The sequence below is a fragment of the Gossypium hirsutum genome, chromosome D01 (assembly GCF_007990345.1).
Source record: "Gossypium hirsutum isolate 1008001.06 chromosome D01, Gossypium_hirsutum_v2.1, whole genome shotgun sequence".
NCBI lineage: Eukaryota > Viridiplantae > Streptophyta > Magnoliopsida > Malvales > Malvaceae > Gossypium > Gossypium hirsutum.
Genome location: NC_053437.1, coordinates 43,120,201 through 43,192,289, shown reverse-complemented (window position 1 = coordinate 43,192,289; position 72,089 = coordinate 43,120,201). Strand labels below are relative to the sequence as shown.

Below are 72,089 nucleotides of genomic sequence, written 5' to 3'. Positions count from 1 at the left end.
ATATATTCCAAGAAACACAACAAAAGAAGGGTAATGAAGAAGTTTGTGACTTTACTTCGTGGCCCGAGGATTTAAGATGATTGTCTAAGAGCTTTCGACGTTCCAATTCCCTTAAAGAAGCTGATGAGCATTACGAGGATAGGTAAATGATGGATCGTGACCAGGATCAAGGAAAAGGGAGCTAGCAGTGGCATCTATTGGAAATTTGCAGGATTTATCTTAAACGGGCAGATGAAGAAAAAGATCGATGTTTTCTCTTGGAATATAAGGGCGAGGTCGTACATGCATCTGCTTTATCTAAATGTAATTGAATTAGAATCAACGTTTTTTTTTGCATTCATGCATTGTATTGCTTCATATGCATTTAAAAAATATTAAAAGAGCCTAATCGATTAAAATCATTCCTCAGTTAATTTGGAAACCGACCAACTCGCCAAACACTGCTACGGTACTTGATTAAAAACTAAAGACATGGACCAAAGGCTAGAACAGTTTCAAAAAGAAATGCAAGATCAGCTTTAACAACAAATGAATGAGCAGCTTGAGAAGATTCAATAAAAAATGATGGATAAAATGATGGAATCTCAGGGGAATATGATGGCTAAGTTGACTCAGTTGTTGACTGGAGGAGTTGATAAAGGAAAAAGCTTTGTGGATTAACGTTAAAGAAGGAGATAGCGAGGGACCTGTCTATCCTCCAGGCTTTACCCCTCAGCAAGTTGAGATGGATCCACGCAAATCCTCTGTCACCATTAAACCTCAGCAGTCTCAGGCCGATGCTGCAACGCCAATGAATTTTCAGGCTGGATCAGGCTCTAACCCCGGAGACAACCTTGTTAATCCTGCTATCCATGACTTCGATGAAATAGTTGGAAAAGAAAAAGTGAAGGATGAGTTGCCAAAACAGTTAGAGGAAAAGTACAATTTCCAACAATCCCCCACTAGATTGTTAATTCTAGAAAATAAGTACACAATGATTATGCATAAAGAAGGGTGTCCACAGATTGAACCTTCCTTTAGTGCAAACTCTCAAAGTATCAACAAAGTGAATGGTGGCTAGTTGCTTAAAGCATCACTCTTAAAGTCAATATCGAAAAATTTTCACACATAATCATAAAGTATTAGAGTAAGAGTTTAATTTGCTTTAGCACCATTATGGTCATGTGCTCATCCCATTTCATGAACATGTACGAGAGAAAACCATAAAGAAAATCTCGTTAAGCGGCACCACTTCACATCTATATAGGTGGATTTCATGATAATTAATGTTCATCTATTAAGAGTAAAACTCATCCTCCTAAAATATGAACACTAGATCCTGATCCTTAGTGCACGTTGTCATTCGATTACTTGTTATTACTCTTTGAACCTTGAAACTAACTTTTGGCTAGAACAAGGTAGGGCTTCCATTATCAATGACGCGATTAGAATGGGTTTTGTAACGCCCTAAATTTCGTATGTGTGATTTGTTAAATTTTGTCATAAATAAGCGTTTTCTTTAGTGGTTAAGTGATTTTTGTGTGTGCTTGAGGTCTTGGGTTCAAGTCTTTAGTCTCACGAACACCTTCTATGCTCATCCCAAAAATTTTAAAAAAAATCGTCTACATAAATACAAATAATTACACAGTACATATCGGTGAATTTAGTGTAAATTCATTTATCCGCACCATTATGTAAAAAACCATATGACAAGATAATCGAGTCAAATTTCTCATGCCACTGTTTAGGTGATTATTTTAAACCATATAATAACTTGATCAACTTACACACTTTATGTTCATTCCCGGGGAGCACAAAACCTTCTAGTTGCTCCATGTAGACTTCCTTTTCGATATCACCATTCAAAAAAGTCGTCTTAACATCCATTTGATGTACATGTAATTTATGGATAGATGCAAGTGCAATAAGATTTCGAATGGAGGTCATCCTAGCCACTGGTGCATAGGTGTCAAAATAATCTAAGACTTCCTTTTGCCTAAATCTTTTAGCCGCCAACCTAGCCTTAAAGGTTGGAGAACTCCTTGTTGGAGTATTCTTCCTTTTAAACACCCATTTACACCCGATAGGTTTCGATCCTTGAGGAAAAGCAACTAGAATCCAAGTATTGTTGGACAATATTGAATCCATTTCATCATTGATCGCCTATTTCCAAAATGTTACATCCCTAGAAGTCATGGCTTCACCATAGGATTGTGGATCACCATCCACATTAAATATTATGGGGATCTTCCTAATTACGGATTCTCTATTTCCCTCAACAAGGAATGCTAGAGATTGCGAGGAAATGAAATCAGGACCAAAGTCATTTACTTTTCTCACTCTTTGACTTTCCTTAGCTTCGTATCCTTATTGTCACAAAAACTTCTTTTGATTTGATCACTTGAGATCATTGGTTGATATTTTTTTCTGAATCTGTTGAATTATCAAAAACCTTATTTTCAAACAATACATCTCTTATTTCAATTATTGTATTTGACATTAAGTTAAGAACACAATAAGCCTTAAAGTGTTAGGCATATCCAACGAATGCACCTTTGAAGACTCTTGGTCTTAACTTTGTTCTGTGTTGGTCTAGAACTCTATGGTAAGCCAAACATCCCCACACTTTTAAATAATCTAAGTTTGGCATCTGACCCTTCCATAACTCATATGAAGATACTCTGAAATTTTTTGATGATATTTTGTTAAGGATATAACACGCGGTCAATAATGCTTCACCCCATAGGTTATATGGAAGTTTAGCATTTAACAACATCGAGTTAACCATATCCACTAAAGATCGATTCTTTCTTTCTGCCAAACCATTTTGTTACGGAGTATAAGGCGCGAAACACTCATGTATCACACTTTGTTCCTCACAAAATACATTAAATTCATTTGAAAAATATTCACCACATTTATCACTACGAAGCACTTTGATTTTCTTACTAAACAAATTCTCAACCTCATTTTTAAAATGTTTAAACATATTAAAAGCCTTGTCTTTACTTTTCATGAAATACGCATAAGTAAATCTAGAGAAGTCGTCTATAAAAGTAATAAAATGTTATTTTTCACATCTTGTTAGAGTTCCATTTAATTCATAAACATCTGAATGGATTAAATCTAACACTTGTGAATTCCTTTCACACTTATTAGAAAATGGCTTCTTGGTAATTTTTGATTGAATACAAATTTCACATTTATCCATAAACTCATCATTACTTAGATTGATATAACCATTCTTTTGCATATATTGTAAAGTTTTAAAATTAAAATGTGCTAAACGTGCATGCCACACAATATAAAATTCAATAATATAAGTAGATGAATTGAATTTATTCATATCAATAAACATACTCTCGTTAGAATATCTTTTTCCTACATATATATCACCCTTAAGCAAGACAAACTTATCAGATTCCAAGATAATCTTGAACTCCTTCTTACACAAAATACTTGCGGACACTAAATTCTTTCTCACATCGGGAACATGCAACACATTGGTCAAAGTTAATTTCTTAGATGTGAAGTTAAATTCCACCGCCCCTTGACCAAGTACCTTAACCGATTGATAGTTGCCCATAAGCATTTCACGGTTTGCCACTATTTCATAGCTCTTGAATTGGTTGTCGGTCATTACACACATGGACAGTAGCTTCGGAGTCGAGCCACCAATTACAGGACTTATCGGTCATGGCTATGTTGAGTTCAATAATCATACCAATCTCCAAACTCTCAATCCCTTCTGTAACCATGGCCACTAAGTTCATGTCCTCTACCATATTGGCTTTGAAAGTTGTGGCACCTTGCTTCTTTTTAAGAAGTTTGCAATCCTTAATATATTATCCTTTCTTATAGCAATTATAACAATTGTGATATTTTTTTATTCTTGTCTTGCGCGTCCTTGGTCTCGGATGTGGCCTTTCGCTTACCATTTCGAGAGTTCTTGGACTCGTTCACATGGTTCACTTTAGAACTTTGGGGAAGATACACCACATCACACTTCTGAGTTTCCTCTTTAATACGCAAATGCCAAAGTATTTTCTCTACAGTGAAGTCCTCTATATGCAAAAGTTTCTTCTGATAATTGTTCTAAGACGAGGACAACTTCGAAATGATAGCCCCTACTTGTAACAATTCCGGAATAACAACTTTCAAGTCACAAAGTCTACTTACAAGGACTTGTAATTCATGGACTTGATCCATGATCGGGATACTATTGAGCATTTTAAATTCAAAATACTTTATCATTAAAAATTTATCAGTACCTTGTCCCTCGGTGTTATATTTCTCTTCAAGAGCTTTTTATATTTCCACCGGGGATTGCACTGACATGTAGAGATCATACAGTCGATTAGACAAGATGTTGAGGATATGTCCTCGACATGTGAAATTGTCTTCTTTGCGCTTCTTCTTGAGTTCGGCCACTTTCGTAATTTCCTCAGGGTTTGCATTGGGGGCGGGATCCTCCACAGGTTGTAGGTTTGGATCCAGAACTTACACCACATTTAAGACAATAAGAAGGAACAACATCTTATCATTCTAGCAATTGAAGTTTGAACCATCAAATCGATCAAGTTTCACAAACGCTTGGTTCATCACTTTGAATGCAATGGCAGCCTCCGCTGCCATCTCTAAAATAGTTCTCTTTGATTGTTGGATATATTGAGTGGAGAAGATAAATTCGAAGATGATATTAAATTAAACAGTAGACTTCGAGGCGCGGGTGACGCTTTCTAAAGAGAACTATTTGTCCCCACACAAAGTTGCTAAAGGGTTAATCCAAAGGTCCTCCCAGGATATAACAAAGCTTTGAATTCCTTTGATTAGCAAAATTGAGGAATTCTCTAACTCTTACTTTAATATTTGAAAATAGGATTGATTGTAATGATTTTGTGAGCACCATAGACCCTCTATTTATATGCACTCAATAGAGATTATTTTGAGGAATCACAACCCTTCATGTTGGATATACTTCTTAGAAGAAATATGTCCCATGGAAATGTATCCATTGAATGATAAATCATCACTTTCTAAATTTGAATAAGTGCTCATCAATAATTAAATTTGTAATCTACAATTTCCAACAATATATAGTGTAACATAATATTATATTGTTTAACCATTAATGCAAATATATAAACTATTAATGTATTATATATTATATGATATAGTATAGCATTGTATAATATAGTAGGAGAGCTAACTTTCAAATGTAAGAAGAATATAGGGAATTAGAGCATATTTTAACCAAAATAATAATAAACAATAATAATTAATATATCATGCATTACTATTATAGTAATGTAATAATATATTTTAAAACTATTAATACATATACATAACTGTTAATTGGTCCAAAATTAAATTTGAATTTACCAACCAATGGGCTCAATTTGGTTGGTTACAATTTTAATAGCTAACTATAATAGATGATATACTATTACATAATCTAATAATATAATATATTAACTATGACTAAAACTATCAATACGTACACATATATATATAACTATTATTATGTTGTAGATTATAACAAAAGATATAGTATCAATAGTTAATGTATATAACTAGAATACTATTAAAAGTTTAATATCTTAATAAAATGTTATTTTTATTAAATTAGATTTTGAATTGGGTTTTAACTTCTACAAATTGTATTTGGGTATTGGGTTTATTTTCTTTTTATTTTTGGACATGAGATTTAGGTTATAATTAGTTTATTTTAACTTTGGGAAATAATGGGTATATTATTTGGGTTTAGGTTTTAGAATAAGTATTTTAGAATATGAGTATTAGGTTTATAAAATTAATAAAGAAGATAAAAGATATTCAATTATCAATATAATATAATAATAAATAATAAATATTTTCTTCAATTAATATATCATAAAATAAATTTTACATACAATTAGTAATTTAATTGTTTTATATAAAAGAACTCCATTAAATATATAATTTTTACTTTTTATAAAACAAATCTGAATTGTATCATCGTATAAAAGTAAAATGAATTAGGACATTTAAAATTTAAATATTTATAACTTAAAAAAATTTAAATTATTTTAACTCGTTAGAGCCCACTCAACTCAATTTGAGTTTAAATCCACAAAAATGTAAGCTCAAAAAAATCTAAACTCAAATCCACCTCAAAAAAGTTTGAATATGAAGAAAGTGGAATCTAATTCCACCCGAATCCGTCATTTGCCACCTCTAGGGGCTTTTATGTTTTTGATTCAATACTAATCATTTTCTAGTTGGATATGTCTTCATATGAAATTGTAAGTTTAATAAAATAAATGACATAAATTGCCAACTATGCATCAGTTTAGATTAAAAGTTACAATTTATTCTGATTATTTAATATTATATATTTTTTATCACTCAACTATTAAATGATTAAAAAAAAAATAACTCAGTTTTTTTTCATTAGCATAATAACAAATTTTACTTTCAACGTTGACATATTATGTCATTTTAGTCTTAATTCTAAAAAAAATAACCTTCAAAATTTACATATTGCATCAATTTTGTCCTAATTCTAAAATTTTTAAAAACTATTTAAACTTTCAACAAATAATAAAATATAATAAAATTTAAAAATATAAAAACTTTCAAAATATATAAAAAAATTAAAATATATGTAGTTTTTTTAATACTTCTCATAATTTATTATACACATTCATAGGAGAACTTTGTGAGTAGTATCATTATGTACTTGAGAGCAAGTTTTCTTTTGTTGACAAGGTGACAATCCTTGTACATAAAATTTTTAAATTTTCAGAAAGAAAAAATGATACTTGCTCTCTTATTATAGCTAATAGCCAATCATTCCACCACTCACCATTAAAGTTATTTATGGTCGAGTTGAGGTTCGATTTTTTAAAAAAATTAAGTCCAAGCTCATTTTTAGATCAGTTTGATTCGTTCAAAAAGTTTATTTTACTGTTAAGAAATTATTAAAATATTAAAAATATATTTAATTGATATTTATATATTTTATAATTAAATTTAAATAATAATATTTTTTATTATATAAATTAAATTTGGGTTGGTCAGCCTCAAGTGCAAAAATCCTTATCCAAGCTTGTCCAAGCCCGATCCAAAGATTGAAAGGAAAAAAATATAATTTCGTAACACCCCTCACTCATTCCTATGATTGGTATGGGAAATACTACCGGAGCATGAACAAACAAAAACCTTGGAATAATTTAATAATTTAAAATTTAAATTTTTTTTTATAAAATCACTAATCCATGTTTAGAACAACTTGGAAGCTTTAGAAATAATTAAAAATTATTTTGAAGTGGTTCGAATGTGATCAGGACCCAAAATAGGCTTCCTAAAAGTCAAAACAACTTGACAAAATACAATGGCTTGGGCCACGCATTTTGGTTGCGACATAAATCTCCAGTTGTGCCAATACAAGTCCCTGGAATTGTAGCAATTTTCAGCCTCTGACTCACTTGTATCAATACTATTGAGTTTGGTATCAAAACTTTGAACCAACTGACTCAAAAACCAAGTTTAAAACACCCTAAAAACCTCCAATATGCCTCCAAACATGGTAACACAAAACGATCTTATAAACAAATCTAACACTTGTGAAAATCAACCTTAAAATATGTACATCCATTTATCACATTCATAAAATCATTGAAATAATATTAAAAGAACATATCAAGACTTAGTGGACTCATTCAAAACGAATTTAACATTCCAACATCAATTCCACATACTCATGGCTTAATATAGCAAATTTTAAACTTACAAAATAAGTATAGGAGATACGAAATAAACTCTAGTACATTCTCTTCAACTTGTGAAGGTGATGGAATCTTTCGAAGTAGATGTGGCACATAATTTACAATTACTCTATGCGTAAGAAACTACAGCTCGTTAAGCATAAATTCTTAGTAAGTAATCAAGGAAAATACTCAACTTACCTTGATGGCTTATAAGGGGTTACTTTACATTATAAATAAAATTATAATGAGCATAGTTCATGTAACGACTCGGTTTTCAGTGGTACCAAAAAATACGGTTTCGGAACCCCATTTTCATAAATCGAGTCCATAAATACTAAATATGAATATTTACGGGGATAATATAAATATATATATTGAATATTGGTTTGGTAATTTTTCTGAATTAATAGCTAATTAAAGCCTAGGGACTAAATCGTAAAGTTCAATCGCTATAGATTTCTAATTGACAAAAGGCTTGGAGATTAAAATAGCAATTAGCCAAAGGTCTAAAATGGTAAATAAATCATTTTTCAATAAGAATTAGTGGATGATGATGACATTTTCCACTAAGTTTGGTGATTAACTTAAGTAAATTAAGTTATGTTTAAGTTAATTAAACCAATTTAATAAAATATTAATACTATTATATAAGTTAAATTAGTGGATGACAAAGTCATCTTCTTCATCTATTCTCCATTTTCGTCTAAAAAGGGGGAAGAAAACCTAAGAATTTCTAAAACATTCGGTCATTAATTGGTAAGCAAATTCAAGTTCTTTTCTTGTAATTTTTATGGATTTGAGGTCATGGGAGCTTGATTTAGCTAGCTCATGTATCAATTTGAAAAATTGTTAATGTTTTAAAAAGTTTCCACTATTAATTTCTTAAAGAATTAGGTTTGAAATAGATAGATTTTAAGCTTAGATTATGAAAAAGGACTAGTTTGTAAAGTTGATTTAGTTTGTTTGTCAACTTTGTTATATTAGGGATCAAATTGAATAAATGTAAAATTAATCATGAAATTTTGTTAGAAATAGGAAATATGGGGTCCCTAATGAGAAAGTATGGAATCAAATGCTAAACCGAAGCTAGGATCGAAAGTTATGTTTATCTAGAGTTTAGTGACTAACTTGAACAAAATGTAAAATTTGGGGAAAATCAAAAAGTAAATTTCTATAGGATCATACATATCATAGCATAGTGTGGAAAAATTTGGTATTAATTGGTGATATAAAATGATTGTATAGATCAAGAATTGGATCGAAGTGAAGTTCCTAAAGTGTCCTCTCTTTTCACATTTTAGTCCCTAAAGTATCCTCTCTTTTCACATTTTGAATAAGTAAGTTTATATAGAACTTACTATTTTATTTTATGTTGAGTTTGATTTCATATATATATATATATAAATGTTTAGATATAATTTGTAATACCCTTTACCCGACCCGGTCGCCGAGTTCGAGTTACGATATGCTACAACCGTTGCCGGAGCAACTACAACCACACATTCACTATATGATATTTTTAAGATTAGACCATATAAAAATCTTATGATTAGTCATCAAGCCATTGAAATAGCAATACATCAGACCATATTTTTTGTTGACCACATAATATGATAAATCTTATAATTAGCCACCAAGAACTAGTAATTAGCTACCCAAGTTCCACATTATAAGCATTTAGAAGATCTCAGAAGAAGGCTTGTGAGGGAAACTGAAAGTTTGCTTCCAATGCGTACAAAGGCAAATAGAACCTAAGCCTACCTCCACCATAATTTGGCCCAAACACAACACTTAAATGGTGTATCCTGCTCGGAGCACTAAAATCATATTTAGGATGACTTTGAAGGAGCCCCAAACACCTCAATTCCCTCTGTGTTTGTTTGCTCAATAGTAGTACATTCATATTTACCACAATAACTATTTTATCCTTTACACTCTTATTTTCTGGGTTTCCTCCTTTCAAGCTTGAAGCAGTCATGACTGGCCTATTTTTTAAGGTGGAAGACCTACCCTTCAATGGTTGATCCCTCATATCCAGTCTTCGTCTTATAGATCTAGATCTCTGAGCTCTATCCATAGTTGATCCTTATTGTAAGGCCCAATATTTGCCCAGCCCATTTTATTAAACCAAATAAAATAAAATAAAAAACATAGTGTCCATTTACACGGCCCAATTACAGCAAAAACTAAACAAAATTACAAGCCCGAATACCCCTAGCCCAAAACTGAAACGAACAGAAACCCTAGGGTTTCTGAGATACCAGGCGTCGCAGCCGAGCTCTCCGTACGTGACGAGCCTCCGTGCGCGCGCGCCTTCACCTCCGTACGTGCCACGTCTGCGCCTCCGTACGTGCCACGTCACACCGCTACATTAGCACCGTACCTACAACAAATAGAAGTATACAAAGCAACAAAAGACAGACAAAAAGAAGAGGCAGAAATCGACAGCAAATTAGAGAAAATAGGAGTAAATAAGAAAATGTAAAAAGGGATTCGGGGGGTTATTTTTCATTTATTCGGCTATAAGAACAAACAAGAGAGCTTTTTGTTGATACGGGAACTGAATGTAAAGAAAAACAACAATAATAAAAAAAACATCATTTTTCAGGTGATTCTAAAAAGTTATACTTTTTTTTCTCTTTTGATCTGTTTTGCATTTCTTTTGATATACATATCCGAAAAGGAAGGAAAAAAAAAAGAAGAAGAGAGAAACAGAAACGATTTTTTTATTTATTTCTTTTAGGTTTATTCATCGTTTTTATATATTTTGTACATAAGATAAAGAAAAGGAGGGATCTTACCTTGTCGTCGGCGCCGATGAAGCCTTCTTCCCCTCCGCGTGAATTGGGGGTTAGATGGGCGAAGGTTTGGTTTCTGGAACGGTAGAGGAGGGGCTTTTTTTTTTCTTTTTTCTTACCTGCTGATAGTCCTTGGGAGGCTGCCAATTAGGGTTTTGTTTTGGCCTTTGCATGATGTACGAAACGACACCGTCTGGAGTCTGATCAGTGGCTCCAAAATGGTGTCGTATTGGCCCAGATCCGCGCGGTGACCCGACCCGGGGAGGATCCGCGCATTCTGACTTATTGGTTTATTTGAGCTGAGGGTCCCTTTATGTTTTGGTCAGTTTTAATCGGATTTCTTTCTTTTTAAAATTTGTATCGCATATTTAACCTTATTTTCTTTTAAATCCATGGTAGAACGGCGCCGTTTCCGTGGACGGGATTTAAGCACACAAATTCGTGCGTTTATTTGCTGTTTTAGTCCCCTAATTTTGAATCGATTACAATTTTAATCCTTCAAATGTTTTAATTTTGATTTAATCATTTTTAGTTATGTTTACTATTATTTTTTTATTGTTCTTTTTAATCTTTTTTCCTCGTTTTTTTTTTGCTACCATTCTTACATTTTTTTATTTGTTTATACCTTTTATTTATTTATATATATTTATTATATTTTATGATTTTAAATCTTTTGTGAATAATGATATTCAATTTTGCTTATGTATTTTTATTTGTGAATTAAATTCATTGTTTTAGTATTTTAGATTTATTATCATATATTTGTTTTTAAAAATTTGTCATATATTATTTTTAAAATGTTGTCTTATTACTATACATTAGTATTTCATCATGCATTTTTTTATTATTTAATGTTATTTATATAATAATTTATTTTGTGTAATCGATCAATGATTTCAAATTATATTCTTTTATACCAATTTCTATATATTCTACTTATGCAAAATATTCCAATGTATATTATTATATATTATTATTTACATTATGCTTATGAAATATTCATTCTAAATCCATGCTTGTATGTCTTATAATATTCACTTCCAAATTCATTCAAATAAAGTTATTTTATTTAACATCATTCTTAATTTTCTTTTAAATCTACTTTCAAACTCAAATGTATCGTTGCTTTTTTCAAAATCATTGTTGAGATGATATATTCCTTACCTTAATGTGTCATTTGAAATTGATAACTGATTCTTTTAATTTTCAATTGTTAATGTTGGTATTTGCTTAATGTGCTTAAAATTATTATTGTTATTTTTATTTGAATTTGCCTATTGCTTGCTTAATGTTTTTGTGTACAATTGGATTGCAAGTTATTCTATTACATTGTACATTTTTGTTCAATTGTATCATATTCGTGTTAAAAATAATGTTTCATTAAAGCATTAGAATCATTTTATTTCACAAATTTTCAAAAAAGGCTCTGTGTTTGCAATTCTCGAGATAATTGTGTCCTAACTTATTGGGCTTCGATTCTTCTCATAGAACTCAAATAGCTAAGTGTTTTTTAAACCCTATAACTTCTAAACAAAACTCTTTGGGGATTTCAAAATGTTGGATCCTAACTTATTGAATCTGATGTTTTGCTACCTCGAATCAAGGATTTTTAAAATAAAGGCAATATTCGATATATTTAGGAATTTTGTGAAATCAAACCCTAACTTACTGGGTCTTGATTTTCTCATTTGACCCAATTAACCAAATACCCTTCTTAAAATGCATAGGTTTTGAAAATCAAAAGATAGACTTAATTTTGAGGATTTAAAATGTTGCACTCTAACTTACTGAGTGCGGCAATTTATTTCTTTGAAATAAGTAAGTCTCATCATCCAATTTATTTCATTCAAATTTTCATTTCAAGGGATCGTATTTTAAAATCTTTTCAAAATTTTGACATTAAGACATTAAACAATCAGTTCGGTACCAATTTTGGGCGTCACGAGGGTGCTAACCTTTCCTCGTGCGTAACCGACTCCCGGACCTATTTTCTCAAATCTCGCAGACCTAAAATTTATTTTTAATGGTGAACCGATCACACCTTAATAAAAGATCGGTGGCGACTCCCATTTTTGTTTTCAAAGTCGACAGCTAAATTTTTATTAATAAAAAAGCGGTTTCAACACTTATGATGAAAATGAAAAAAAAAAACAAACATTTATAGAAATTCCATCAACAAATACAAGAAAACACTTAACTCTAGCAATTGAAGAGAAGCTTGCAGCGATTGAAGAAATACACAGGAAATCCCTTGGAAATCAGATGAAGTAAAAGTGACTTTAGGGACAATCAAATTTTGGATTTATAAGTTTTATCAAAAATACTTTACAAATACACCATTTCAGTCTTGAAGACCACGACCAATAGTGTCTTGCCACATATCAGACTATTGGATCTGGTGCCCTAAGTAGTATTTTCATCAATATACACTTGTAATTCATTGATTATATTAATATACTTTTATAATTCTCCTCACACGGTTTTTGCACGCAAAGCAAAATGGAAGCAAATATTGCTCATTGGTTGTCTAATGTTTAACTAATACTAAGCAATATTACATGGTCGGATTGTTGTATGGAAAGACAGATTGTATTAATAGATGAACCTAAATATGTCCTTAGTCTAATCGGGAATGAGGAAATGGATTGAAAGACTAATATGTCGTCTATCAAGTCCAATTGGGGAGATGCCTTGTCTTGGGTTTCAGAGCAGATGACTCCCAGAAGATAGAGACATAGATGTGACTGATTAAATTGACAGTACATCAGATAAAACCCAAGAAGAATAGATCCTGAATTATTTTATGGATTTATTCACTTGTGACATTCATAGTGTGACATATCTAAATCCTGAGTGGATGGTGGACTATGTATGCTTGACTCGTACACTTTGATGTAAGTAAAATTTTAAGTTCAAATAGATAATGAACCGAAATCTGGTGCATTGGGTGTATGACTTCTGTAGTATGTAGCGTCATTCACAACAGTGGAATTCATAGCCCAAAACATGGGTAAATGATATCCTCTCATTGGCATTACACGGTTGATGAAAAGTAAATGTGGCCACAGGTCGTCCATCTTTGTGATGGATGACTTGATCACTAATTAATAGTGATTGACTTTCATGAAGAAAGATATAATGGTTACCATAAGATAAAATAGGGTCATATTGGGAGAACAGATATTATCCCAAAGAGATTAAGGATATCCTATGAGGGTAACACACTAATAACAAGCTCATTGGACGAGCACTGAGTAATTGTTTTCGTAATGGTATGTCGTTGGGGAAGTTAAGTCATGATACTATAGTGGAATGACTTCATGACTAAATGAGTTTATAATTAATAGGCGAAAAGTTGAAACTTAATTGTAAATCATTTGAGCCTCAACTTCATATGTCCAATCGGTCCCTCCGCTAGCTCGTTGAAACCAAAATGAATTGTGTGTTTGAATAGAAATGAATGGAATGAATAGAAAAAGAGAAATGGGACACATTCAAGAATGATTATGGTTTTCTCCGAAATGGAGAAATAGAATCATTTGGAAATGAATGTAGGTTTCAAAAAATAGAAATGGAAATGAAAATGGAAACTTGCAATCTTATATAGGATTACTTAAAAAATGATGGAAGAATAAGTTTATGTTTTTGGAATTTTTTAAAGCCCGAAAATGAAAATAAATTATTCATTCATAATGAACATGTTGAGTTGTGAAATATTGAACTAATTTTCTCGAAATTTTATTGGGGGCAAAATTGTCAAAATTTTATCGGGGTAAAATTGTCAAAAATTTTACTAGGGTAAATTTGGAATGAGAAAATTATTTAATATATAAATATTAAAGTTTATTTTGGGAAATAGAAAAACTAAATCGAGTTGGATTACATTATAGAGTGCTAGGTCAAAAAGGGCCTAGGAAGTACTCATAATTGGAACTCGATGTAAGAGAGGCCTAAAACCCCTCATGGACATGAAGGGGGCGACAACCCTAGTAGGAATACTAGGTAAAAATGTCCACCCTTCCCCTACTCTAATTAGGATATTGTTTTTCTACTTGAAATAAACCACTACAACTCAACAAGAGTTCTACCTTCTCTTCCTATAAATAGATGGCACTAGTAGAGTTTTACACAACTTTTTAGAGATTGTTATTCTGCTGAAATATAGAGAGAATTTATTCTCAACTTTTAAATATATTTTTCCAGAATAAAAATTTTACTGGTTTCTATTAAAGAAGAGATCATTTCCATTTTCACCTTAAAATGAGAAAAAAACTTCTTCTAATTCTGTGTTTCAATTCAATTGGTTCGAGCCCACACTCGAAGCAGTTCGTGGTACGAGAATAGTGAAGAAGATCGTTTGGTTGAAAGCCAAAAAAATCAAGGATTCGATTATCTGAAAACACAGGTACGATTTTGGTCTAAGGTTTATTGTTATAAATATCACAAATCGAGTCAGTTTTAAAAATTTTAATTTTTCGCTGTGGAAGAAACCTGTTTTCAAACTAGATTTTTTTCAACATAGACACCCTTAATCATTGTTGTTTCCCAGGTACAGTTGAATTAAACATTGCATTTATGGAAAATCTTCTAAAAAAATTACAACTTTTCATTTTCCCTAACAAGGAGAAACATTTTTTTCGTCCTTAAGAATTTAGGCAAAGTAATGTCTCACAGAAGGCCATTTTGTAACCTATTGCTCAACTTGGGGGGCTATTGTTATACCTCTCCCCAACTTGTACATGTGTCAGAAGGATAGATGACGTTGACCACCCCTTTGACTTCACCTGAAAAGGTGCCTTGCTCGACCATCCATCCTAGCTAAAGAAGTATCAACCTTCCGTGTTTTGGACTACCTGTAAGATAGGCCTTTCTAACCAGACTTTTTGCTCTTTTGAAATGAGACAAGCACTTACTTTTTAGATGTAAACACACCTTTGAGGCAACAAGGACCCACTTGGGCATAACAACCTCATATTGACTAAAGGCATAATATAATGGGCCCCACGATGCACGTCCCTCACATATTGCATGATGACAACCTTCTTCATAACAACCTACCACGTCACGTTGGTGGATAATAGGACATTTTTTATAAATACACTCACAACGATGAAGAAGGGATCGACATTTAAGCCATCAAAGTTACTCTGAGCAAATATCTTCTCCTTCAACAATCAGCCTATCCTCTTATTTCTTTCTAGCTCTCCGTCTCTTTAGGTGAACCAGCCTCCACACCACCTACTCCTCATTACCTCCTCTTAACGCTCTTCCCTTGTTGTACATTGTATTAATACTAATATAATCACTCTATCATGCTATTGTAATAAAAAACTTACATAATAATTTTTAAACTTTTTTATATCATCATCCCTAAACCTTACTATAGTTACGTTATAGGTTTGCTTATCTTTTTTTTTTGCTAGATTTTCCACTTCTAACTTCGAACTTGAAAAAACAAAAAATAAGTGTAAGCAATTTATTCCATAAAATTTCACAAATACCCCAAAATAATTAAAATTTTTAATAAATTCAAATTAAAAAATATAATGAGAAAATAAATTGCTTATTTTAAAACTTTAGGGTTAAATTGATAAGTGATTTAGAGTTTTTGGAAAATAATTTTGTTTCTTTAGGGTTAAATTGTAGTGAACATCACAACTTTTTTTAACACCTAGGTTTTTTTTTTCCAAACAAGGGCCCTACAAATTTGCGGGGTTTTTTTATAGAGAAGAATAGGTGGGATCGTCTGAGATTTACTTGCCTAGTCATGTCAGGATTAAGGGAGCAAAGAATCTCTATAGTCTTGGGGCCTCAAAGCCCCAAATCACCATCTTGCTAGTCGATTTCGGGGCTCGAGATAGCAGAGATTTTTTGCTCCATTGTCCCCAACATGACTTGGCATTGGGTTCCCAAATCCCCATGTTGGCGCCTAATTTGTGTTCCTAATGTGTTGGATTCCCCTGCCATTAGTCAAATTCTGACAGGGAGCCTCGTTTTCACCCCAAATCGCCATTTGGGCCTACGATTTCGAATTCCTTAGACCAAATCCATATTATTTTGATAAAAAAAAAGAGTATTATTTAGATAAACGATTATTTTTTTCTATGTTATTAGGGTAAAAAACCCTTTAACCTATTATTAACTACTGGAAAATTTTGAAGATAAAAACTGTGTGTGATCAGATATCTGAACAAGGATTGAAATAATGAATGATGAGTTTCTCATTGTCTCTGACAGATGATTTGCAGAGATGTGGTGGTATATATGTTTGCAGATGATGAGAGAATAATTGTCTTGGATGCTAACACCAAACAGCTAGCTGTGGCTGTGCATGTTAGTGGCAGCCCCACTTGCTTTGCTTCCTATTCTTTCTCACACACTTGGGAACTGATGCCAAATTTGAATTCTATCAAGCATCGTAGCTGGATATGGAATCTGCTTCACTTAAAATGACTATCAACTCCCCCATCCTTTTCTCCCTCTAACACAAAAGTTTTGACCCATTCTTCAATTCATCATCGTTTTATCAGATATTTCCACTGCCCCTCAATTTCTATTATGTCTCTCTTTTTCTTTTATGTGTAAATATTGAGCATAAATACGAGATGCTAATAGTGTGTAAATGAAAAGGAAATACTTACATTAACTTCTTTTCCCCAAGTTTACTTATTATTAATTAATTATAGGTAATTATAATGTAGAAAAACTACAAGACAAGTTGAAAAAAGAGACTTGAAATGGCTTTTGCTAGATACAGCAAAATTTTCTATGGATTTTGTGTTTAATTTCAACTTTGACGGGTAGGCTACATATTCACTATATATGGATATAGATTCCTTTCCAAATGCCTATGCAAATTTTGTTTTTATACTTTCTTGTGAAGATGCGATTTAGGAAAATTACAATCAATACCATTAATTAAAAATCAAATGTATTTGCTTGAGTTACCTCTTATGAACAAAGTTAAATTGTTGTAGGGTGCATATAATTAAACTAAGTACCCATTTTTCTTCTGCTTGTGATTACCCCCTTAGGGAAATATTAGGTCAACTATGCTTGCACTTCCATATTTCTCCATTACTTTTTTTAAATGGATCCATGGCTCTATGTAAGCAGGGAATAAGATGTATTTATTAGCCCATTCGGAAAAGTTTCTCACAATGCCATACTTTTACCGAATTTAAGAAAAAGTGATACATTAATTATATTTACTTTAATAAAATCGGTTACGTAATTGATTCGATCCACCTGTCTAGATTGATTAAATAAATTTTTAAAATTTTTTTAAAAAACCTATTCAATCGCCTAATTCAAACAGTTCGTACTGATTCTCGATCCGACTGGCTGATCCAATCCGATTCAAACAACATTTACTTTAACTAATACAATTAGACACTAATTATAAAAGAAAGTAAAACCTAAACCAACAACTATTGTGTATAGTGATAAGACACATTTTTGAAAGGGCAATCACGAACCCCGAGAGAACTAATCTTCATTGATTGTAAAGCAGACACATAAAAGATACATTGATCATAAAAAAAAAGTAAAATCCGCAATTTTATTATGGGTAAACTACACCTAATGTTACTAAACTATTAATAAGTTTATGTTTTGATCACTCAATTTCAGAAAGTTACAAAATGAACATTGAATTATTCAAAAGTTCTCATTTAAATTACTGGACTGTTAAAATCATTGTTGTATGACTTTCTCTATTGGTATTGCCTGCACCAATTGAAAACTCTTCTTCCCCTTCTCTTTACCAATTCATTTTTTTCATGAAATAGTTTTAAATGTCAACGAATTTGCGAAACAAAATCTAAACAGTTTTCTTCTTCAATCTCTAGTATTGACCGCCAAATCGACTTAAATTCAAGGTATATTTTTCTACTCGCCAATAGGTAGTAATCCATCGTACTAATCGTCACTTGGAGCTCACTAGTTAAATTTTTAAAAGAATTAATAATCTAACGACTTAAATAAAAAGTTACAAATAAGTCAACAAGTTAAATGAAAACTTTTAAATAACCTAATGATATTTTATAATTTTTTTATAATTGAGCGATTAAAACGTAATAATTTAGTTGTGCCTTGGTAGCAGCGCCATACAATTTTTTTTTTTAATTTCCCCGGATTCACGTGTTGTGAAGTTATGGTGACAGGAATTTGTTGTCATGTGATGTGAGTTTTAATTGTATAGTTTGTTTTGTTATTGGATTTGCCTTTGACATTCAGCAACTACTTTCATTTCTTCCTTCGGGTGGAAATGCCAAAGCATGCTTCCGCCAACTTACGGCGTTCCGGATGGTGGTACCAACCACAATAATAACAAATAAACTTAGTCAATTCTCTCTTTCAAATTTTGAAGATTTTTCTTTTGAATTTAAACTTTAGATTTTGGTTATACATTTTTTAGTTCAACTTTGGCAACCTTATTATTGTAAAAATGTTGATAATAGTATTTCATTATATTAAATTTCTTCATGTTTTTTCTAGCAATACATAAATAGAATAATAATCAAATTTACTTCCATTAAATTTTTTATTATTATTTTAAATATAATAATTTATTTGGTCCTCTAATTTAAAAAATAATAATTTAATCTTCCATTTAATTTTTCACTTCTTTTAGCCTTTAAATTTATATTTTTTTGTTAAATCATCCCAAAATAGATAGAAAAACGATAGACATGAATTGTCACGTAGATAACATATCAACATTTATAATTTTTAATTTTTAAAACTAGTTTTTATATTTTTTTAAAATTTAAAATTTTAAAAAATTAATTAAATGTTGACGTATATCTACATGTATGTCATTTTTTCATTAATTTCGAGGTAATTTGACAAAAGAAATAAATTTAAAAAATGAAAAATTAAATAAAACCTTTTATAAAATTAAAATTTAAATAATTCATTATGCCTTTCTTTTATTCCATCTAGTAGTAAGAGAAGAGACATTATTGTTTCAAAATATTTATTGATTTGACCATCTAATACCTAATCCCAACACTAATAGTACCAGTTTGTTAATTAATTAATACCCAAAATATTCTTATTCGCTCAACTTTACATCGCACTCTACTCCATTTATTTTCATCTTTCTGGAAGTACAGATATTCACCAAATATTTTCATCCATTACTTTAAAAATTAAGGGTAAAACGTTATCTATAACTCCTTTTATAAATTATACACTTTCATAACAAGTTGTTTATATTAATAATTATTGACTGTAATAGTAAAACATGTTGCATTTTTAAATGGAGATGTTGATTTAATTTGGGAGACAAAGTCAAAAGTTTTTTTATGAGACTGAAATTAAATTGTATATTTTTACAATAATAAAAATGTAATCCCATCAGATCATATTTTTATAATTTTGAAAAGATTAAATTAATTTTGAGGGATTATTATTAATATAAAAATATCTATAAATTTTAGTTAATATATTTCCAACGGTTTTAAAGATGTATCTATGTATTAGTATAAAAAAATGTAATTGGAGGGACTCTTACTGATCTATCATAAAATTTTATGTCATTGATTTCGGAATCTGAAATTTTCCAAATTTTAACTATAAGCAGCAGCAAGGTATTTTAGGTAGGAATATGTGTAATTAGAGGTGAGTGATAGAATTGGGTCAGAAAATTTCAGTAAATCAGGTGGCATCCCTCCAGAATTATTGTTGGTTATGGTAATTATCGGGTTACTCATCTGCCCTTTTCCTCCCCATTCTTTTGTTTCTCACTTTCTGGATTTTAATTAGTCCGTGACTGCCACAGTGTATCAACACTTTATTCCAAATTAAATGTGAATTTGAGGGAAGACTAAAATTTTATAATCGCTTGTTAAATAAAAATTTGGAGTTTAAATTTAATGGATAGAAAAACGAGAAATTAATTTTAAAAAGATTAAAGATTTTAGAGAGCATTCAAAGTATATATGAAAAAGGATTAATGTAGGTGAGGAAACTCATTCCCAATTAACAGTTGAAGAGAAGTAAAGAAACAGAATACAGAGTTTAATCATGTATCCCCCTCCCCCCGTAGCCTTTACGACTTGCCATGGAACATTACCTGCACTGCAAAGATAAAAAGAGTTCAACAGATCATAGTTTTCCCATGTGTTTGTAGAAAACATAATAAGAGTGTGGATGAGCAACACTCGTGACACTGCTGGCCCATAATTCTTTTTAGAAAAAAAAAAAAAAAAAAACTAGTAGACAAGAAAAGAAACAAAAGACATAAGCACTGTTACTACTGTGAAACAACTCATGACTGCCTCATGCAAGAAAACATGTCAGAGAATTCAAAGAACACACACAAAAATAAAATAAAATAACTCCAAACTCCAAAAGGCAAAAACAGTAACCAAAGACACATTTACCTATGGAATTGAAAAAGTAATAAACTTTTAATCATATAATTCGTCACTAATAATATACGTACCTTTGTACTTTCTTCATATTCCTACCCCTTTTCTTGTTTTTTCTTCTTTGATCTTCACTGAAAATTCCCATTTCCTCCTAAACATTGGTGATTTGTCGGCGCAGTAATATTACTTCTCTCTGAACCCAAGGCGCTTAACCCCATCGCTTGTTGTTGTTGCTGTTGCTCCCTTTGTGAAACCCCTCCCATACTCATGCTTCTAACTATTTGCCCTACTCCAAGGAAGTCCCTGGTCAATCTATCTGACCCACCACCACCACTAACATTCAAAATTTGCGGCTGCTGCTCTACATGCTTTTCTTGTTCTACGCTGCTTCTATTTGCATATGGGTTTTCTTGTCCATGTCCAAAGCTAAATGTATTGGACCCACCTCCGGCTATGGAATTCATTAGTTCATGTAGGTTGTTCCCGGTGCTATCTCCCAATGTGCCGCCAAAGTTTGAGTTACCAAAGCTTCTCATAAGAGAGGCGTTTTTGTAGCTTGAAGTTGAACCCATTTGAGCAGCCTTTTGGAGCAATGCGGTAGCTGACATTTGGACTGCAATGTTATTGCTTTGAGCAAAGACAGAAGGGATGTTAGTGGTGATTTGGTTTCCCATTACAGTGTTTGAGAAGGGATCTGAGGCTTCGCTCGTCCCACCACCACCGCCTCCAGTTTCATTGTCGAAATGTTCAGGGGTTAGCAAACCTGATGATGTTAGATTGGCGTCCGGGTTGGTACCGTTTCCACAATTTGAAAGGAAGCTAAGATTGAAGAAACTGGGTGGTGAAGGAGTGTTGGTTGTGTTGTTTTGGATATCTGCTGGAAACTGCATCATTAGTCCCTGGTGGTACTGTTTGTTGTTTCCCAAAATCCCTTGTTGAGGATGATGCTCTTGATTAGACTCAGGCATGAAGAAAGCAGCTGAAGAAACCATGGATTGTTGGGGTCGAAAAGATGATGATGATGATCCCATTGATGGAGAGAGCAAAAGATGATCAAATTGGGTACTCCTGGCAACACCACCAAGTTTAAAAATGTCACGGCCACCACTGTTATTACTAGTCTGGTCTTGTACTGATGACATTTGAGTTCCCACTTGAGATAACCCTAAGCTCATATTGCTTGTACTTCCATATAAATGGTTGCCAATGGAGTTGAAGGAAGGAGGTTGCCTTGCATTTTCCTGAGCCAGTGCATCACAAAATGCCCTATGTGTGATGAAACTGTCACGCCTGCAACAGTTATAATAGGAGGAATCAATTACATAACCAGCTGATATACAGATAATACAAGATAAACAAAACAAAGGGCACGGGTTGAGATTGGAGTTCAATACAAAGTTTAAACAGCAACTCATGTCTGCTATGTCCAATACATCAAATTTTAAGATTTTGAAAGTTAGTTTGTGGAAAGGATCTTAGGCACATATGACTAGCTACCTAAATGGACACCTTAAGTTGTCAGGTAATTTGATTAATTACATTTCATTTTTCTTCCTATTATTTTCTGTTTGTCTCGTATTGCTGAGATATTATTCTACCCCAAAAAATGCAAGGATAAGAAAATGAAGATATGTAACGTTGAAAAGCTGCCGTTTGCTACATTGGACCAACAAAGCTTTTAAATGAAGTGTCATAAGTCATACTTTGCCTTTGAAGTATTAGGGTTCAAAAGAAAATGTGTAGTGAACCCTAAACAAGTCAAAAGAATGTCAACAAAACTTGGACAAACTACCAAGAGAATGTATTCAACCAAGTGAAAGACGATAAATCAAGATGCCAAATTCCTAAATCAATCAGGCCTCTAAAGCTCAAGTGTTTTTTTTTTTTAAGAGTTTAGAGGCTAAATTATCATGAAACTAAAAACCTCAACAAGTCTAGCTAACCCACAACATAACAAAAATGGTAACAACAACACTGTAAACTCTACACATGGCATGGCAGCACGTGAATAAGAGGGAGAAATAAAATGTAAAACAAAGAAAGGGCGGTGGTTCCTAGGAAAAACAAAAGATGAAACTGTTTTTTTTTTTTTCACAGAAGCTATCGATACTTTGTAATGAACAAAACATGAGAAAATGGTGAATGGATGATGATATGTAATAGAACATAGATAGTAAGTATTTTTTTTCTGTATTATTAACTAACCTTGAGAAGAGAGTACCACAGTCACATCTGTACTCTCGAGTTCCACAGGTCTTTGAATGAGCTTTCCAGTCAGATTGCACGGCATACCTCTTAGAACACTTCTCGCACTTCCATTTCTTCTCACCATGTTTCCTCGAGTAATGCTTTTTGATGCCTGTAAGATCACCAAGTGCCCTAGACGGGTCATGGTGGACGCAAGTGGGTTCAGGGCAGAGGTAAACCTTCCTCTTCACTTCTTTTGTAGTCTTCTGTCTAAGCTTCCAAGGGAGATTATGTCCTCTTCTGTGAAGCTGTAAGTTTTGCTCCCTTTGGAACCCTTTGTTGCATACCTCACAAATAAACCTGTTTGTTGCCATTAGGCTCTTGGGAGACAGTGCTATCACTTCCACATCTGGATCTGTTATCATATTCAAATTTGATTAATTGCAATAAGGATGAAGAAAGTTTTTGGATGATAATTGGAGAATCTTAAAAGAAAAAAAGAAACACATTCACCCCTTGTCATTCCACTAAAAAAAACTCTTGGAATTTAGGGTTTCATGTCCATATAAGGAACTTTGATCCTTCACTTGAATTATTGGTATACATATAGCTGGGTTTATTAGTAGAATCTAATTATATATAAAAATGGGGATACTTGCTTGGTAGGACTGGTTGGTTTCTCTTTTTCCTCTGAGGCGGCGGTGGAGCTGGCCCCATAGCTGAAGTTGGTGCTGCTGTAGAATGCTGGTGTTGGTCCTCTTCTCTAATTCCAAAAGGTCCTAACGAGGAAGATGCAGCCATCTCTAAGCAAAACCCCTTTTTTTTTCTTTACTTCTTTTGCTTCAAGTAACTATTCCTCTTTATTTTTCTCAGCTATAAATCATCTACTATCTCCTCTCTTGAAAACCCATAATCTAACAACAACCCCACACTGAAATCTTATCTGAAAAAGCTGAGAAAAGGGCGTATTGAGATTTTTGAGTAGAATTGATTGATGAAAGCCCTAAAAAGGAAAAAAAATATCTAAAAGACAAACTAAAATCAAGGTGAGTTGAAGTTTGAGAAGGAGGAGAAAGAAAAAGTAAGAAAAAAACTAACTCAGCTACTGTTTCTTTCTCTTGCTTTTAAATGCCAGATTGTGAACAAAGGTGTTCTTCTCTGATTTGGTGTCATGTAGTTATACTAACACATATACATAAAACATCCCTCAGCAGATTTCCCTTGTTTTCTGTTTATTAATGTCTTTTTTTTTTCTCTCAACCCTTTTTCTTTTTACCTGATTTTGTACATTTTTCTTTCAGTTTACAAAATCAAATTAACTTAGAGAGAGGGAGAGGGAGAGAGAAGCTTGCAGACAAACTTGCTACCATCACCCTTTCCCCCATTGGGCACTCACTGTAAATAATAATAAATAAAAAGAAAACAGGAAGTTTCAATCTGGAAACAGAAAACCTAAAATGGATTTCTTTTTCTTTTTTGAAAATGAAAAAAAAATCAAAATTCAAAGAGAGTGTTGTTGTTTTACGTAGTAGTAATATTTTTTTTCTTGGGTTTTTCTCGAACATGCAAAGGGCAGGAAGAAAAGTAAGAAAAAGGAACTTACTACGAACTCAGCGCATGATCAGGTTGGGTCAATATATTTGTACTGAAGTAGGGACCTGGATGTCACGTCGTGGAATGAAAATGGGTACTTCTGTCATTCTGTTAAGAAACTTTTTAATTGGAAAAAAAAGGAAAGACAAAAATCTCAGAAAAATACGTAATCCAACCACTGGGGAAAGGATAAACGAAAAAGAAAGGTAAACTGCATAAATAGTCCTTCAATTATTAAAAACTTTAATTTTAGACACTTAAAATAAAAAAGTTTATAATTTAAGTATGCATGTTACACAGTTTATTCATTTTGGTCACCCTGATTGCAAACTTTAACAGAAATCTTATATGGAATTTTTTTGACATGTGGACCAATCATTAGATGCCACATGGCACAATTTACATTATCATAAATATTGCATACCACTTTAAAGGACTAAAATATAATTTATTCTATACTAATTATTAATCAAAATAAAAGAAAAAATAATAGTTAAAAAAAACTCAGAAATCCAAACCTCATATTCTTCTTCAAATTTGATTTTCGTGAAGGTTGTATTGCTATGATTACTTCAGCAACGAGTTCGCCTACTTTGGGATTGGATTATTTCCCATTTGGTAATTCACTGATTCCAATTTAATGAAAATTTCATATTTGACAATAATGGGTTCTTCCGTCATGGATCATATAAGATTTGTTAGTGCCGTTTCATTGCATGCATTTTGAGAAAATTAAGACTTTTTTTTCTTTAACAAACGAGGGTTGGATAATTGGATTTTAAGGTCTTAGAATTCATGTAGATTTCTTGTTTTTATAGAAAATGAAGACTACTTCTTTCCGGTGTCATAATGTTTTTAATTTTTTAAGTATATTAACTTGTTCATGAATCGGGTTATTCGTTCAAGTCCGAATGTCCGTTCTAAATTTGAAAAGATTTGGGCAAAAATATTAGGCTTAAAAAATGGGTTTTGCCAAAACAAATTGAGCTCATTTAAAATATGGGCCGGACTCAAGCTTGAAACTCAATGCCCGAGCCCGACCTGACCCGTTTTAAAGTTTATAATACTTTATATTATGTTATTTTTATATATTATGTAATTTAGAATATATTAAAAAATAAACCTATACTAAATATATAATACTACTCTAATTTAAACATTAAAATAATATTAAGATGACTATATAAAAACTTTCGATAAATAAAAAAAATATTAAATATTAAAATAATATAATATAAATATATTTATTAAAATATTAAAAATAATCTAAAGTTAATTTGGGTTAGTCTTTTATAAATATGAGAGGGTTTGGACAAAATTTTAGGCCCATATTCAGGTCGGACATGAGCAAGTGTAAAATATGTTAATATCATACTTTACCCATGAATACCTCTACTGACAATGGAGAAGCCATGGGCTGATAGGGGCCCGGTCCCATTTAAAATGAATTTTTTTCCATTTAGACTCTTTTATAATTTATAAAATTTTAAATAAATAATGGTAAAAATTTGATTTAATCATTTAAAAATTATAAAGATAAACTATTAAAATAGTAAAATTATATTTTTACTATCGTAAAAATGTACAATTTAATTTCGTTCCAAAAATTTTTTCTAACTTCACCCTAGTCTCGAAGCATTAATTACACAAATACATTATAAAAATGTCTTCTAATTTTTTTAAACTGAAAATTAATAGTGAGATTATGGTAGTTAAATGTTAATCAACATCCGCTGTAGTATTGTTTTCTTATTTTTCAAATTCTAAATTAAAATTTGAGAAGAGGAGGTTTGAATTTCTGGGGTTTTTTCATATTGTCAAAATGAAAGCATGTGAAAATAAAAAAGAAAATGAGGTAATATAATGAATGAATTTAACCAACAGATCGGTGGTTGAATTGATCATACCATCAATTTATCGATTCAATTAATTTAATTAAAAATTATTAAAATTAAAAACTCAATTTAATTCAATTAATATATTTATTAAACTCCATTGATAATATATATTAAATATTTTTGTTTGAAGGGATAATTTCTGTTTAATTATTTATTTATTTTTATTTGATTGGAGTGGCAGTTTTTATTCCATGCCAGCTACAATTTGTTTATTTATTTGTCAAAAATGGAATGAAATTAGCACCAAACGCCACAATGACAGCTTAACCGTAATCACAAACCTCATTGTTGAGTTATTCCGAATTAATCTCAATTAAAAAAATTAATATATATCATATTTTAAATTATAATTATTAGATGATATTTTTATCTTTTACCTTTTTATATAATTATATTAAAAAGCACATATTTATGGATCATTTAATAAGATTTTATATAAAATTTTTATCACTTTACTTAGAACAATTTTTAAAAGAAAATACGTGTTTCCATAAACAATTGGATAAAACTTAGGGCAAATTACACATAAAAACCCTATTTTTTTAAAATTTACTGAAATGGGCCCGATATTTTATTATTTACCGGAATGGGTCATTTTCCCCGAAATCGCGTCCACGTCAGCGTGATGTCAGGGGATGTGTCAGCAAATCGCGTCCACGTCAACGCAATTACTTACGTGGCAACAAATCGCGTCCACGTAAGCGCGATTTGCTGACGTAGAAGCAATAATTCATTAACAGTTTATGGTTTTTAGCTTGAAAAACTTTGAGAGGCTATAACTTTTGGCTCGGTTGTCCGATTGAGACGATTTTTGTTTTGATTTCGAATAACTTTTCGAGATCTACGCGCTGACAAACAGCCGAAGGCGGTTTGCCACAGTTTTCATCGAAAAAGATCCTTTTTGCCCCTGAATTTCGATTTTTTTCGGTTTAAAATTGAATTTTGAAACATTCAAATCATTATTTTCCTTATTTATTTGAAGTAAACACCGATTTTTTTTACAGAATTGTTGTATTATTTTTTTTGATTTGACACGTGTATGGAATAGGTCCGATAAATCGTTAGAACGTAAGTAATATAATTAAGATAATAACAATATTTCTATAATATGTCAATTAATTAGTTTAGCTTAATTGGTTAAGATGCTTGCTCTTTTCCCTTAGTACCTTGGTTTGAATCTTCTTGCCAATAAATTTGAATCTTTTTTGTACTTGTTGCATTTATTTTTTTAATCAATTAACTCTTCAATATTACATTAATATATATTATTAGTACAATAGTATAGACGGATTGACAATTTGAGCTACAATATTATGAATATTAACTACAATACATAATTTGAGCTACATATTACAGTAACACATTAATATGTATTATTAGGGGCAAAATACCAAAAAATGGGCAAATTACACATAAAAAGGGGGGTATTTATACTTTTTTTTGGACCGTTGGGTACTGTTCACGCGCAGGCCGAAATCGCGCCCACGTCAGCGCGAGTTGCTGACGTGGTAGCAAATCGCTCCCTCAAGGACGCGATTTGCTGCCATGTCAGCAACTCGTGCTGATGTGGACGCGATTTCCTGGCGCGTACCCTGACATCGCGCTGACGTGGACGCGATTTTGCGGAAAATGGACCATTCCGGTAAATAATTAAATAATTGGCCCATTTCAGTAGTTTTTTTAAAAAAAGGGCTTTTATTGGAAAATTGCCCTAAAAATTATTGAGACCAAATATATTTAAATATAAAATGTATATTTTTTAATAAAAAAATTAAGTTCATTTGTCTATGTTGTGCATTTATTGGCGTGTTTTACTGGCGTAACGAGTTAAGCTATTCGCTTGAACCGACTAATCTAATTAAGGGCAGGTTTGGATGGACGATAGGGTGTAGTACGATTCATTTAATTTACTTTTTGTCTCACGTTACAGTATCTAATCTCACCACCACCACTATTTTTACACTAACTGTAGATAAACACACCGCTATCCAAACTCACCCTAATACGGTTTGAGAATTATTATTGTTATTGTTATTATTATTATTATTTCTTTTATTAATTTTCAATATTATCATTAAAACGTGTAAAAAGCCTTCTATGAATTGTGAATCATAACTAAAAGAATATGATTAAACTTATATTAAATTTAGGATATCAATTAATATCACTTGGGTAAAATAAAAATATTGAAAGGTTTTACAATAAATATAAATAAATTTTATTTAAAAAATAAATATTAATTATAATCAATAAATATAAATAAAATACAAATTTGATATAAAAGTTAAATGAGGTTTTGATTAAAATGATAAAATTGAGATAGTAAAATTATGAAATCTCAGGGTTCCAATTTTATGATTTTCACCATGTGTATACATTTTTCTAGAAATATCTTCAAAATGATATTTATTGCTTTGTAAAAGAAATGACTTTTGATTATTTTACAACCAAATTGATGGAGGACACTAACTCAGTCAAATGCTCAATATATAGTATAAATAATAATAGGGATAATGCTAAATTTAGCTGTAATACCCCCTACCAGTATTCGTTGCCGAAATAGAGTATGAGGCATTACCAGATTTTACCGAATAAATTTTTCGCAATATCCCAAAGTTTTTTTTTTTGAACTCAATATAACCCCTTTATAAATATCTAATATTCCCTGCAATTTTAAACCGAGACTAATCCAACACAACCAATCCATTTCAACATATTTTCAAGATAAATTTAACATATTCATAAGATAACCTCATCACATACCAAAACCAAAATTTGTTAGCCATACCAATGGCTAACCATACATTCATTTCACATTAACATTTACTTTACTAGCTTATACATGCTATTGATTTCCAAAATAAAGTTTCTTTATATACCAAAATATTGAGGTTGATAGTGTGATGCGTCTCCGACCAAATCCAACCTCCGAGCTCTTAACACTACAACATAGGGGAAAAGGAAACAGGGTAAGCACTTTGTGCTTAGTAAGCTCATGTAACAAGAATTATACTTACCTTATATTTTCAATACAAAGCAATAAACATTCATACATCCATTCAATGCATTATTCCCTTAACATGCACAAAGTCAACATTCAAGTTAGTTCAATAATTTTCATGTATCAATAATATATACCATGATTGATGAGCTCATCAATTTCATGATTTCCATTCCCTTGTTATTTTTCCATATTTATCCCGTTGAACTACTTGGAATTTTGATGGATTTTCAGGGGTACACCTAAGTGTACAGATCCCGGTCCGTCAATTCATATTCATGTGCGCACATTTCCATTTCAGAGAGCACACTCCCGCGAACCTCATCCTTACAGCGAAATTACCAGTCCAGGCTAAATCCCCTGCAATGACAATTACTTTAATGAGCTTGGATCTAAATTACCAGTCCAGGCTAAATTCAGACCCTAATTTGGATTACCTGTCCGGGCTAAATCCATTTTCCACATATTCTTCGAGAGGGCTATATCAGGATAGGATCACCCGTCCGGGCTAGATCCTTTTTACCGTCAATTCCTTTTCAAAGATTTATCGAATTTTCCTTCCATTCAACCGGGATTTCTTCCCCTTTTTATCAAATATATCAATGTTTCATCAATTTTCATACAATTAAATTTCAAATCATATTCACATCAATAACAAACATTTCAAGCATTTAAGAATATAATTCAAGTTACACGAACTTACCTCGATACTTGTTCGTAAACAAAAATCTACTAATCCCGAACTTTTTCTTTTCCTCGATCTAGCTTCGTATTTGAATTTTCTGGATCTAAATAAATAAATTTAATCAATCTAATACATTTCATGTTTATATGTAACATTCTCTATAATTCCATTATTGTTTATAGTGCATTCAAAGCTGTCTCATTGAGTCATAGTCACTAAATTATTTATATCTTGAGCTACAGAACTCCAAATTAAGATACGCTAATTTTTCCAAAAACTAGACTCACATATCTTCTTACCATAAAATTTTTTGAATTTTTGGTTTAGCCAATAAGTACAGATTATTCTTTAAATCTTCCCCTGTTTTAATTTTCGACAGTCCCGACCCCTCTTCACTAAAAATTAACTATCTCATTGTACAGAATTCGGATGATGTTCTCGTTTGTTTCTTTTGAAAATAGACTCATTAAGGATTTTAAAATATAAATTTAAGCCCCTAATTATTTTTCTCCAATTTTTTATGATTTTCCAAAGTCAGAACAGGGGAACTCGAATTTATTCTGACATTGTCTGACAAAATCTATTATATCTCATTATTTACAATTCCATTGCTTACACCGTTTCTTCTATAAGAAACTAGACTCAATAAGCTTTAATTCCATATTTTTTTCATTCTCTAATTAAATTTAAAAAATTTATGGTGATTTTTCAAAGTTAACCTACTGCTGCTGTCCAACCTGTTTTAGTGCATGATGTTAATTACCATTTCCCCCCTAAGCTTTCAATAAATGATAATTTCATCCCTACTCAATTAACCTCTCAATTGAGCTGATTTTTCTCAATTAACACTTTATTCCATCACTTTAAACTACTTTATAACCTTTGGAAATTAAAATTTTAGCACTAGACTTTAATTCCAAACTTTTTCATAATTAGGTCCTACAAATCAATTTCTATTGAAATTACCTAATAAAATCATCTCATAAACAAATTAAAGCTTCAATTTCATGCTATTTCATCATAAACTTACAGCACTCAACCATGGTGACTTTCAATTTTATTCATGAAATCAAAAACTAATGAATTTAGTAATAGGACCTAGTTGTAAAAGTCTTAGAAACACAAAAATTACAAGAAAAAGGCAGGGATTAACTCACTTGGTGGAAAAATTATGAAGTACCAGCTTGAATAAACCCATAGAACATTTTTTGGCTGATGATAATGAAGAAAATATGAAGAGAATTCAAGATATTCCAATTTGGTCCTATTTTTATGTTAGTAAAATTTGTTATTTTCCCATTTTACCCTTATTTCACCAATTCTCCTGATTTTTCTCAGCTTATGCCGCCCAAAATATCTCCTTTTGGGCTTATTTTCAATTTATGTCCCTCGTCATTTAACAATTGAGATATTTAATCATTCTAACAACTTTTACACCTTTTTCAATTTAGTCCTTTTCACTTAATTGACTACCCAAACATTAAAATTTTCTAACGAAATTTTAATACAATATTACTAACATTTCATAAATATTTATAAAAATATTTTTGACTCGGTTTTATGAGATCGAGGTCTCAATACCTTATTTTTACCCAATTTCTTCAATAATTTATTTTTCTAACTAACCACTAAATCGGTAAAATTCTTCTATCTATATTTTCATACGATTTTCCTATCATATCATTATTCATACAAAAATATTAAAATAAATTTATCTTTAAATTGGATTTGTGGCTACGAAACCACTGTTTCGATAACCTTGAATTTAGGCCATTACATTAGCCTTCAATGTTTACAGATTTTATCAATTTGACAATTGTTATTTTTATATATATAGCTAATTTTGGGGGTTTTTTACTCCAATTTTACATTTTATTATATTAAATTCAGAAATGGGCTGGATGGGGGATTATTTACGAGAATGGTATGAATTGGTTGGTGGAGGGTGGTGCATAGGCAGCACCAGCCCTAAATTCTGACAACCATTTTAAAAAAATTATATATTTTAATAGGTCATGGCTTAGGCGGAACCAAAGAAATACAGGTTTACGGATTTAGTATATACCTGCTTAGATATAAGGGAATGGTATACGGGGGTGGTGCCATATTTGATAGGTGGCACCAATGACCTCTATCTGATAGGCGGCATCGGTGAAGCAAATTTGGGAGTCCTTTTAATGGTCCCCGGTGAAGAAGAGAAGTAGTTTAACAAAACAAAAAAAAAAGATAGCAGAAGAGAAGAAAGAAGAAAGGGAGAAGAAAGAAAGGTGAAAAAAAACTTTTTAGTAGAGAAGAGAGTAGAGAAAGAAAGATAGAAAGCAAAAAGAAAGAATAAGCAAAAAAACAAAGGATAGTAGAGAAGAGGTAGGTGAATGTCTGTATGTTTGTTTTTTTTTTAATAGAAAGGATTATAAATGTAATTTTTATTGTGAAGGTATTTTGTTACTAATTTACATATTGATATAATGTTCGTTGTTTTTTACAGTTTATTTTTTATTAAAGTAATTTTTTTGTTGTTCGAAATTGTATTGATAATTTTAATTTCTTTCTTAACAAATTTAGTATTGAAGATGGATAATCAATTTTTCGTATGCATTTATTTCAATAGAGTAATTTTGACAACAACAGTTGGATGTATATTTGAGTGTCGCCAACAAATAGCAATGAGATTTAATAGAAATGTCTCGTTTGATGGTATAAAGGAAAGAATTAGTGCAAAAATTGTTAAACATTGTGGGAGAAGGATCTCGAAACTTTTCTACAAGTTTCCAATTCGACAGATCCCATCAAATTCACTGAGATGGAACTTGTAGACGATGAAGACGTGGGGACAATGATTGCTCTTTATTGTGGAAATCGGAGCAACCAAAATGCACCGATTTAGTTATTTGCCGAGTTAGCTGATGTTAGGGGTGTGCAAAATTCGGTTAACCGATAGAATTCGGTTTATCGATTGATTAACCGAATTTTTTTGATTGGGGATCGGTTAATTATTTTTTGATTTTTCAGTTAACGGTTAATTTGGTTCGAAACCGTCGGTTAACCAAAAAATTAATAAATAAAATTATAATATATAAATAGGCCCACTATTCACCTAAACCCAATCCAAACCCAAGTATCCAACTCAACCTAACCCAATCTTAAAAATTACAAATAATTTAATAAATAAAAATAAAATTTTAAAACTAAAACTAAAACTAAAGTCTAAAAATAAAAAACATATAATTCGGGCAATTCGAGGAATTCGGGGAATTCGGTTAAGTCGGTTAATTCGGGTAATTCGATTAATTCGGGTAATTTGGTTAATTTTTAACCAAAAATAAAAAACATATAATTTTCAGTTAATTCGGTTAACCGAACGAATTAACCGAATAAATTTTGGTTCGGTTAATTTTTTTGAAAAAATTTCGGTTCGATTAACGGTTAAAAATTTTGAAAGGTCGGTTAATTCGGTTAATGTTATTTCGGGTAGGTTAACCGGTCGATTAACCGACTGAACACCCCTAGCTGATGTGGAGACAACTGAAGATCCCACTCCATTAAGTGAAGAACATGGAGTTTAAGAGCCGTGTATGGTGGTTATGATATCATACATTGATAGTCAGTCAACTGTACGCGGGAGCGACATCGATCTTAATGTTGCACCCGAGACTGATGCGGTTGGTGATGATGGAAGCGGTAGTAGTGATTCTTCTGATCACGAGGTCGATAGTGATAGTGATCCCGATGTGGACGAGATACCGGATGATATTGACAACGAAGGCGTGAGTAACGATGGAAATGTTAACGCGTCTTCAGTCAGGAGCCAGATTCGACGTATTGTGATACACAATAATCCCGAGGCACACATGTCGTTCATAGACCCCGATGCGACGCATGCAGTTGAGTTTCTAGAGTACTCTGATATACTACCTACTCATCGGTTGGCCGTAAATTTCAATCCTGACGAGTTGTTAGTGGGCCAAAGATTCGAAAGTAAGGAAGGGTGCGTATTTGCCATTAAGTAATATAGCATGAATGTGTCAGTGGACTACAAAGTCACCGTGTCTAAACCAACATTATATATTGAAGAGTGTTGGAGATTGATGGAAGGCTGTAATTGGTAGGTACAAGATACATTTATCCAGAAGTCACAGATGTGGGAGATACAAAAATTTGCTGGGCGTCACACATGCACTTCAACACGTATGACAAAAGATCACTGAAAACTTGATTCTAAAACTATCTGTACGTGCATCATGCAAATGGTGAAAGACATGCTGACCATTAAAGTTTCGATACTGATTACCAAAATGCAGGCACGATTCTAGTATCGAGTATCATACCAGAAGGCATGGATAGCTAAACAGATGATAATAGAGCAATTGTACGGAGATTTCAATGCGTCGTACAATGACTAACAGGGGTGGATGGCTGTTATACGAGAGTACTTACCGAAGACTGTAATTGAGTTGCAGGCACAACCTTATTATGGCCCGGATGACCAACTGTAATCTGGAAAAAGAATTTTTCAACGGATGTTCTAGACGTTTGATCTATGCGTACGCATATTTCTCAACTGCAAACCGTTTATGTAAGTATATGGACCTGGCTATACGGTAAATATATGCAGATCCTGCTTCTTGTGGTTGCTCAAGACAGGAACAAGAATCTGCTCCCGATAGCATTTGTCATTGTGGATTAGGAGAACATGGAATAATAAGAATTCTTCCTTACGAACCTGCGGAGGTATGTTATTAGTAACGATAATATTTGCATCATCTCCGATAGAGGGAAATGATTAATTGTTGCCATTATGCGTTTCAGTGTACCATGGAGATCCGTTTACTGCATCTGACACATTGCGGCTAACTTTCACTGAGATTATAAGAATGCAGACTGGTAGTGACAAGTTGTGAGAATGGGCAAAGGATGACCTTATCTTTTCAATATACGTAAAATTTTTAAGGCGATACTGTAACACCACCTTTCTTAATACATACACAGCGTACAAGCTAGAGCCACACATTTTCTGTGAAAGGATGACTCGACTTGAGAGTGACATGGAGGGTGAAACAAACACAGCTTTTCGATAGTGGTTGGGTACTATAGAGCCGTGGCAACGAGCTCAAAATTTCGACGAGGGCTTTCGCTATGGTCATATGACCACCAACTTGGCGAAGAGGGTTAACTTCGTATTGATAAAAACACGACATCTTCCGATTTCATCTGTGTTCTCGACTATGTTCTACAGGTTGACTACCTTGATGCCAATAATAGGGCAGCAACAAGTAAACCAGATAGAGGCGGGATACGTATTTGTCAAAGATGTTAAGGGTGCAATCTGGTTGTCCCACACTGCAACATATTGTTAATGCACAAACACCCAATTATTTTCATGTTTTCCCTTCTTGTTAATCCTGTAGATCTTCCCCAATTGCATTGGCAAAGCCTGAATATACTATATGTAACCAAACTGTCGGAGTATTCGATCCCTGTTATACCACTCCACTATTTGGAAATTGATAATGCGTGCATTAATGCATCATAGGTGTGAGTGAATGTAGGCAGACGAGGGAATAACAACCGTAATTTTCGGTCTCCAATAGGGCATCTAGATGAACTGCACAATTAATAACATGGTTAAATTTTAACACGATTTGGGTAAGATATACAAAGTAATTACATGTCACAAATATTGGAATAGCTTACCCCTTCTCCAGCATGTTGTTCAATCATCAAACGATATATCGGAACAGTGTATGACCTCCCGATACCTGGATTGGTACTCCATCTATGAAAATAAATAACTTGTTAGAATAATATCATTAGAAAAAAAATGTCAAATAATTGCTATAACCGGCAAAATTTTGTCATCTATTCACTAGTGGAAATACATATACTTGGTGACTAATCAATGCCAAAAATGACATCCGGTAAAGAGCCCAAGACTACAACAATATGAAGCATCTGTTTATATCGACGGTAGAAGGCTTTGTTGTCCGACAAAGCTCGCTATACAACATAGCTAGTACTATGAAACCCCAACTATATGAGCAGACCTTATGCAAATCAGTTAATAGGGGTAAGTACATCAAATGAACCTTGTTGTTGTTTGCACTCGGCATGATTACACCCTCTATAATGTGCATAATGTAGGCTTGAGCAACACACATCACATCCCGCTCAATGACATTAATTGATAAATGCTCAAAATTGGCTTTCAACCATGAAAATCTTAAACCCGTAAATTTCGACTCAGCATCACCGGGCGAGACTCCTAGTAGGTTATCACAAAGAATAGCCGGCTCAGAGATCGTACTTATCCCTATTACCGTACTCCTGTCAATTGGGAGCCCAAGTTGCACTGCAACATCCTCCAGAGTGATAGTGCACTCCCCACACGGCAAATGAAAAGTGTGGGTCTTTGGGCGCTAACGCTTTACCAAAGTAGATATTAAGTCGTACCGCAAATCAAATGTCCGGATCAATGCTGTTCACCCGAATTTGGCTAACTCCAAGTATGGCATCAGTCGTTCATCAGTCCTAAACCATTCACATGACCCCTCAATACGCGGTACGAGCCTTAACAATATTAAATTACAAAAAAATAGTTATTATAACATAATTTAATTTCTTAAATGACATGGAACTTTTTATAAGGGAACCCGTGAATAACAAATAACAATTTATTACCATCTTATTAACTGTGTTTGATATGTGATCATCGTTATTAATCAAAGAACCCATTTTGATATTTGCAATTTTAAAACAAATTTCGATAATTAATTTCTAAGTTTGTTTCATTTTAAATATTTGTCAAAATACCTAAATGTGATACAATAAATATAGTACAAAAATTTCATTACTAAAATACTAAACAGTTTTTTCCACATCATATTTTTTGCTATACTATTACAGTATATAATTAACAAAATAAAAACATCTCATAAATTTCAACTAAATGGTCCCATCTTTTACCTACATAAAAAACAAAAAAATTATGTTAAAATAATAAAAATGATCAAAAACAAAATAAACTTAATTAGACTATATATTGTTATGTGCATCTAATAGTAAACCTAAAAAAATGCCAATAAAAAAATATAACAGAAACATAACATAAACTATCTCAACATAATAAATCTAATAAATGCGAATGTTGTTGTTATTATTATTATTATTGAAATAAACAGATTGGGCTTTTGCTTATCATCAATGCAAAACAAAAAACTTAAAGACAGACATAAGTCCAAAAATACCAGACAAAAACCCAAACAAATCTAAAACACACATGACAAATAAATTACATAAAAAAATAAAACATAGAGGATTTTACATAAATACGAATATTGTTATTTAAATGTAATAAAAAACATAAAAAAAACTTAAGAATGAAAATAGAAAATAGAAAATACCTTACCAAAATAAAATCTATAAATTTTTTTCCTTTTTTACCGAAATAATCCTTACAAAAATAAAAAAATTAAAATCCAAAATAAATAAAAAAACAACAAAAAAAATTAACATTTATAAAAAAAAACCCACTAAATTAAAAAATACCTTTTATGATTTTTTTAAACATTAAACCCTTATAACCCCTAAATACAACCCCTTAATTTTTTTTTCAAACTCTAAACACAACCCCAAATTCAATCCCTTTTTCCTTCTCCTTCTCCTCTCTTACCTATTCTACTTGTCTTTTTTTTTCTTTTTTCCCTTCCTTCCCTTCCCTTCCTTCCCTTCCCTTCCCGTTCTCTTCTTCTTCTTCTCTTATTCTAAACTGTTTTTTTTCTTTCAGATCAAAAAATGGGATTATGGACCATTATAATGTCCCCAAAACATAAGTCACGAGATCAGTGATGGTCCCATCCCATCGCTGCAGAAGAGACTGGTGCCGCCTGTCAGGTGGGCTTCACTAGCTTGGTGCCGCTTGTTAGGTGCCCTTCACCTTCAGTTGCCACAGGGTTGGGTTGGGTTTGGGTCGTATACGGGTCGTATTCGACCCATATTTCTTTGGTGTCGCCTATCAACAAGCCATGACCTATTAAAATATAAATTTTTTTAAATGTCTGTCAAAATTTGAGGGTGATGCCATCTATTCACCACCTTCTACCAACCAATTCATACCATTCTTGTAAATAATCCCCATCCAGCCCATTTTCGAATTTAATATAATAAAATGTAAATAAAAAAAGCCTAAATTTGGTCATTAACCTTTAAAAAAGAATCAAATCATTTTTTAATAAAAATGTTGACTAAAACATCAATTTTTTTTAATAATGTTGACATGACAACCAGCATGATGGTTCACGTGTATTTTATGTTGACATAATATTATTTGTCAAATAATAATAAAATAAAAAAATTAGAATGAAATATATGAATTATCATATTTAAAAATTTAATATTTTTATCAATATTTTCGTTAAAAAAAAATTAAACTCCTCCTGAAAAGTTGAGGGCAGTTTTTGATAAATTTAACTAAAAAATAAAAATAAAAATAAGTTGATAGGTAGATTCCGCATTATGGTGTAACAATAAAAACTTTATTTTATTTGCCTTCATAATTGGGCCTTAAATTAAGAAAAAGAAAACTAGTTGGGCTTTAATTGCATCCCTGAAAATTTTACTTGTTTTATTTTTATTTGCCATTTGCATTACATTATTATCCGGAATTCCGGATTGAAATCAGTTCGTACAAAAAAATATTTCTTTAAATCACTCTGCAGAAGCATTCCCTGCTGACAAAATTTTGCAACCAAAAGAAAAGGAAAATGCCTGCTTCTTCAATGGAGTTTCCAGTTCTCACGGGTTCTCATGTAGTTTCTCGCATTTCCTTATTGACCCGTTTCTCTTCAAAGTCTGTTTTCTTCAATTCTTTCTTTGGTCCCAAAAGTTTGTGTTGTAAAAGATTGTGTTATAACCCGACGTCTGTTGTTAAAATTTCGATGAGTATGGAGAAACAGTCTAGCTCTTTAAATGGGTACGGCCAAAACATGGAGCGGAACAGTGGGGTGCTCGAAGTGATTGCCATTGGTAGTAGGAAAGATGCTCTACTTGAATTTTGCTTGGACTCGCCTTTCCAGTCGTCTTCTTTGAGATTTTGGTAATTTCCCTTTAATTTGATTTTAATTTTTTTGTTTTGGTTTTTAAAGGTTTTAATTTGAATTAGGCATGCTTTTGGTAAATGGTTGACGGTATAATGGAAATGAAGCCAACAGGAAGTATCTTGTTGTCATGTTGATCTTGTTAAACTGCTGTTTTTCTATACATGAGCATATTATTTGCTGCCTTTGGTTAAGATTGCATATATCAACACAAATCAACTACCAGGCTGCCTTTTTCTACTGAGGTTATCATACTTTATTTGTGGCATAGGCTAGTGGAGACGATTTTCCTATGGTTGTGTCTTAACATTACTAAGAAAACCTTCAAAAATCTGGATTGCAATAATGACTCTTATCTTGGGGCAAATCTTTGGCACTGAATATTTTTTTAATTAGTGTAAGATGCCTGCATTCCTTGGAGCTCAAAGTACAACTGCTGAGAGGTTTGAGATATAAGCTCAAAACATTTTCCCGTGCTGTGAAGTGCTAAAATTGCTTCAGATTTCTCTAATCTTGTTGCTTTATAAATTCTGACAGGTTGTTGTTATGAATGGATATATTCTCTTCAAATTCACTACTTTCAAGCAATCTTGTCATAATGTTATAGCAAAAGCTTTGGTTCAAGATCTAGTATTGGTTTCTAGCTTTTGGCATCACATCTTTTTCAATGATAATATATTTGAGATTCTCTCCTGTATCTTTCTTTTTCTTTCCAGGAATGTTCTCATGAAAGACTCATCAAATGTGCAGTTACAACAAAGGTTCCTAGGAAAAGGTTTTATCCTATCTTTAACTCTTTAGTTAGTATATCATGCTACATCAACCAAATATCAAATCCAAATTTGAAATTATATCTAGACTGTAAGATTCCATCGTAGTTATTTTACCTCGAAAATCATGTCTTATGGTTGACTGTTTTTGTGAAGATTCTTGCTTTTACTTACAAATTTAATTTAAATCCTTTATGATATTTGGAATGAAGGTAATTTGTGTAACAGTGGTGAAATATTTCGGTTTGTTGCATATGAAGAATCCAAAATTTTGTTGGTTATTTATATATCTATTATTTTGTGATTGACTGAAGTTGAGTATAGCTTGATAATTTTTGTGCCTGGTTTCTTTTCCTTGTAACTGATCACTATGAATGTGAAATAGGCATGAAAGTAACAGCTGATGTGAATTATGATTAAAAAGTTTTAATAACTTTCTCAATCACTATAAGTCTGGAGAACCTAAATTCCAAACGGTAAATAAAAGCAATAATCATTATATTAGCTCACTGTTTTTTGTATGTAAAATTCATATACAATTTTTTAGCCTTTTTTTTTTTTAAATTGAAGATATTTAACCAATGGACTTTGCATAATATTTTGGCAGGTCCATTTATGAAAGCTAGGATTGATAGTATACCATAATGTTTGAAACTTATTTTGGTGTTAGCAAGTTTGCTTTTTGCTTTAAAACTTAGAAAGTTTAGGTAGAAGCTACTAGATAGTGTTTCTCATTCTTTATTTTCTTTCTATATGGATAAGAGAGAAATTGTGACTGGTTATATAAGGTGGTTGTTGACAGGTGAGGTGGATGGATGATTTTTAGCGATTTAGGTTAAGATTTTAGATTTACATTCATGATAATTAATTGTGAGTTGTAACTGGAAGAACTTCTCTACATTAAGATCAAGTAATTTCATCAAGGTTTTTTTGTTGATTTTTGTCACATTCTTGCAAATACTTAAGCTGATTTTTTATATTCATTTTGTTTTCCATTCCAGATCTTACACCAAGGATTGTGGAAGCTGCTATTTTCATGCAGTCATGTCCAAAAACTATTATCCTTGTTTGTACATTCCTCACCTTGGATTCTTGCATCTATTTTATTATTTTCTCAAAAGAAAACATAAATGATCAATACTGATTATTTTTCATCGTCAAATGAAATATTGCGCAGAAACAGTTTGCAATGATGATAAAATAACCCTGCTACTGTAAACGACTTAAAAAGAAAGTCTAAAAGATTAGTATACTAGATACAATCAGAATGGTTATTATAGCAATATTGGTTCATTTATAAGTAGAATATTTACTCGTAGTAAGTTTTCTCATTTGTGTATTAGACTCCATAAGCTCTTGAACATCCGCAATTTACTTGCCATGGTTCATTTGCGCCCCCTATATATTTGGTGCTTATTTACAAGCTTTCAAATATTGGAAATTGCAAATGCTGATGTATATAAAAGCAAGAGATTGTTCTATTTCATAGTGAACTTCCTTGTTGACCCAGTTAATTTTTGGTTGTAATGTGCTTGACCCATTCCTTCTGCTTCTCTTTTTTCTTCTATCAACCAGGTGGCTGGTGCTGGGTATGGCTCGGATCACATTGCAGTAATGGAAATTCTTAAAACAATAAGAGCTTCCAATGGATTTTCTGTTGCTATAATTTTAAAGCCTTTCACCTTTGAGGGGCAAAGACGTCTTGATGAGGTCAGCAATGCTTCTAAGTTGTGATGTGATTTCCTTCTTTTCCATAAAGAACATATCATATAACAGTTAAAAACTATATTGTATATAATTCTTTGGCATACCTGTCCATAGTTTGAAGAAAGGAATTTTATGCTAGAAGGTTGAATTTTGAACAAGATTTTTACATGTCTGTCTGTCTGTCTCGTGGTCTATTGAGAATAAACAGGATTAAACCATGGCATTTTGATGCATATGTTTTGGACTCCAAACTTAGCATAGTTGAAAAATCAACTAACTTCCCAATACGTTGAATATAACCATTTGCTAAGTGATATCATTTTATAGGTGAAGTTCCATATTATTTTTGGGGTATTAGATGCATGAATCATAGCACGAAATTTTAAGTTTTACAAAGGTCTAATTATGAATTTCATCTCTCTACTTTTCAAAAATTGAGAAGTTAGGCCATCTACTCTAATTTGTCAGAAGTTATGCCCTATTTTACTAAAACTGAGAAGTTAGTCCAATTTGGTGTCACTGTTAAGCTTTTTTGTTAAATTACTGACTTGGAAATCAGCATTTCAACAATTTAATTAGCAAAAACCAACAATTCAACAATTTATATGCAACAAATTAACTAAAATCAGTAGTGCAAGTTCATGCGTTTACCAACGGTTGGATTAACTTTTCAATTTTCATAAAGTATGAGGATCAAATTTTGACAAATTAGAGGGACTAACTTCTTAGTCTCCATAAAGTAGAGGGATCAAATTCAGAATTAGACCTTTTACAAAATGTAATGGAGCATATAGCATGCAACCCAAAAGTAGTGGAGAGTTCATATGGTTTATGACAAAAGGCTGATAAACTGATAGAAAAGGACTGATTGGAGATGACCTCCTTAGTCTGAAACCATTTTGGGCTGAAGCTCAAAAACTAGAGTTGAATATGCTTAAGAGCTGAAAGGAAATATCCAGAGTCTGGGTTTTGTTGCAGGAATCTCACTCAAGTTAAAATTCTAAGCGTTTGGAGGTCTAATGATAGCAACTAGGCATAAACTTATGTGGAGTTCCTTATGGAGTACCAATAGGGGGAAGTTTGAAAATTGAAGTTATTGGTTTGTATGGGTAACTATGAAAATAATTCAAGCAGATAATTATCATGTTACATTTTCATGACATATCATAACTTAATATGCAGGTCAAGGATTTGGCAGGAAAACTTCAAGAGCTTACAAATTTTTGTATTGGTAAGTATGGTGCAAAGATTTTGTTAGTTGAATATTTACTATTTCTTTAAAAGAATTACTTAATAATCTAATATATTTATGAACTCCCAAGCCTCCTTTATGGACATATAGGAGAATTTATTGTGTCACAACTAGGTTAGACCTCCCAAGGTTATCCTGATGTTATTACCTGCCATTATCAAGAAGGTGCTTGAACTAAGCACTTTTTTTGCAAAATAGCTCTTAGCTGGGCTCCAGGAGGTTTGCTGTGTCTCATGGTTTTATTCGAACTGCTTTGAAGGTACTTGTGAAGCTAGGCTTTTTTTTAGGTTCCACTTTGATTGACTTAACAAACTAATTCTTTAATGATTATGATAGAAGCTAGGTAAGTTACTTGAAAGTACTTGTCTCTAAATTGAATAATAAGTCACTTTTAATACAAACAGTCCTTCCATCATGTCAATAGTTTTCACACTTTTTCCTTTTTTCTCTTCTTTTTTATTTTGGGGGGGTGGGGTTGGGTGGGGTTCTAGACTTGTTAGCCTTACAGTACATTAAGTAGTATCTTCTAATTTGCAGAAATTGACACTGACTCCTTGCTAAAAAACGAATTGGTGACTCTAGACGAGGCTTTGAAAACTGCCAATAATGCTGTTTTCCTTGCCATAAATGCTATATCAGTTGTCATAAGTGTAAGCATTTCTTTTTCCTTATTTGGTTTACTCTTAAATATATGCTATGATTGTATCATTGGTGAAATCTGGGAATTCTCCAGGAGGTGCAAATAAAACTTATTGATGCAGTTCATGATAATATGAAAGAACTAGGAGTTTCAGAAGTTATAAATGTAAGTTGACCTAACGTTGCATTTTTTGCTAGTTAATTACATATATGAATTTATTATTACACGGACTTTTATATTTTGTTCTTAAACTATGTTGTTTCTTTTATTTGTTTTTTCTTTTGTTTTTGCATCTGCTACTGACACCTTTCTCTTTACCTTGTTTCACTGATGAGGAACTTAGAAATGCATACTTTCTAGTTCCAAAATTATAAGATTGCATTGCTTATGCCTTCTTTGTTTTTCCTTAACCTTTCTAAAAAAAATGCAAAATTTCTCAGATTCTTGGAAAGTACAAAGAAGCAAAACTTGGATTTGGAGCTGGTTACAATATCAGAACTTCAATTTTGCAAGCTATGTATGACTGCCCTTTTATTGGTGCAGGGGTAAAGGTATGATTAAGGAAATTTTTTAATATGTATCTAATATGAGTTTCATTTGAACTGTTGAGATATATGTGCATGCATGACTTTTGTATTTTATGTTGTTTAAATGCTCCTTCACCCTTTCCTCATCTGGTCAAATATAATTGTTTTTCCTATTTTCTTTGTATGAACAACCTACCCTTTTTCTCCATTGCATCTGTTATATTAAAACTTTGATCATTTCGTTTTTGAACATAGGACCTCGACGGCATGGTTATATGTGTTGTTGCAAGTTCTAATGTTATCAACAACAATGATGTGCAAGCCTTTTTGCATACATTCCGTCAAACTACAGAGTACACTAATGATATCATTATATCTGTGGTTCATGAACCTAAGCTCGAGCCCAACCTTCTAGTCACAACAGTTGTTATCTTGGGGTAAGACTTCTAACTTTTAGGATGGCCACCAGTATATTATTAATTTTATCTTAGTTAATACAGTTGTCAACTTGGTATCCCTTTCCATTTTTCCTGCAATTCTGATGTGTAAGCATTTGTCAGCTGTTTATTTTAGGGTTTATCAAATTTATTTTCTGGCTTTCCCCCTCGCTGCCGTGGTTGGAGGTCTTGGCACCTAAAAGTTGAAAACTCCTTATAGGCCATTACATTGCAAAGAATCATTCTTCTGTTAATTATTACTGTAAACTGTGTGTTCGCAAAAACTATTTGTTTTTTCGTTGTTTATTACTTGTATTCAGAAGTTTCTAAATGACTAAACCACAAAGAGTAGTTAAAGTTCCTAACAGTGGTTAGCAGTTTTAGCTATGTTCTTGATCAATGAAAATTTTACCCTTTCAATTTTCTTTTGATCGATTGGAGATAGTAACCTTCTTGTTAACATATCTATCAGAACTATATTCTGGGCATTCTCTGTGCAAACATAAAATTATGCACCTGGACAGAACTGCAACTGCAAATTTGGTCTTTAAAACAATTATTCATTGCGTGGTTAAGTCTTGTGAGTTGTGACATTATTTTGTTTAACTAGCTCCTCAGGTTCTACATGTTGGTTGATCGGGTCAAATTGATTCAAACAATCTGTTGAGTTTACTGACTATGTCTAGTTGCTTATCAATTAAAAAGCCAGAAGGATTACAGCCAAAGCTCAAACTGTGCCCAAGTTTACTATAGTTTAAGTCTAGAAGATAAATTTCATTTTTATAAAAAGAGAAGAGAAAACATGGCGAGGATCATGAAATTGTTTTAGGAATATATGCCTAAGTAAAAGCATCCTTTCCAAAATCATGGAGAAATGTTCTGCAAAGCAAGCCTATAAATTGCAGGTCTTAATGCTAGATGGAAACTTACAAGAAAAATAGGCATGACAGTGAGTTCCATTTAAATCTTACCAAACAGCTTTCTCACTTTGCTGTCTTGAACACTGCATAGATAGATAAATAGTTATGATAGCTTCTGTTGCTTGATGGTTAGGTGGTGGATATTTGATTGAAGTTCCACATGTAATTTACTGACTTCCTTAGGCTTCTCTGTAGCATGAGCTCATGGTAGCTAGATAAGCACAAGCCTGATGTAGTTTTATCTTGATGATGACATATTTTACATGCCGTGTAGAATATATTTTAGTTTTCATGGTTCCCATTTTTTCTGTTTGTTGCAACCTCCTTTGCCTGCTCCTGATTACTCGTATATAGATTATGAATCCAAGTTTTGTTGGTTGTTTCCTGTTCTTCTTAGTCTCATCTAAATTTTTGTAATTGTAGTCATCTTGAAGAACAAGCTTCAAAGAAAAGCAGCATCTTCACTAGACTGGCACAGCATTTCCCGTTTGTTTTTAATCTATTGAGGAGACATCCTTCACAGTCAAATGATACAAATGATGTCAAGGTGATGAATAGGACTGATTCTGATGAAATGGGAAAAGAAGTAGCTTTAGAAGGCCTATCTGGAGGCTTTGATGATCGCCATGGTGAAATTCAGGATACACTGAACGACAAATCCAGTGATATCTACTCTTTGAGGTTATGTTTATTCATTTGCTCTTTAATTTCTTTTAAGGTTCTCTTGCCATAAAATGCTTATAAAACTATTAAATGTTTTCCTAGTGTAGAAATTATGACAGTGGATCTGATCAAAACGAGATTGCTTTACTGGATGGAAAAACCGACTTTTCCAGCTATTATGATGATATTACTGAAGGTAGGAATGGCAAATTTTCTTTTTTAGATTGGATTAACAATTAACAATTTGATGAGTGATGACTGTCTATGTAACCTCTAAAGAACTTGGAGATATTTATATTAGAAAAGTGTATCAGCTCATTTCTTTTCCTAAGTTATCCAGGTATTCCTACTTTCTCTCGGGAACCACTGAGCCGCTGGAATTTGGGGCCTGGGAATCAGCTTGCAAAGGAGTGGGCCAAAGAAAGAGCAGCTGACTCAGAAGCTATGCCAGTTCTTGATAATCTCAGCATTTTCTGCCTTCCTGTTGGGGTAAGGTCTTCGGAAGAGCCAGAAGAGGGTATTAGTACATTGAATGCCATGGAATTTTCAGAATCAAAATCTGAAAATGTTGTCAAAGCCCCAGCACTTCCCAGTTCAAGTAGGTCTTTGGGTGCATTTTCTGATGCAAGTTTTGAAGCAATGAAGGAATTTTATAACAGTGGATCTACGCTATTAAAGGGAAAGACTGGTGTTCCTAAGAAGCAGGGAGTACTTTCTGCTCGTGCAGCTTCTATGCTGGTAATCTGCATTTTATTTAAGTGGTTTTTAATGTGCAATATTTTTTATTTTGTTCAGCTTTAAGGCATTTTAATTTTCTGGAATTCTTTCTCATGTATTGTAAGATCAGTTTTAAGGCATAACGAATATTCTTTGTCAATTTCTGCTTCTACTTATCATTGTCTCAGTACACTACAGTGTCTTCAGTCATAAACCTCTTTATTTATTATTCACTAACCATAACCATTTTGATTTTGTGTCAGCTTAAAGTTATGATCACAGTTTTAAATTTTACAATAATTTAAGTAATTGTTAATGTTTATCTGAAACTGCATTTTGCAAAAGAGACATCTACAGTCCAAACTTTCTGCATCTAAAAGTAATACTATTTGTCATGTTGCAACATTGCCAAGAAGGTCATTGGTAGAAAAATTTATTGAAGAGTCATTATTCAAAGTTGATTCACTTTTTCCTATCTGTTCATTCTATGACTTTTTACTGAGTTCAATTGCATGGTTCAAAAATTATATCATATTCGTTCTTGGAGTTTAAAACTTAATATTTTATCATTTGGCATGTAACTCAACTTTATTTTTTCCTTGGAATTTCTTGTTACATTAAGACTTTGGTCATAAATAATGACACAGGAAGCTGAGCGAGAATCACCAAAGAAGTGGAGTCCTATTGTGGAGATGCATTATAGAGGAGGAGTCTACAGAGGACGATGCCAAGGAGGTCTTCCTGAAGGAAAGGTACTGGAATGTAGCCCTGATTTATTTGACAAAACTCCTTTTTTCAAGGATATATACTATTTCATTGAGAGATGAAATCAGATGACATTTGAGTAAATTTTATTTAGGGTCGTCTTATTCTTGGTGATGGAAACATTTATGATGGTATGTGGCGCTATGGTAAGAGATCAGGTGTGGGTACATTCTATTTCAGTAATGGGGATGTTTTCCAGGGATCCTGGAGAGATGATCTGATGCATGGCAAGGTTAGGCCCTTTCCCCCTTTTCTTTTCAAACATGAAGCTACTATTTTTTATGTGTGAATCTTTTATGCACCTAATATTATATATATATATTTGTTCTTCGTTCAACCATATCTGGTTCTTATTATTGAATTCACAGCAAATTTTGATACTTTATGCAAGGCATTGAACCTCAAAACCCAATTGGTAGCAAATGGAGAGGCTAAACTTGAATCTAAGACCACAGGAAACTTAAGGCTTACCAATGTGGGATAACACCTTTGACAGTCACTCTTGCATGTAGGCCCAATACAAACAACTAAAACAAAGGGGCATACATTTGGCAAGCTCATAACCGTCAACAAGAATACAATCTTGATAGGTGTTAAACGCCCAATCTTAAAATCTGACAATAGATGGAGAGGCCTGGGAAACTCAAGACTTGACCAGTTTGGATAACAGCACTCAACACTTAATTTTCAATTTGCTTTTACTGCTTGAGATTAGTACCAAATTCAGGAAAAAGAAAAAGAAATTTAAGGTAGCAAGACTAGTTTTTAGATATATATGTGAACTTATAGATGGGAGACTGAGAGAATATCTATGTTGATGCAAAGGGAAACTGCTCATTAACATTGGATAGTAAAACTGCTGAACTGGAAAATAGCCGCAATGATTTTAAAAGCTAGCAGCTGTTATTCTGGAACTGGAAAGGGGAAAAAAAGGGTTGTTTTTGGGGGCATTTATATACTTTCAATGCATTTAAGCATTATATAGAAAGATACTATATAACATGTTAAAGTGGATACTCAATAACGCAATAAGACCATCAGTGCTCTAATAGCTACCAAGCAAAGCCCAAAAATCCAACACTTTTACAAACTAATCACATACCTGTTGGCATTTGATGGACAATATACGTACTAATCAGCTTGATGTCTTGATTTTACATGTTCATTAGGGTTGGTTTTATTTTCACACTGGAGATCGGTGGTTTGCGAACTTTTGGAAGGGAAAAGCCAATGGTGAAGGTCGCTTCTATTCAAAATCTGGTGATGTCTTCTTTGGCCATTTTGAAGATGGTTGGCGGCATGGCCACTTCCTCTGTATTACCGTTGATGGAACAAGGTGTGTGTCCATGTCTCTTAATACTGCATGAACATCTGACCATTAATCAATTCTGGTTTTCCGTGTTACACTAATCAATGGACTGTTAAACATGTACTAAAAGTTACAACTTCAATAGTTTATGAAGCAAGCTTCTTGCATACAAGCATGTGATATTATCTTTTATGCCAGCTATAGAATTCACTTACCCTAGGTTAAACTAATAAGTTGAGTTCAGCATATCATGTGTGGAAATGTGCATGCTCTTCATAGCACATTTTCTTTATATTCTGGTAGCCAACCTAGAATACTCTACCATGAGAATAAATGGTTGTGTTGTAAGGATTCTTCTCTCACAAACCGTGAATAATGCCCTGGTTTCTCTTGATATTTTTTAGGGGACTCTTTATTTACACTGTTACACGATTTATATATTCACAGGTGCATTGAGATCTGGAACGAGGGTGTGCTCATGAGCCGACAGCAATTGGATGCCGATGCTGTTCTTTGATAAAATCTCTAAAAATGTTCTAAATTATGTGGTGTATATATTAACCTATTTTGTATAGCCAATTTACATAATTTCTTCATACCACACATGACACATTATATTCGGAAACCTTATTATAAAATTTTCTTGTATTTTTGTTCATATGTAAGATTATATTTCCTCTACTGGAAGCTGACTGGAGCAGACATTTCAACGGTTTATTTTTTTATGGGGTTTGGGGAAAGATCTTTAGAGGCCAGGGATCTACCCTGAAAACTCCTTAGTAATAGATGCTGCCTCCATTTGATATATAAATTTAAGGTCTTATGGGAAAACAAGGGGGCTGGCAAACGGATGGGTTCCAATTGGGGTGTTTTTGGGTTCAAATCAGTTCAGGCAGGCTTGAATTTTTCAGGATCCGATTTTCTTGAGGTTGGATTCTTTCAGATTTGAATTGGTTCAGGTTGGGCAGGTTCTGACAGATTCAAATAATTTAAATTTTTTAAATTATAAATATTTTAATTTTGAATGTAATAATTCATTTTAGTTATATTTGATAACACAATTCAAAACCGTCTAATAAAAAACATAATTGTATATTTAATAGAGATCATGATAGTCGATAAGATGCTAAGTAATTGATTGTTTTGATGTATTTCGACTTGTTTTGTCCAATACTGGTTTTTACTGGTACATATTAGCTCGTATCGGTTAGTAAAAATTTTGATATTTTAAGTCTAATTTTTATTTTTTATCTTAAACATTTTTTTTGAAGAATATCTTAAAAAGTTTAAAGTTATTGAACCTAATTAATAATTCTGAAACTAATATTTGCACATAAGTATATTTACATTAATGTAATTTATTAAGAAACTAAAAAAATAAAAATTGAGATATATTTGCATGTATGTATTATTATCATTTATGAAGAAATTAAAAATTAGACTATAAATATATACATATATATGAAAATAAAAAAAATTGATAAACCCAAAAATGATGCTCTGAAACACATTGATGGTAGTACGTATTAATATCAGGATAAATATAGTATGTTCAGCGATACTGGTTACCTTGACAGAGAATATTTTATATAAAATAATTAATTTGCTTATTATATGTAAAATATATGATTTTATGAATTTTATAAACATAAATTTTATATCATTATATGATATGCATAAATTTTGTTTTTAAATTGATGAAAATATATTGTATTGTTTATTATATCACTGTATTGACATTTGAATAACTTTTATTTATTTTTATTAAATTTATAAACTTAATGTCGATGTTCTAAAATATTTATTCCAAAACCTAAATACCACACCAATTATTATCCAAACTCAGAATAAACTAATTATATCCCAAATCTCAAGTTAGAAAGAAAAAAAAACCTCAATACCCAAATAGAATTTGTAAAAGTTAAAAACCCAATTCAAAATCTAATGTAATAAAAAAAAATATTTTATTAGGATATTAAAATTTTAAAAATAGTTTTTTTTTGTATAATTGTGAATTGAATCTAATCTAATCGCAAAGAAAGTGAACATCCGACTAATAAGTCACAACTTGGAATTCTTTAATAATATTTTATATATTACTAGTTATATACATTTATTGTAATATACTAAGTTACACAACTATTGATACTATAATGTTTATTATTATATTATGTGATATTAGATTGAGGATACTATAATTGATCATATATATGATTTATAATTAATAAAATGTAAGTTAAAAAAAAGTAATAAAATACATATCATTAAATCAATTTCATAAAATATTATAGATATTAACATTATAAGCATAATTAACAATTTAACTGAATTTAGGTAAAAATTTTAATAATATATAATGTATACATTAAAAGTTATATTAATTGTTATATTATATTATGTAATATTATATCCATATCATATAATATAATATATTAAGAGTTATAGAAATACTATATGTATATCTTATAATACTATATTTATATATGTATTAATAGTTATGTAATACTGATTTTATATATAGATAATATTTTAACAATTTGATCGTTAAATTTCATGTTCTATTCACTTAAATCATTGATGTCAAGTTTTGAATAAATTAAAAGTGTCTAAACAATTGGTTTAATATAAAAATTTCCAACTGTTGAATATATATATATATATATTAATAAAGACGGTATTCTCGATTGATATGATAATGAGTCAAATTTATTTGAAACTTATATACAAGACAAATATTACTATATTGATAAATTCAATGGTCTTATATTATTACAATATTAATAGAATAGTTATGTACTATATTGTTATATTATGTAACATTACATAATCTATTATAGTTAATGATTAAAATCAATTTAAAATAACCGAATTAAACAAATTCAATCAAATTGGCTTGGTTAAGTCCATTTTGAACTGATTAATGTCATATATATGATTGTATTAATAAATATAAAATATATTATTATATTATGTAATAATACTATATCATATGCTATACTAAGAATACATAATATATATTATTATAATTTGTAATATTATATCAAATCATATAATATATAATATATTAAAAGTTTATATATGTGGTATTACCATATCTTTTAGTACAATCTATAATATATTAATATCTTTTAGTAATAATTATATACTATATTACCATATTATGTAGTGGTATATAATCTATTATAATTAACTATTAAAATTAATTTAATTGACCAAATCGAGTCAATTTCACTATTTGATTAAATTGATTTAGATAAAAAGGTTTTAATTTTGGTTCGATTAAAATTTTTATATCTGAATCAAATTCCAAACACATCATATTTAAGTCTAAATTTATTCTCTAAAGTTAAACCCAAATGGAAACAACACATTATTTAAAACCTAAACCCAAAATATAATTTTACCCAACTCAAATCCATAAATATCAAAAAATTAAATTTATAAAATTAATCCAAATCCCAAAGAAAAAGAAAAAAAAGAGAGGAGGGTTACTAGTTTCTAGATGATATTCTACTTTCTAAATATATATATTTTTAATTTTTGATACAGTTTTTTTAAAAACTATATACAAACATTAATTATAACTTTTCATTGTGTTGCTGTTACTTGCAAGCAACTTAGGAAGGATTGGTTTTTATATAATTTTATTTAGAGATTAAATTATATAATTTTAAAGGAATTGAATTCAAAATTTTCATCTTTAGAAGGGGGTCAAATGTATTTTTACCATTAAAATAATTTATAATTTTAAAAATTTCAAGAGACTGATTTTAATAAGAACCGAATTTATATATTTATATAACTTTATGAATTTAGGAATATATTTTATTTGGATATTATACTTTTCCTCTTACTTTATTTGTTAAACAACTTTTAACATTTCCACTTTATATTGTTTTAGATAATTTTTATTAAAAGGAATATAATTTAAAATTAATTTTATCAATAACATTATTACTATTACTATTACATAATAAATCATGTTTAGTTGTTTGCGATAAACATAATAATATTTTTATCGTATTATTAAATTAATATATTATATCATTATATATTTTATATTATTATTCTATTCTATTCTATTTATTAATTATTTTTTATTGTAAATTTTTAACATAAATATTTAATGGTGGTTATTACATTCCATCAAATAAATAATTATACTTTATTTATATTTTAGGTAATCATATTAATTATTAATGTTTGTTCTAGATGTTCAATATAAATCCTAGTTTTTATGGGCTTTGAGTAAGATTTATTTCAAATTCAGATCAGATCGATCTAAGCCCGAGCTTGTAACGGACTTTCAGGCTTAGGCTTGTTTTGTCACCTCTAGGTGGTTGGTTGATTGAAAAATATCCAATTTTACTTTTTTTATTTTATTTTTTTCAACATACAATATTTTTTGGCTAAAATAAGTTCCAAGTCCCTATACTTTTTGTAAATTTAAAATTTAGTCCCTTTACTTTTATTTCATAGAATTTAGTCCTTAAAAATTTTTAAATTTCAAAATTCAAGTTCAATTATTAATGGCACCTTTAAACTCATCTGTCAAATTTGCTTGTGTGATATTTAGAAGCTAAAAATAATCACTTCATAGCCATGTAACAAAAAATAACACAGTAGTGAACCTAAATTGAACAGAAAAACTTTAACAATGTTAACAATCGAACTTGAAAAAGTAGAGATACTAAATTCCTTAAAATAAAAATAGAGGAATCAAATTCCAAATATATGAAGAATTAGGGGCTTAGAGCATATTTCGTGTATAAGGTAAAATGAAACGGCATCAATGCGGAGCATGGTTTTGATTTTTGTTTCACTTATTCCGATTTAAAATTAAGAAGAAGAAACTCTTAGATCCAAATAAGAAGTCAGTCTCCTACAAAAATTCTTCAAACAAAGATTAATCGTGTATCTTGATTGTAGCTTTGGCCAAAGAAAATTAAAAAATCTAAAAATAATAAAATAAAAGATTTTCTTGGTTTGTACCAACAATCTTTCAATCAAGACTTCTAATCCCATTATAATTCACCAAAGCAGTGATTTTATTTTGTTTATTATTACGTACAAATTATTTTGCTAGTCACAAGTTTATTAGACCGATCAAAAGTTTGTTCTCTTGTCCATTTGCTAAACTTGAATATTTAAGAGTTCCTCAAATCCTAAATTTCACATCACCAATCAAGATATTTCCAAATCTTGTTAAACTTAGATATTAGATTCCATACTTACATTTTAATTGGTTTTACTCTATCCGTACAAGTCAAGTGTGATTGCATATGTATATAATAAGAAATTTTAAAAAGTAGTGATTACTTTGATGTATATAATATTTATATTATATATAAACAAAATTGTTAGAAAATTTCCATTTCATCAACTGAAACAAAAAGATTGTATCAGAATTTGACTTTTGAAATATACCTAAGAGAGCGATGTGTCAACATTTCACTGATGAGAAAGAATCGAGTCTCAGCCCTCAATTATCACAAAAGTTAAATGTATAATAACATTTTCCAATCTTGCCCAACATCATCCATATATCTCCAGCCTCGGTGGTGTTATAACCTGCAAAACCCAGAAACCCTTTTTCGGTACAAAGTTAGCGAGATCATATTTCCATCAAACTTTGCTTTTAGTCATTGCATTTACATATACTCTAATTTGCTTGATTTTTGACCAATATGGCAGTGGTTAAATTCGTTAGAACAAATTCTCCTGTTTGTTATCATTTATGTGTAAGTTATTCTAATTTATATTTTTTAAAATTTGAAATTCCATTCTTGACTTAAATGGAAGCTATTAAATCTTTTAATCAAGATGATGTGGAATTTTTGTGAGTATCATGTAGAAATAGTAAATTGATCGAAATTTTTTAGGGGGTTGGAATTAAATCGTATATTTTTACGATGGCAAAAATGTAATTTCACCATTTTAATTGCCTATATCTTTATAATTTTTAGAGGATTAAATAAATTCTTTTATCATTTTTTGGGGGGCCAAAGTACAAATTTACCATTACTAATTTAAAATTTTATAAATTATAAAGGGCCAAAAATGGAAACTTATCTATTTTTGAGGGACTGAGGCCCCTACCAGTCCCCTGGATCCGCCTCTGGACATAGCATGTGATAATATGTTTACAATATAAGATTTTGTAAATAATAGAATTTAACGTAGCTAATTTAACAACTATAATTTGAGTCAATACTAAAACTTTAGAAAAAGAGATTAACATTGATCAAACTAGAGTAAAAGGACTAAATCCATAACTTACGTATAATGCAAGAACCAACAATAGAATTTAACCAAAACATAAACCTTTTTAGTCCAAAGTTGGAGAAGAACCTTGGTGCTTGGTTAAATTATTCAATCTAAGCATTTTCAAAACAAAATTTTAAACATTAATTTAAAAATTTAAAAATTTTATTTTCGTCCCAGCACTAAATTTTTGGGTTTGGACATGGTTGAATATGGCCAAGGGAGATTATATCATGTTTAATTCCTATTGAATAATAAAAAATAGATAAAATGCATATGCACATCTCACAGGGCTAGAACTTTAGTCTTGCAAACCGTACGGCCTTAGGTGATTTCTTTGCTCCAAATCTGCCTAAGTCAGGTTAACTCTCGCAAAAGTGAGAATTATCGCAGAAATTCTATAAGGTACAAAAAATATAGTGGGAGCACACTTGAAACAAAAGAGCAACGAAGAACAGAAAAGCCAAAAAAAAAAATAGCATGCCAAGTGTTTGAGTAAATGCTCTCAAATATATTCACAATTATGAATGGAATTATTACAAATGAGAGGGAAGACCTCAATTTATAGTTGAGCTCCCCCAAAACCAACGGTACAGATTAAGTTACATTGACGGTCAAAATTAGAGCCTATCTACAATTAAGGGTCTTAAGGGATTTAAAATTTATACAATCTTATCCCTTTAGGATTTACACTATTTACCCAGGTAACTCCAGTTTACTAGAGTGTTTCACTGGGCCACCAAGGCTTCATGTAGATAAGATTCTCCATAGGTTATATGAGTCGGGCTAGTTCCATCGAGTTAAATGAGCTCCATTTCATTAGTTGACCTTTATGGGACACTTTTTGCGTAATCGTCACGGGCTTTGATCTGCGGCCTGTGACATTTTCTACCACCCATTCTCGCAATGCCCTCGTTGCATCCTCGGAATGACACTAGTTTAACTCGCCTTGGAACTTTCTCGATGACTCGACCGATTCTTGACTAGCTTATTTGTTAGGTAGTCCCGACCTTTAGAGCACTTTCCTCGGCTTCCATCGTCTCCTAACTCGAACAATTTCTCTCTTTTTTTTATACATTTTGTTCGCAAGAGCCTGCCGCTCTCACTTCTCACATTGTGACTTGTCTCGGCCTAGATCCCCTTGATCCGTACAAATAGGCTCCAGCGTGCCCACATTGAGCACTGAGTTAACCTTGAGTATTCCCGCTAACTCTAGATTGTAAGCCCCTCGGCTTACCCGTTTTAGAACTCTGCAAGGGCCCTTGTGTCCTTGCCAAACCAACAAGTCAGAATTAAAAACACTACTAAAGTGTTTAAGATGTACCTCACTCATTGCATTTACTCATCTCAACTGCCCAGTTTGTATCACCAGTTTTCTCCCAAGTCTGATGCACAACCCACCTCTCACTTAGGTGGTACTTGACCACCTCAAGATGTACCAATGTCTAGAGTAAAAATCCTGGGCAAAATATGTTAAATAGGCGGTGTCCGCAAGTATACGGTTTAGATTATAATATAGTTACAACGAAGTAGGTGAGTACTTCGAGGATCGTACCTAAGGGAGACGAGTACTAAATTAATCCTAACCTAAGCACAAACAAAGCTGATTAGTACTTGAAATAAATTATATTACGACTCAACATAAAGAAAGATTTTTGATATTTTTATAAATAAAGAATAAAATAATATAAAGAAAAAGACTTTGTTAAATTTGATATGGGAATTGAATCAGATTTGAGCACAGGTGATTAGCTCGCTTCGGTAATCATAACTAACTGTTGCTTCGGGTTCCTTGTTTAATGAACTAGACATTAACCTAGCAGGATCTCTCAATCTTCCACTAAAATAACAAGTCAGCAAGAACTACTTATCTCTCAACCTCACAGTCTAGACCAGTTCGGGGTTAATGTAACATCCTATTTTTTAGTGGTGTCAGGAACAGTAGTTTTGGGACCTCGATTTTGACTAGTAAGTCAATAGTTTATTATTTATTTAATATTTATCAGGAATTTATGATGTAGTATTCGAGTTTGATTAAGAAATTTTAAGGTTTAGTTAGGTAATTAAGAAAAAAAGACTAAATAATAAAAGTTGTAAAAGTTAGTGGTTATTAGTTAAAAGAACTATATAGCTTAAAATACTTGAATTGTTGGCCTTATATGGTAATTAAACCATTATTAATTATAGTGGATGGTCATGGTGGTTTATTGATGAAATTTTGGGTAATTTTTAAGGGAAAAATGTAACACCCCAAACCCGAGACCGTCACCGGAGTCGAATACGAGGTGTTGACAGACTTTTAAAAATTTTTCCAGACACTGCCCAGTCTGAGTACTAGTCGCTTCAAAAATCATATCTTGAGTTTCACAACTCAAAAATCAGTTTTGTGATTTTTCCCTGAAACTAGACTCATGTCCCCACCTATGGATTTTTTTCTAGAATTTTTGGTCGGGCCCATTAGTACAGTTTATTAGTCAAAGTCTCCCAAGTTACAGGGGTCGACTACACTGACCTTTACCCCTTACGACTGGGATATCTCTCCGCACAGAGCTTCAATACTGATGCCGTTTGTTTCTATGGAAACTAGACTCAGAGAGGAATCCATACATATATGGTATGACCCCTAATTATCTCTGGTCAATTTATAGTGAATTTCCAAAGTCGGAACAGGGAATCCAGAAACTGTTCTGGCCCTGTTCCACAAGAACCCGAATATCTCTTTCTGTACTGTTCCTATAATTGTTTCGTTACTTCCATATGAAAGTAGATTCATCAAGGTTTGATTACATAATTTATTCACTATTTAATTCCACTCCTACGAATTTATGTGATTTTTCAATTCTACACCACTGTTGCTGTCAAAATCTGTTTTCAAGATAAACTTTACCTATTTTGTGGTCACCATGGACCAACTAGGATTTTGCCCTACATAGGTCCACATGTGATCATATTTAGCCATTCCAATGGCTGATCATTAGCCCAACACTTCCATTTCAAACCATAGTCACATCGTGAAACCATATATATACATACATAAACACAAATGGTCTAATGCCATACTCCACATCTACAAGCCATTTTCGCATGGCTTTACACACATACATCACAAAAGAACTTAAACAACAGGGGGTAGTCCTATACATGCCATATCCAGAGTTCAACTAAAAGAGTACCAAAGAGCTTGATAGTGTAGATGACTTCGACTTCGCTGATCCCGAATCCGATAGCTAACGAGCAAAATCTATAAAACAGAGAGCCAAAGCAACCGGGTAAGCATTTAAAGCTTAGTAAGTCTCAAGTAATGAAATCGGCTTTGACTACAGTATTACATTCACATAGTTAACTAAATCACTTTATTAACACACATTCTCATACCCATACTTACTTCACACTTCACCCACATAGGTACACAAGGTATCAACCTTTATAAAAGCCGAGAATTCGTTAGCCGATCGCACGAATACCATTTAAAACAAACCGACTTTCCAATGCACGTGCAAACATACCTTATCATTCGGGTTGGTCAAGCATAATTATTAAATTAGTTACAGCACAAAATGCTCACATTCAACCCAAGTTTCTTCGGTATTTAACCGAATGCAACCGCAAACACATTTGCCTTCGGGTCTTAGCCCGAACATATCAACTCGCATAATTGCCTTCGGGTCTTAGCCCGGATATATCATCTCGCATAATTGCCTTCGGGTTTTAGCCCGGATATATCATCTCGCATAATTGCCTTCGGGTCATAGCCCGGATATATCAACTCGCATAATTGCCTTCGGGTCTTAGCCCGGATATATCAACTCGCATAATTGCCTTCGGGTCTTAGCCCGGATATATCAACTCGCATAATTGCCTTCGGGTCATAGCCCGGATATATTCCAATGCTCATGCACACATATATCAATAATCATAACACATCCATATCATTTCTTCGTTACTAAGGCTCAAACACAAAACATTTATTAAATCTTTCAAATTTCGGCTCAATAGCCACACACAAAGAGCATAATTTCAATTGGCTTTATAACATAGTCTCTATGCACATTCGACTATCCGTCATAATATGACTAATCATTTCAATATAATTCAAGTAGGGTCATTACTCGAAGACTTACCTCAAATGTCGTCAGACGACTTCAACGGCTATTCAATTACTTTTTCCTTCCCTTTATCGGATCTAGTTCCCCTTTGCTCTTGAGCTTAAGTTCAACAAAAATTAAAATAGTCATTAATCGACTATTCAAATATTACTTTCCGAATAATATTATATATATTGATCCGACTTTCACACACATAGATTATAGCAAGCTTTATATTAATCAATAAATAATTCATCGGCAAACTTTCATTAATGTTTACAACAAAATCTCATATTCACTACGAGCTGTTTTCCTGAGCAGTAGTTACTAAATTACTTATAACTGGAGCTACTAAACTCCAAATCACTTGCCGTTAATTTTCCCTGAATATAGACTCGTATATCTTCCATCCATAAAATTTTCAGAATTTTAGGCTTGGCCAATCAATACCAGATTTTTCTTAAAGTTTCCCCTATTTCACTGTTTGACTATTCTGACCACTCTTCACTACGAATCCAATTTCTCACTTTACAGAATTCCAAGTGTGTTGTATTTAATCTCATTTGAAACTAGACTCATTAAGGAGTCTAAGCATATAAATTTTATCTTATAATCATTTTTGTACAATTTATAATGATTTTCTAAAAACAGAACAGGGAATCCGGCAGTCATTTTGACTCAGCCCCATAATACTTCAAATATCTCTAGATCGGTAACTCCTTTGTTTCTATAGTTTCTTTTGTAAGAAAATAGACCCTTGAAGCTTTAATGACATAATTCACTCAGCTTCTAATTCAACTCCTACAAATTATGGCGATTTTCGAAAATCACCTTACTACTGCTGTCCCAAGTAGAGTACTACCAATTCACCATATATCAACCATTTCATATAGGTTTCTTCTAAACTAATAATAACCGAACCATTTAGTCAAGCTTAAGGCTGATTCTATTTTGTTCATGTTAAGGTCACACCTCCCTTAAAAGAAATTCCAGCCTTCTTAACTTTAATTAGCTACTACCCATTCTTTAAACATTGAACACAATGCACTTAACAATTAAACCTCTATACCGAATTTGCTCACACAATAGTCCTTGACCGAAAGTTCTTAGACTCTAGCTACCCTAATGTCATTCCTTGAAGCACATCCGAATACATATATTTTTCTTTCTCTCTAAACTAGATTCGGCAACCCCATAAGCCATATTAACCTTAACTTTCAAGCTAGAGCACTTAACAATTTAACACATCCAACCTAACTATCCATCTAATGTCATCAAAACTTCTACTAAAAATTTTAAGCTCCTAGGCCGAAATTCAACCCTCATAATAACCTAACTTCAATCCAAGATTCAAGTAGCTTTTAAACCAAACCTCCAAATTATGCATACATTTTCAAGAGTGGCATAAAACATACCTTTTTGTATCAAAACACCTTAGCCGAAATTCAACAAGAGTTTTTCTTCTTTCTTTCTTCTAGTTTCGGCAATGGAGGAGTAAGGATGAGTCACTTTGGTTTCTCCTCCCACTTCTCATTATAATATTTCCTTCCATACTATAATTCCTTTAATATCAATTATTAAATCCTTTGTTAATACAAAATTATTTTAATTTTTGAATTAGTGGAGCATATTCCTTCCTTGGCCGGCCACCATGTTTATCATGGGTAAATTGACATGCAAAACCCCTCCTTTCAATGTATGTACTATTAGACCATTGTAAAATTAACCTCTCACTTTCCAACAAAGTTTCATATAAGTCCATATAAATAAATTCACATAAAGATGATCAAATTAATGCATGAGACTTTCACACATGCATTTACTCACTTCATAAACACAGAATATAACTTTTAATTATTTTCTTAACTCGGTTTTGTGGTCCCGAAACCACTTCCCGACTAGGGTCAATTTAGGGCTGTCACAACTCTCCCCCACTTAAGAAATTTTCGTCCCCGAAAAACTTACCGGTGAATAGGTTTGGGTATCGTTCTTTCATCGAGCTCTCAGTTTCCCAAGTAGCTTCCTCGATCCCGTGTTTAAGCCATAACACCTTAACTAACGGAACCCTTCTGTTTCGCAACTCTTTCACTTCACGAGCTAGGATGCGAATTGGTTCTTCTTCATAACTCAAGTCAGATTGAATTTCAACTTCCGAGGGATTAATCACATGTGACGGATCGGATCTATAACGTCGAAGCATCGAAACATGAAAAACATTGTGAATCCTTTCAAGTTCAGGGGGTAAAATCAATCTATATGCCACTGGACCAATTCTTTCGGATATTTCATACGGCCCAATGAATCTTGGGCTCAACTTGCCCTTACGGCCAAACCTGAGTATCTTTTTCCAAGGTGAAACCTTAAGGAACACTTTGTCTCCCACCTGATACTCGATGTCTTTTCGTTTCAAATCTGCGTACGACTTCTGACGATCCGTGGCTATCTTCAGACTTTCACGGATTACCTTTACTTTCTGTTCCGCATCTCTAATCAAATCAACTCCGAAAATTTTGCTTTCACCGAGCTCGGTCCAAAACAATGGTGTACGGCATTTACGACCGTACAAAGCCTCGTAAGGTGCCATCTTAATACTTGATTGAAAACTATTGTTGTAAGCGAATTCAATCAAAGGTAAATACCGTTCCCATGAACTACTGAACTCGAGGATGCAACATCTCAACATATCCTCAAGTATCTGAATTATCCGCTCGGATTGACCATCGGTTTGGGGGTGAAAAGCAGTGCTAAAATGCAGCTTGGTACCCAGAGCTTCTTGCAATTTCTTCCAAAATCGTGAGGTGAATCTCGGATCTCTATCCGACACGATAGAAACAGGTACCCCATGTAATCTCACAATTTGATAAACGTACAATTCAGCTAGTTTCTCCAATGAAAAATCCGTACGTACGGGGATGAAATGAGCCGACTTAGTCAGTCTATCAACAATAACCCATATCGCATCCTTCTTACTTGCTGACAAAGGCAGTCCGGACACAAAGTCCATTGTGACTCGATCCCATTTCCACTCGGGTATCATGATCGGCTGGAGTAATCCCGAAGGCACTTGATGTTCCGCTTTCACTTGTTGACATATTAAACATCTCGAAACAAAGTCAGAGATGTCCCGTTTCATACCATGCCACCAAAATTGACGTTTCAAATCGTTGTACATTTTCGTACTCCCCGGGTGAATTGTCATTCGGCTACAATGGGCTTCGTTCAGAATCATCGAAATGAGTTCCGAATTCTTTGGAACACACAACCGATTTCTGAACCTCAAACAATTATCGTCGTCAATTTGAAACTCTGATCCCTCGTTCAGAAAACACTCAGCCCGTTTTGCAACCAATTCATCATCGACTTTCTGAGCTTCACGAATTTGGTGAGTCAATAATGGTTTAGCTTTTAATTCAGCTACTAACACATTGTCTGGTAGAACAGACAAATGCACGTTCATCGCTCGCAAAGCAAACAATGACTTCCGGCTTAAGGCGTCCGCAACCACGTTAGCCTTTCCCGGGTGGTAATCAATGACAAGCTCGTAATCTTTCAATAACTCAAGCCAACGTCTTTGTCGCAGATTCAAGTCTCGTTGAGTCATCAAATATTTGAGACTTCTGTGGTCCGAAAATACATGGCACTTCTCACCAAACAGATAATGTCGCCATATTTTTAAAGCAAACACGATGGCAGCTAGTTCGAGATCATGGGTCGGATAATTCCTCTCGTGTGGCTTCAATTGTCTCGACGCATAGGCCACGACTCGACCTTCTTGCATCAATACGCAACCCAACCCAAGTAGGGATGCGTCACTATAGATGACAAACTCTTTACCCGTTTCGGGTTGCACCAAAATTGGAGCTTCAGTCAAATGAGTTTTCAGTTGGTCGAAACTTTTCTGACATTTCTCCGTCCACTCGAACTTAACATCCTTTTGAAGTAGCTTCGTCATTGGTGTGGCTATCATCGAGAAACCTTTCACAAATCGTCGGTAATAACCGGCGAGCCCCAAAAAGCTCCGAACTTCAGTAACATTTCTCGGAGGTTTCCAGTCAAGTATGGCTGAAATTTTGTTCGGGTCAACTCGAATACCCGACGCGGATACCACATGACCCAAGAAGCTAACCTCTCTTAACCAGAACTCACACTTACTGAACTTAGCATATAACTGCTTATCCCGTAAAATTTGCAACACTAGTCTCAGGTGCTCAGCGTGTTCGGTCTCATCTCTTGAATAGACCAAGATGTCATCAATAAACACAACTACGAACCGATCCAAATATGGTCTGAAGATCCGATTCATCAAATCCATAAATACTGCCGGGGCATTAGTGAGCCCAAACGGCATCACTAAGAATTCGTAGTGACCGTACCTCGTTCTGAAAGCAGTTTTGGGTACGTCTGAATCTCGAATCCGCAACTGATAATAACCCGATCTCAAATCTATTTTGAGAACACTGAGGCTCCCTTCAGTTGGTCGAACAAATCATCGATGCGCGGCAACGGATATTTGTTCTTTATCGTCACTTTATTCAGCTGACGATAGTCAATGCACAACCTCATGGTTCCGTCCTTCTTTTTCATGAACAATACTGGTGCACCCCAAGGTGAGAAACTTGGTCGAGCGAAACCTCTATCCGTCAGTTCTTGCAACTGAGCTTTCAACTCCTTTAACTCAGTTGGTGCCATACGATACGGAGCTATCGAAATCGGCGTAGTCCCAGGTACAAGCTCAATACCAAACTCTACCTCCCGAACAGGTGGTAAACCCGGCAATTCTTCAGGAAAAACATCCGGGTATTCACAAACCACCGGCACAGATTCGGGTTTCTTTTCTAATTCTTTGTCATCAAGCACATATGCAAGGTATGCTTCGCACCCTTTTCTCACATATTTCTGTGCCAACATTGCTGATATTACAGCTGGTATCCCCTCCAAGTCCGCGGACTCAATTCGGACTACTTCGTTATTTGCGCACCTCAAATCAATAGTCTTGCTCTTGCAATTCACAACCGCATCATGCACGGTCAACCAATCCAACCCAAGGATAACATCAAATTCATCAAACGGCAAAAGCATCAAGTCCGCTGGAAAACAGGAACCTCGAATTGCTAGGGGACATTTCTTACACACTTTGTCGACAAGTACATAACGACCCAAGGGATTTGACACCCGAATTACAAACTCAGTAGACTCAATAGGTAAAGTCTTACTGGATGCTAAGGTTTCACATATGTAAGAATGAGTAGAACCGGGGTCAATCAAAGCAATTACATTAGTATCAAAGAGAGTGAATGTACCGATAATAACATCAGGCGAAGAAGCATCCTCGCGGGCACGTATAGCATAAGCTCTAGCAGGCGCACGAGCTTCGGATCTGGTTATATCATCTCTAAATCCTCTCTGACCACCACTAGCATTGCCCGTATTTCTAGATGGTCTACCTCGAGCAGTGGTAGCACCCGGTTTCCCACTCTGATTTTCATTCTGTTCAAACAACCTCGGGCAATCTTTAATGAAGTGGTCAACTGATCCGCACTTGTAACAGGAGCGGTCAGGGAATCTACAACTCCCCGAATGCCATTTACCGCAATATCGACACTTCGTTCTATCTCGACATTCATTCCCAACACTGGCGACCGAAGTGCCTCGTGTACCCACAGGGGGTCGATCACGATCTCGTCTAAAAAGGCCCGAAGTGCCTCTAAACTGGCCCGTATCATCTCGAAATCTCTTCGATGTCTGTTGAAGAGACCTTCCCGAGGATGTTTTACGAAACTCTCCAGTTCCCTCATCAACTCTTTGCTTTTCTTTTCTAAGCTCTTCGGCTTTACAAGCTCGTTCAACAAGTACCACGAACTCTTGTATTTCAAGAACGCCAACGAACATTTTTATATCTTCATTCAGCCCATCCTCGAAGCGTTTACACATAACAGCTTCGGACGAAACACATTCCCGAGCGTATTTGCTAAGTCTAACAAATTTTCGCTCGTAATCAGTAACCGACATGGAGCCTTGCTTAAGCTCAAGAAATTCCTTCCGTTTTTTATCAACAAATCTCTGACTGATATACTTTTTCCGAAACTCAGTTTGGAAAAACTCCCAAGTTACTTGCTCTCGGGGCACAATAGAAGTCAGAGTACTCCACCAATAGTAGGCAGAATCACGTAGCAAGGAGATAGCACACTTTAGGCATTCATCGGGTGTACAAGATAGCTCATCGAGTACCCGGATAGTGTTGTCCAGCCAAAATTCAGCTTGCTCGGCATCATCGCTATCCATAGCCTTAAATTCAGTAGCCCCATGTTTTCGGATTCTGTCAACTGGGGCTTATGTGACCTTATTTGGTCCGTTACCGGCGGTATTGTAGGTGCGGGGGTAGTATTTGTTCGGGAATGGAGGTTGTGGAACAGCCATATTAGTTCGAATGTATTGGTTAAACCAATCATTCATCACGCTATAGAATGCTTGTCTAGCTTCATCATTCTGATTACTAGCATTAGGTTGAGAGTTTGCCGACACTGTCCCTTGTGCGGGAGCAGGCGCTACACTCTCAAGATCATCAGCTACCTCTCGGTCGGGATCGGGATCCATTACTATAAATAAACACATTTGCAAATGTCAGAAATCACCACACTATCAATTAATCACATAAAATGGCATGTATAGCTAGACCCCAACACATTACGGTAGTCCTAGAATCGACTAAACCGTAGCTCTGATACCAATAAAATTGTAACACCCCAAACCCGAGACCGTCACCGGAGTCGAATACGAGGTGTTGACAGACTTTTAAAAATTTTTCCAGACACTGCCCAGTCTGAGTACTAGTCGCTTCAAAAATCATATCTTGAGTTTCACAACTCAAAAATCAGTTTTGTGATTTTTCCCTGAAACTAGACTCATGTCCCCACCTATGGATTTTTTTCTAGAATTTTTGGTCGGGCCCATTAGTACAGTTTATTAGTCAAAGTCTCCCAAGTTACAGGGGTCGACTACACTGACCTTTACCCCTTACGACTGGGATATCTCTCCGCACAGAGCTTCAATACTGATGCCGTTTGTTTCTATGGAAACTAGACTCAGAGAGGAATCCATACATATATGGTATGACCCCTAATTATCTCTGGTCAATTTATAGTGAATTTCCAAAGTCGGAACAGGGAATCCAGAAACTGTTCTGGCCCTGTTCCACAAGAACCCGAATATCTCTTTCTGTACTGTTCCTATAATTGTTTCGTTACTTCCATATGAAAGTAGATTCATCAAGGTTTGATTACATAATTTATTCACTATTTAATTCCACTCCTACGAATTTATGTGATTTTTCAATTCTACACCACTGTTGCTGTCAAAATCTGTTTTCAAGATAAACTTTACCTATTTTGTGGTCACCATGGACCAACTAGGATTTTGCCCTACATAGGTCCACATGTGATCATATTTAGCCATTCCAATGGCTGATCATTAGCCCAACACTTCCATTTCAAACCATAGTCACATCGTGAAACCATATATATACATACATAAACACAAATGGTCTAATGCCATACTCCACATCTACAAGCCATTTTCGCATGGCTTTACACACATACATCACAAAAGAACTTAAACAACAGGGGGTAGTCCTATACATGCCATATCCAGAGTTCAACTAAAAGAGTACCAAAGAGCTTGATAGTGTAGATGACTTCGACTTCGCTGATCCCGAATCCGATAGCTAACGAGCAAAATCTATAAAACAGAGAGCCAAAGCAACCGGGTAAGCATTTAAAGCTTAGTAAGTCTCAAGTAATGAAATCGGCTTTGACTACAGTATTACATTCACATAGTTAACTAAATCACTTTATTAACACACATTCTCATACCCATACTTACTTCACACTTCACCCACATAGGTACACAAGGTATCAACCTTTATAAAAGCCGAGAATTCGTTAGCCGATCGCACGAATACCATTTAAAACAAACCGACTTTCCAATGCACGTGCAAACATACCTTATCATTCGGGTTGGTCAAGCATAATTATTAAATTAGTTACAGCACAAAATGCTCACATTCAACCCAAGTTTCTTCGGTATTTAACCGAATGCAACCGCAAACACATTTGCCTTCGGGTCTTAGCCCGAACATATCAACTCGCATAATTGCCTTCGGGTCTTAGCCCGGATATATCATCTCGCATAATTGCCTTCGGGTTTTAGCCCGGATATATCATCTCGCATAATTGCCTTCGGGTCATAGCCCGGATATATCAACTCGCATAATTGCCTTCGGGTCTTAGCCCGGATATATCAACTCGCATAATTGCCTTCGGGTCTTAGCCCGGATATATCAACTCGCATAATTGCCTTCGGGTCATAGCCCGGATATATTCCAATGCTCATGCACACATATATCAATAATCATAACACATCCATATCATTTCTTCGTTACTAAGGCTCAAACACAAAACATTTATTAAATCTTTCAAATTTCGGCTCAATAGCCACACACAAAGAGCATAATTTCAATTGGCTTTATAACATAGTCTCTATGCACATTCGACTATCCGTCATAATATGACTAATCATTTCAATATAATTCAAGTAGGGTCATTACTCGAAGACTTACCTCAAATGTCGTCAGACGACTTCAACGGCTATTCAATTACTTTTTCCTTCCCTTTATCGGATCTAGTTCCCCTTTGCTCTTGAGCTTAAGTTCAACAAAAATTAAAATAGTCATTAATCGACTATTCAAATATTACTTTCCGAATAATATTATATATATTGATCCGACTTTCACACACATAGATTATAGCAAGCTTTATATTAATCAATAAATAATTCATCGGCAAACTTTCATTAATGTTTACAACAAAATCTCATATTCACTACGAGCTGTTTTCCTGAGCAGTAGTTACTAAATTACTTATAACTGGAGCTACTAAACTCCAAATCACTTGCCGTTAATTTTCCCTGAATATAGACTCGTATATCTTCCATCCATAAAATTTTCAGAATTTTAGGCTTGGCCAATCAATACCAGATTTTTCTTAAAGTTTCCCCTATTTCACTGTTTGACTATTCTGACCACTCTTCACTACGAATCCAATTTCTCACTTTACAGAATTCCAAGTGTGTTGTATTTAATCTCATTTGAAACTAGACTCATTAAGGAGTCTAAGCATATAAATTTTATCTTATAATCATTTTTGTACAATTTATAATGATTTTCTAAAAACAGAACAGGGAATCCGGCAGTCATTTTGACTCAGCCCCATAATACTTCAAATATCTCTAGATCGGTAACTCCTTTGTTTCTATAGTTTCTTTTGTAAGAAAATAGACCCTTGAAGCTTTAATGACATAATTCACTCAGCTTCTAATTCAACTCCTACAAATTATGGCGATTTTCGAAAATCACCTTACTACTGCTGTCCCAAGTAGAGTACTACCAATTCACCATATATCAACCATTTCATATAGGTTTCTTCTAAACTAATAATAACCGAACCATTTAGTCAAGCTTAAGGCTGATTCTATTTTGTTCATGTTAAGGTCACACCTCCCTTAAAAGAAATTCCAGCCTTCTTAACTTTAATTAGCTACTACCCATTCTTTAAACATTGAACACAATGCACTTAACAATTAAACCTCTATACCGAATTTGCTCACACAATAGTCCTTGACCGAAAGTTCTTAGACTCTAGCTACCCTAATGTCATTCCTTGAAGCACATCCGAATACATATATTTTTCTTTCTCTCTAAACTAGATTCGGCAACCCCATAAGCCATATTAACCTTAACTTTCAAGCTAGAGCACTTAACAATTTAACACATCCAACCTAACTATCCATCTAATGTCATCAAAACTTCTACTAAAAATTTTAAGCTCCTAGGCCGAAATTCAACCCTCATAATAACCTAACTTCAATCCAAGATTCAAGTAGCTTTTAAACCAAACCTCCAAATTATGCATACATTTTCAAGAGTGGCATAAAACATACCTTTTTGTATCAAAACACCTTAGCCGAAATTCAACAAGAGTTTTTCTTCTTTCTTTCTTCTAGTTTCGGCAATGGAGGAGTAAGGATGAGTCACTTTGGTTTCTCCTCCCACTTCTCATTATAATATTTCCTTCCATACTATAATTCCTTTAATATCAATTATTAAATCCTTTGTTAATACAAAATTATTTTAATTTTTGAATTAGTGGAGCATATTCCTTCCTTGGCCGGCCACCATGTTTATCATGGGTAAATTGACATGCAAAACCCCTCCTTTCAATGTATGTACTATTAGACCATTGTAAAATTAACCTCTCACTTTCCAACAAAGTTTCATATAAGTCCATATAAATAAATTCACATAAAGATGATCAAATTAATGCATGAGACTTTCACACATGCATTTACTCACTTCATAAACACAGAATATAACTTTTAATTATTTTCTTAACTCGGTTTTGTGGTCCCGAAACCACTTCCCGACTAGGGTCAATTTAGGGCTGTCACAAAAAAGGTAATTAAGTTAAAAGTAAATTAAACAAAAGAAAGAACTATCATCTTTCTCTTCTCGTTGCCGAAATTGAAGGAGTAAGAACACTATTGAATGAGCTTGATTCAACTAGGTTGTCTTCATTGCATGGTAGGTTTTTGACTTCCGATTTGAGTGTTTTTTACATTTTTAAGATCGTTGCATCTAGGTCATGCTAACTCGGGTGTTAATTCATTAAATTATTGAATATTTTGACTTGTGCTATTGTTGAATTTATGAGATTTTTGAAGTTTTATAATGGTTTTGTGAGCTTGATATTTGAACAATATTAATTTGTGAAGAAGTTGTTGGTGATTTTGATGATTAGGGATTTAAATGTTAAATTTGTAAAAGTTCATGGGATCTTGTGAAATTGTGAATATTATGAGTTGCTATAGAATTATAAGAATTTTGATTAGATGGGAATTTGGCTTAAGGATGTTAATTGATTAAGTTTTGAGAAAATGATTAAATTGTATAAAATATAATTGTTAAAGGTAAATAAGTAAAAATAAAATTTTAGGGTGAAAGGTTTGAATTTAAGTAATGTATGGTGTTTGAATTAGTTAATTGAATTAATTTATTATGTTTAGATCAAGAAATGAGTGGATCAGTTATTAATTGTGGGAAAGAGAAGGTCGTTGAGTAGTCGTCTTCGGTTCTTGGTAGTTATCGCAATTCGATAAGTTTTTATAGTTATTTTGGTTATAATTAGATAATAAATGTTTTTGTTGATGTGTAAATATATTTTTGAATATTGTTGAAACAAAGTGATCTATGTAATTTATATTGAATTTCGGAAAGAAATTTTGATGGATTGAGTAAAAGTTTCTTACATGAGATTTTTGACTGAAATTTTGATTTGGACCGAGTTCCTGCATGTGTTGCGGACTCAAATGTACATATGACTCGGATTTAGCCTGGACAGGTAATCCGTTGTTGTTTTACATGTATACCTAGCCTTGGCCAGGCTAGTTTATCTGTGTTGTCATTGGTTTAGCCCAGATGGGTAATCTGACATATTTAATTTGTATCTGATTAGCTCTTATGAGCATGATCTATTTCTAGACTGATGCATTTGAATACTTTTACAAAGATCCATCTAATGAACAAAGACTAATTGATACAAATTTATTTCAAAGAAACAAGTGAGTTACGAATTCTGATTATCCGTACATTTAAGTGTTATTGACATGAAATCGTTGGATTGTGTGTGTCGAAACCATTTTTTTGAAAAAAACAAAAATTTTAGGTTGTCGACTTTAAAAAATGAAAATTGGGAGTCGCCACCAATCTTTTATTAAGGTGTGATTGGATCACCTAAAAAACGGCTTTTGTCTACGAGTTTTAGAAAAACGGATCCGGGAGTTAGTTACGTTCGAGGAAGGATTAGCACCCTTGTAACGCCCAAAAATTGGTACCTAGTTAATTAATTAATGTCTTAATGTCGAAAATTTGAAAAATATAATCCTTAGCAAAAACTCTTAAACGTTACGTATTAAGATCCTTATCATTTCAGAGAAAGAAAATACCATACCCAATACGTTAGGGCATGACATTCTAATTTTCCCCAAAAATGAATTAGGGCAAAATACTAGTGCAATAAAAAATTAAAAGAATATCTATTTATTCAAGATTTAAGAAATCACGGCCCAATACGTTAGGGCACAATTCCTTTAGAATCCCAAACTCGGAATATTTCCTTTATTATTTTTTTAAAAATATTCATTTCAAGAAATCAATGCGTCACATCCAATACGTTAGGACACAACGTGTTGAATTCCCAATAATGAGTTCTTATTTTTTTGATTAAAGAGAAATGCTCGATTGTTAGATTTAACGAAGAAAATCGGAACCCAATACGTTAGGGCTCAATTTCCTTGAAAATCCTAAATACAAGCACTATCTCAATTTTGAAAAGTTTGAAATCGAGTAAAAAGAATGATGTGATTTTAGGGTGAACGCATGTATAAATGTCATACCAATGATGTAATAACATGAAGTTTAAACAAACTAGATTAAAATAATAACAAATTACATATAAAATATCAAATAAATGAGCAAAATAAATGAAATTATGAAGAATTAGAGGCATACATATGAATTTTCATGTAAAACTTTGATTTATAAAATTTATAATGTATTTATGCA

At 32.8% G+C, this 72,089-nt stretch overlaps 2 protein-coding genes across 3 annotated transcripts; one reads left to right on the top strand and one right to left on the bottom strand.

Moving 5' to 3' along the window:
• Window positions 1-20,472: 20,472 nt before the first annotated feature.
• Window positions 20,473-24,654, bottom strand: LOC107922534 (protein indeterminate-domain 5, chloroplastic). Its single transcript, XM_016852613.2, has 4 exons — window positions 23,754-24,654; window positions 23,113-23,509; window positions 20,982-22,197; window positions 20,473-20,614 (listed from the first exon to the last, which is right to left on the bottom strand). The coding sequence occupies exons 1-3, from the start codon at window positions 23,893-23,895 to the stop codon at window positions 21,036-21,038; spliced, it is 1,701 nt and encodes a 566-aa protein (XP_016708102.2). The 5' UTR covers window positions 23,896-24,654; the 3' UTR covers window positions 20,473-20,614; window positions 20,982-21,035.
• A 14,275-nt stretch (window positions 24,655-38,929) lies between these two features.
• LOC107922665 (protein ACCUMULATION AND REPLICATION OF CHLOROPLASTS 3) lies at window positions 38,930-49,725 on the top strand. 2 transcript variants are annotated; one of them, XM_041086263.1, is made up of 16 exons: window positions 38,930-39,359; window positions 40,077-40,135; window positions 41,132-41,196; window positions 41,706-41,840; window positions 43,020-43,068; window positions 43,627-43,739; window positions 43,823-43,894; window positions 44,170-44,280; window positions 44,512-44,693; window positions 46,037-46,294; window positions 46,384-46,472; window positions 46,617-47,014; window positions 47,641-47,745; window positions 47,853-47,990; window positions 48,928-49,094; window positions 49,515-49,725. In XM_041086263.1, exons 1-16 carry the CDS (start codon window positions 39,028-39,030, stop codon window positions 49,582-49,584), a joined length of 2,343 nt encoding a protein of 780 aa, XP_040942197.1. In that variant the 5' UTR covers window positions 38,930-39,027; the 3' UTR covers window positions 49,585-49,725. The 2 variants fall into 2 exon arrangements, with proteins under 2 accessions (XP_040942197.1, XP_040942198.1); XM_041086264.1 differs by lacking the exon at window positions 38,930-39,359 and having other exon boundaries at window positions 40,076-40,135; window positions 41,132-41,200.
• The last annotated feature ends 22,364 nt before the right edge of the window (window positions 49,726-72,089 follow it).

What these genes read in the sequence shown, in the direction of transcription:
- LOC107922534 (XM_016852613.2), bottom strand. Translation starts at nt 23,895, where the DNA reads ATGGCTGCATCTTCCTCGTTAGGACCTTTTGGAATTAGAGAAGAGGAC. An exon ending in AAACCAACCAGTCCTACCAA is followed by an intron (nt 23,510 to 23,753) that starts GCAAGTATCCCC and finishes ATATGATAACAG; the next exon opens with ATCCAGATGTGGAAGTGATA. An exon ending in TGTGGTACTCTCTTCTCAAG is followed by an intron (nt 22,198 to 23,112) that starts GTTAGTTAATAA and finishes TAACTGTTGCAG; the next exon opens with GCGTGACAGTTTCATCACAC.
- LOC107922665 (XM_041086263.1), top strand. Translation starts at nt 39,028, where the DNA reads ATGCCTGCTTCTTCAATGGAGTTTCCAGTTCTCACGGGTTCTCATGTA. An exon ending in CTCGTGCAGCTTCTATGCTG is followed by an intron (nt 47,015 to 47,640) that starts GTAATCTGCATT and finishes ATAATGACACAG; the next exon opens with GAAGCTGAGCGAGAATCACC. An exon ending in ATTACCGTTGATGGAACAAG is followed by an intron (nt 49,095 to 49,514) that starts GTGTGTGTCCAT and finishes ATATATTCACAG; the next exon opens with GTGCATTGAGATCTGGAACG.